The 72,089-nt window shown below is 37.9% G+C and overlaps 2 long non-coding RNA genes across 2 annotated transcripts; one reads left to right on the top strand and one right to left on the bottom strand.

Annotated features, from left to right (window-relative positions):
- The first annotated feature begins 1,875 nt into the window (after window positions 1-1,875).
- Window positions 1,876-37,753, top strand: LOC117597423 (uncharacterized). Its single transcript, XR_004578256.2, has 3 exons — window positions 1,876-1,995; window positions 37,045-37,146; window positions 37,368-37,753. It is a non-coding gene; the product is annotated as an uncharacterized LOC117597423 (long non-coding RNA).
- LOC117597424 (uncharacterized) lies at window positions 25,891-44,867 on the bottom strand. The gene is made up of 3 exons (XR_004578257.2): window positions 44,744-44,867; window positions 26,154-26,295; window positions 25,891-26,081 (listed from the first exon to the last, which is right to left on the bottom strand). It is a non-coding gene; the product is annotated as an uncharacterized LOC117597424 (long non-coding RNA).
- Between the last annotated feature and the right edge of the window lie 27,222 nt (window positions 44,868-72,089).

A 72,089-nucleotide genomic window follows, 5' to 3' on the forward strand; every position in this document is an offset into this window, starting at 1 on the left:
TTAATATATAAAACCAGACATTCACAGGACTGTTGCACTGTAATTAGTTCACCTTTTTGGCATGAGCACTTGCAATGAGAGCATCACAAATAAATGGGCATGGATAAAAATCTTCTACAGGAATGGCTCCGTGTTTGTAGGTATTTGTACACAACGACATGCCATGCATCCAAAAAGCAATGTTCTTTGCTACTAGAGCATTGAAAGCACATGAAAATAATTAAAAAAAACAAAAGGAATTTAGTGTCTTCAATTTTGCAAACCTCAGTGCACAGAAGTGTAAAATGTACAAACGATCCACAGTTCAGAGGGATTTCTTTTATGTGACCACAAACCTGCGATTCTAAGCCCCTCCCCTAAACAAACTCAGAATCAGTCCTAGGTGAGAACGTACGTATTCAGACCAAGTGTGAAAACCCAAACCATGCCAGAAGAATAAATAAAAAATGGAATGGAATGCTTTTTCATTTGTAAAGCATCTTGATTTTACATGCACACAATAATTTTATTAATTATAGGTTACACTAATCCAGGGGTTCCCAAATTTTTCGGCCAAACAACCCAAAACAGACATTATGAAATTTCTGTGAACACACACCTTAGCCTTTTTAGTTTATCCTTATAATTTACTATCACACTTGTAAATCCATATTCAGTAAATATTTTGCCATGTTTTATTTTCATGTTCATTTTTGTGTGACTTTTCACTTTTTTGTTTTTCCACTGAGTCAAAGTCACTTGATGTTGTCGAGGAACTAGGGCATGTAGAGGGACTGATGGACTGAGAAATTTGCTTGTTTTTATTGATGAACTCCTAGTTCACTATGTCAGGATAGTGAAAAAGACTAAAATAGCAGGCTTAATTTAAATGCTGTTTGTTTGAGTGCGACCTCCAGTAACGTTTCAAAGCAGTAGCACATGAAATCTGTGTTCACAATTAGAGAGATATTTGTAATATTAATTTTTTAAAATTAAATAAATGAAACAAAAGATTCCATTGTGGATTTCTCTCAAGACCCCATTTGTAAATCAAGAGACCCCACATGGGGTCATGATCTCTAGGTTGGGAACCCCTGCACTAATCATTAGTCATACAGTTTCCAGTTATACATTGAGTAAATACAGTGTATATTGTTGGTAGTGCCTGATTTCAGTTTGATTTTAAACCGGTAAAGTAAGAAAAGTGCTAACCCTGCCCCTAACCTTGAAGTTAATACTTACATCATTCCACAGAAATGCAAATACTGTATGTCTGAATTTGCAAGGGAATGACCATGTTGTGTTAATATAATCAAAGTCAAGCATTAGTATAAAGCTACATCTGCTGTTGTAGTTGTAACGTGTTCATCACTTCTGGCTGGTGAATATCAGGAGCTCTCTGTTTTTTCTTTCCCTCCATCCCTTTCTCCTCCCTATATTTTATGTAAAATCCTACCTGTATCCCAAATTCACAGAGAGGCCTACTGCTATCTAGATTCACAGCTTTTGTCCCATTTGGAAGCTGTGCCTCCGACGGGTCAGAATCTGTTTTGTATATTTTTTCATTATAGACTTTAGTGACCAAATAATGCATCTGAAATCTCAAAATGAGTTTGGCTCTCTTCTCTTTAACACTTTGAATTTTTTTTAAACAGTCACTGTTTATTCTCATGAATATTAATACAATGCTTGCCCAATATATCTCTCTGTATCCCATTCTCCGCTGTCACAGTCCTCCCTTAAACCACATCGCAGTGGAGGAACAGATGCATATGAAAATGATATGTAATATTGCCTAAATATTTGGCAGAGAGAATAAGTAACCGAATATCAGAGAGGCAGCTGTTGATCTGATGCCAGGGTTTCTCTCTCTCACTCTCTCTGTCTCTCTCTCTCAGACGGCCTTGGTGGAGAAGGGTGATTTCTCACCGGGGACCAGCAGCAGAAGCACTAAAGCTTATTCACGGCGGGGTCCGATATCTACAGAAAGCCATCATGAAATTAGATTACGAACAGGTAAATGCTTCATTTTTTACTCTGCCGCTGACACTTATCCGCCAGAATTCCTGGTCCTTCTGGTCATATTGCTTTATTTACCCTCACTCACCATTATTCATTCAAAAGAGGTCTTGACACGTTTGCATGGATTGAATGGTGGGGATTTTTTTCCTTCCCTCGCTCTCTTTTTTATTTTCTGTAAAGTTGTTTCAGAGAACTTGAGTACTTTTCTAGGGAGACAAGGTGGGTTAGAGAGGCCCTGTCATTATCAAAGATGGGAATTAATACAGAAAATTATATGAGAGTAATGGGTGGGCGAAGCGCAGCATTTGGGCCTCCTTTTGTCTGCGCGTTGTTAAGAAGTCAGCCAGGTTCAAACTGAAATGTCATCCTTTTCTGTTACATTTCAGAGTTTCTGAGGAAACTCATTATTTTAGGCCTGTGTTTTCCCCCTTTTCCACTCTTATTTGCCTCTCTGTATGAGCATACTAAGGTCTTAAAGGTGAAAGTGAGAGAGGCCCAATTAGTGAGATTGCAGTGAGAGGAACTGCTCACTCAGCACTATACTAGGATGTATAGACCAGTGCACAAGCCCAGAGCTGGAGGAGGAACAGGATTTTAGGCACAGTGCAGTCACACGCTCATTAGGTTAGCAAATTTATTGTGAAATATCATTTCGGGCTGTGTGAATGATGTATGATTATAATTTGTCTTTCACCACTAGATCAGGGTGTGTTTGTTTGGAGGCCTGAGAATCTCATAGAAAATAGCTAATAACAATTGTGGTGGTTTTCAAATGCAAGTTGTGTAATAAATCCTGCACTGAGCTTTGACTGGACAACTGCCAATCAACAAGAGTGGCTTAGTTACAATCCAGCTGTGAATAAGACAAAGCAAAGACACAAAGAAGTGCTTTATTTTATTCAGATTTTACTAGATTAAGTGTTCATTGTCTGTGTAGAGAATCTGGGCTCAGTCTTTAATTACTCCATCAATGAAGACTCTCAATGAGGAAAATCCTTTAATATTGGCTCAATCTGCTACACCAGTGTTTCTCTAATCGTAGACCCGGTTTATTCAACAAGCATCTCACTGACCAAATGTGATCCTTTGTAATGTTTCAACCAGCCCACCATAACGCTGCCTATTATTAATTAATAAAAATAATATACTGAATATTCAACATATAACATTCATAGCAGATTTATAATAAAGTACAGACAGTATAATTGCTTGACAAAGATTTTTTCTTTCATTTTGTCTTTCATTTCTTATATTTGCTGTAAGAGAAGCTAAATATCACTCACACGCTCAAATTGTCAAATCCTGGGATTGTTAGCTAACTAGCTAAGTTGACCCAGCCAAAATGTATAGCTAGTGAGATATCATTTTCTGTCTCAAATAAAATGAAAATTGGAAATTGAGGAAGAAAACCATAACGCCAACCTCAACTGTCTACCACAGATTTGTTTATCTTGCTTTATACCAAAGTGCAGTAGAACTTTCAATTCTGACTGGGCAGAAGATATTGATTACTTGTGTATTACAGAACAGCTTGGAAGATAGCTCCGGCTACAGGGTAAATCACAGGTTTATATTAATGCACTACCTCTAATTTGTTGTCGTTATAGTATAGTAACCACTCACACAGGGACTTGTATGGCAAACGCTCCATATAAACTGAATAAAACAAAATATGTAATTGTTGATATGGTGAACTTTTCTTTAATGAAGTTGTTTATTTAGCATTTTAGGAAGGAGTCTCCAGTTTCAGTGCTGTGTCACAGTCAGAGGTAAAACTGTAACTTTAAGATTTCTGACCACATCACACCATCCTGTTGTTGATTATTTTCCTACTCTGGGAATATGCTAACATGCTGGATGTCAAGCTCCTCTGTATAGTATGGAATCAAATACAAATATATTTTCTGCTTGGACAGATAATATGATAATATACTACAAATATGAGGCACGCTATTCTTTTTTTTTTTCAGAAAGGTTCACAGGGCACCATGCTGGAACAAGAGGTTTGCATCAAGAATGGGAAACTGTGAGGTTTTCAGATACAAATACAGATATTTGGAGCACTAAACAGTTACAGATACAGATAGTGGCATTGCATTACACCTCACTCTATAGTAAGAGGATATTTTCTTTCAGTAGCCTTCCTGCTATCAGAGGTATTTTTTTATACAGAACATATATGCAGCATTACCAATCAGGCTTGCTCCAATATGGCCAATGATCCCTGTTGGTAAAACAAGATAGTAGATAATAAACTGATTAGTGTTCAAGGATGAAAGGAGGTAGAGGCCAGATATTTCCTCCTCTTAAAAAAAAAATCTCAGTCTAGTCAGTCGGTGATGAAACTGCGTCTGACCCAGAAACAGCAGTCCTACTCTGACACTTTTTGTGAACGTCGCTTCAAAAAAACACACAACACAGCAAACTTTCCGTTCCTTACAAAACACTGAGAGACAGAACGAGAGAGAGAGCTGAAAAACTGAGTGTAAGTAAATTTGAAAATGAGAGCCCCATTGCTGCTTCCCCCATGTCTTTGAAGTGAACAGAGAGTCTTGATTTGATTTCTGCCGTTTAGTATCAGCACTTTTAATTGCACATGACATTTCCCATACTTCACTGTGGTATTTAATGCAGAGGACAGGTGGGGCTCATTAATGCCATGTGGGGGAGGTTCCAATCCACACTCATACCCTACACCAGTTTTACTCCAATCTTGTGCTGAAGGGCCAAGGTTCTGCACGTTTTCCTGCTCAAACACTCCTGATTCAACTCATCAGCTAATTATCCAGCTTTCCTGAAATCAGGTGTGTGAAATCAGGTATGTGTTAGAAGTGATGGATGGAATTAAGAAGCTTGGTGAAACTTTGGCACATATGTGAATGACTCCTGTAATCCTCCATACTTCAGTGTATTTACCCTTCAGTCAGTGAAAAGACTGGCCACTTTATTAGGATCACCTACACTGTATCAACTCAATGACCATCTTATTAGATAAACCTCTATAGGTCACTGTGTAGAATATATACACAGTTGCTAACTGTTACTATGCACCTGTCCAGCAATGGAAAGGGACCACCATAGGACTGCTAGTGACTAGATATTCATTGAGTAATGGACTCTTCTCAGAACATCAGTCATACTGACATTGTAGTGTTATGTTAGTGTGTGGTGTGTAAGAAACAATGCAATAAGAAAGTTATTCATGTATAGAAAGCGGCATCTGGTCACATAAACCTTCAGCTTGAGCGCTATCGTTTGCATTAGTACTCTACATGTACTCTACAAGGGAGAGATCTGTCAATCACAGTGACTCTAGCCAATCACAGAAGTCTGTGAGCTTATGTATGCGGAAGAGGGGTGTGGCTAAGCAGAATACATTTGCAGTTTAATTTATAATTTTTTTGATAAAAAATATACTACTATACATAATGAATACTACTTAGAGATACATATAAATATATAAAATAGATATTTTAAGGAAAGCCATGCTATTTGGATATACAGTATAGAGAAGAATAACAGTTTTGTTACAGTGATAAAATTCTGGTACTAGGTGTTCACTGAAGTAGAAGTGACAATCTGATCAAACTAAAGACAAAAAATGACAAAAGGTATGAAAACATGACAAGGCATATATCACTTATTGTGGCTGAAGAGCTTTGGCCCTTGAGTGATTTGTGACAAATACACATTATGTATTGTGTTTTATTTGCTTATATTTGTTGGAAGGAGGGATTTCACCAGAAAAAAACAAAACATGAATACCACTGTGTTAAAGTGTTGTCTATCCTCTAATGTCTACTGTCACATGTTATTAATGTTTATTGAGGGAATTAAGTGCCCTTAGACTTCTGATATTGAATAAAGTGGTTTTCAGTTCTTTTCTCAGTACAGGGAAATGTGTTGTTTGTTCTAGTTGTGGCTCATGTAGTGGTATACAGATAAGGTTGACAAAAGTGAGTATACCTTTAATACAGTCATTTGTTGAGTGTGAAATATTAGGAAATATAGAGAGCCTTTTCTGTCTTTTCTTTTTTGGGATGAAATGCCAGTTTGGATTGTTTACGCCATTCTGCACTCGCCACTGGTGACAGCCCTGCAGTGTGTAGGCACCAACAACCTCAGACTGGACCTGACTGGTGTTGATATGCATACAAACACGTATAGATGTGTTAAATGTTTGTGTCACACCATTGCAACAAACCATTTACAGTGAGAATATGCTGTCCTTGTGATGAGCTGGTACATCTTCTGTAAGCAGGTAAAGCTAAAACGTTTCCCCAGACTGGTAGAAGACGTTGTGTATTATTGAGATGTTTTTAAAAATCCAACACATGCAAGGATGTTCCTGGATGTGCCTGTTCCCCCTAAATCAGCTGGCACTGCCAAATGTTTGATTGAAAAATATTTTGGATTTTGCATTTAGGGTTCTCTGGTTTCTTCTCATCTCCCAAAAAATTGGCAGTAGGCAGATTATCAAATCTAAAGCCCATAGGTGTGATAAGTGTGGACTCTGACCTAGTGCCCAGTGCTCCTGGCATAGGCTCCGGATCTACTGCAATTCTGATTACTGAATGAAATAGATTATGGTTTTATCTTCATAAAAACACAACACTAGCCTATTTGTTGAGGACTGCATTTAATACACCATAGTTATAGCTATCAACCCCTCCAAGTTTCCCAGCTTCCTTGTGCAGCACTACACCAGGCCAATTTGTAAATATTGATAAGGAAAGTGACTTGGTGAGTATTTCTTTAGATGGATCTAGCTACAATTTTCCATGTCTAATTGCAAGATACACTACTTTCAAAACGTAGTTTCAGAAAGAGCTTATTTACAGGATATAAATAATTAAAGCTTGTTACTTACAGTCCAAATTTAAATTGCTTAGGTTTGGGGTTCAATCAAAATTTCAAATGGTTGTTCCATCTATTATGTTGTGTTTCTATTCAAGCACGCCTAAATGTATATTTCTGGCTACTGTTCCACATTTTCAGTCATAATGAAGTATTTAAGGTCAAATGTATTAAGAGAGATTGTAGACCTTTAGACATCAATTGTGGCTTATAATTACTACAAAACACACACATACATATTAGAAATGCAGTGGCCTCCAAAACAAGAAAATAGCCAGCAGGCCGTTCGCTCCAGCTATTTCTACCGAATCTCACGTCTCTTTCTCCAGGCTACAAGTGCTCCGTGTTGGCATGTGGAAAACAAAGCATATGTTCATTGTTAGCCTGGGTGTATATGGCATGTCCTGTTCGCTCAGCCTCCACACCGTCGCCGCTAACTCCCAACTTTGTTTCTCAAGGCTATCTGTCAGTCCGCATTTGGTGTCTGAGGACACACAGATTCCCATGCACTGAAAAAGGCATGGTGAAGGAGGGGGACACAAATCTGTCAGCCTTTCTTTCATTTAGCAGAAGGGCATTACACACGACAGTATTCATATGTCTTCACTTACTGATATTATTTTATTTCTTTTTTTTTCTTTTACAGCAATCTAATATTTTTTTTCTTAAGCAAATTTCTGAATGTTTGTTTGAGCCTAAGAGGAAATTTATTTAAATACATGCACATTTTTAGGTCAATTTTCAGCAGGCGATTGCTGGGACATTTCCCAGTTTAAGCTCCTTTATTCTGGACATGATACAAAATGCACAAGAGGTCATGCAATAATCTATTTTTCTATCTTCTACAACACCACAGGAGACCAATTATTTAGTCATATATTGTGTCAGTGTCTTATATACTTTATAAAGACATTTAAAGAAAATAAAATGTTTGTAGTAAATTGAAAGTAAATCATACTTCAATTTATTTTTTCTCTAATGATATTCTTTGTGGTTGTGGGTATTTATGTCATGTTCCCCTCTTTTTTTTCTCTTCCCCTACTTTTTGCCAAAGGAATGATTATGAGAGAGATGTGTAGGATAATGACTGTGTTCTCCACACCCTCCTCTACCTGCAGTGGTTTAATCGGTGCCGTCAGCCCAGCCAAGCGTCTCTCCATATGACTGCCAGACACAAAATTCATTGTCCTTACCATTACTGTCACTTTACTGCCAAATGTCCTGCCCTGGACTCACTCTCACTCCACTGGGTTTGGATCCCTCCAGGAAAGGCTGAGAGAGGGATACAAGGCAAGGGGAAGAGGGGTGAAGGGATACAGAGTGACAAAGAGAGGGGATCATCATTATGGCATTGTCTCAGTGAGAGCATAATTATCAGTTGAAGATGAATGCAAACAAGCTAGGTGATAAGCATGCTCCACCAAAATGTTTCACAGATTGTATGCAAATATTAAAAGCTAGCAAATGCTACTTGTAAATTATGAATAACGCACAACAAGGTCATATAATCCAAAGAGTAACAGCCAAAGACATTCGTGCATGAAGAAACTGAAACATATCCACTCACTAGCCACTTTATTCTGGTAGCAATACTGGTAGGGGTACTGGTGTTCCTATTAAAGTGGCCGGTGAGTGCATGGAGAAACTGAAACACGTACACTCACCGGCCACTTTAATAGGAACACCAGTACCCCTGCTATTTCAGGTAATTTTCTGATCAGCCAGTAGTGCAACATATAAAATCATAAAGATACAGGTCAAAGCTTTAGTTCATGTTCATATCAAACTTTAGAATGGGAAATTAAATGCGATTTCAGTGACTTTGGCCATGGCATATCTTTAAAACTGTTTTAGAAACTGCTGATCTCTAGAGTTTATAATGCCTTCTGGTTCAAACTGACAGGAATGCTACAGTAGCAAATAACCACTCTTTACAACTGTGGTGAGCAGAAAAGCATCTCAGAAAGCACAAGACATTAAACCTTGCAGAGCCTAGCAGATGGGCTACAACAGCAGAAGGTCACATTGGATTCCACTCCTGTCAGTCAAGAACAGGGATCTGAGGCTATGGTGGGTGCAAGCTCACCAAAACTGGAAGTTTGAAGACTATGAGCCTGTGCAAAGATTTTCCTAATAGTCTGCTAAATATGAAGCAAAATTTGGGTTAATCCCACATGCTGGGTTAAATGAACAATGATCAACCCAACATAATGGGTTAAAAGAAGAAACTATTTTGCCGGGTTGGATTAGCCCAGTGTTTGTTTGTCCAATAGTTACCAAGGCATGTGACTAAAAACAAACACATTTGGGATGTATGCAGTTATATCTAATCACAATATTGAATGAGGGGCTAAAAACATTCACCAGATGTAATCACCTGAAGCTGTGAGAATCTACAGTCTGGGCTAAAAAGAAATCAGGCCCAGTCTCTATTTCATACCACTCTGTGTATTTACCCATGATTGTTGGTGGTGCTGCTGGTCTTGGTCCCACAAAAGCAAAAATAAATCACTTTAAGCCATTTGTTATAAACAAAAAGACAAAAAAAACATGTGAATGCCAAAAATTGAGCCTTAATTTGATGTATTTTTCCTTCAGAGAGGAAGGGCTTAGCCATGCTAGCCCATTTATACTAGTCCTCCATGTCTGTATGTTTTTCAAGCATACACCAGCATAGTTTATGCAGAAAGCACCGTGAATCAACTGAGAAAAAAAGATATTTCCTAAGCCTTAATATATCATGCTTCTGTATGTAATTTGTTTTAAAACTTGGCCTTTATATTTGCTTTGTATTTTTTTTCTTCTCTTTGCTTCCCGCTTCTTGTTCTAGAAAATTCCTTTGAGCACATGGTAGCATTAACCAGAGCCTAGCCTGCAGTCATTTTAAGGCAGAAAAGAGAGGAAAACAGAGGAAAAGAGAAAGATCAGGGCTACCTAGGCCATCTCATTCCTACAGCGGAACAATGTTCTCAGCCCACACCGAGGAGCTGCTCTTCCCTGGCAATAACAAATAGAAAGAGAGTTGCTCTAGACACCAACATTAAAAGTGATTAATCATTACTGCTCTCCTTTTTCCCCCTAACTAAAGGATTATACTGCAATAAATCTTAAAAGATGTACATAGGAATCAGTCCGTAATGAAACCCAGCTTTGTTCATTTGTCACCTTTTAAACCCTTTCATTTAAATTACAAAACTTACGACCTTGTGACTTGGAGTATAGATCTCTGGTATTTTCGGACCCAGAAGGGATTAATCCATAAATCTTAAATCCAGATTCTTCTGTTCATTAAGAGGAGTCCGTGTCAGTGTCTTCAGCAGACTCACACACACAAACACACACTCACACACAGACACACTCTTAGGGCCTGTCAGAAATTCTTTACTGACATAGATGGATGGTGGAGTAAGGTTGCCAGTGACACAGCAAATAATTATTTCCAATGATCAGCATGTTCTCTGTGCTGCTCCTCCTGCTCGTCTGCCTTAGAGATGAACCAGCACAGAATTAATCTCTTTCTCTCACGTGGACTCACATGGCAGTCAAGGCAACAGAGACAGCAGGAGTCTCTGCATTGTAAAACTTTACCTAGGATAAATAACCACAAAGCCAGTACTGCAAAGTTTTGTGCATTTTAACTTTTTACACGGCTTTGTATCAAAAGTAAACTAGTCAAATCTATTTTTTAGAATTTATAAAAACAGACTTATATCAATAACAGAAACTTTACAAAATAAACTGCAAAAGAAGGGCTAACAAGCTAATAAAAAATGTCTAACAAAAAAATAAAAAAATCGACAGTATACGTATTGTATTCACCCTGCTTTAATGTTCCTACAGTATATTTTGTAATGTTAAAACCTGGAACTGAAATGGATTTAATTGGGATTATGTCATGAATCTACAAAATAGCCCATAACATTTATCAGTCAACATCCTCAATATACTTTGATCAATATACTTTGCAAAATTATTAATGAATGAAAATCTAAAAGTTGTAATTGCATAAGTATTTAATTCTTGGTGCTGTGAAACCCCTCATAGGAAACATATCTGTCCAGTGTCACCATTTTTTGGCTAATGTGCATGTGTATACATAACTCCAGGCCAGAGATCTCTCTCATTCTCTGTCTCTCTCTCTCACTCTGTCTAAGTGTGTGTGTGTGTGTGTGTGTGTGTGTGTGTGACTTGAAGTGAGCTGCTATGCCCTGTCCCGTTCTTCCCGGCCCTGTTGCATGAGTGTGCATGTGCGTTAACATTCACCTCTGCATTTCTGATTCAATCTGACAGGCCCAGATGTGACAGATCTCTTCCGACACACTTCCATAGCACCAGTCAGTGTGCAGCGGGTGACTCAGCCTCCCCCTTCTCTCTCACTGTCCTGTTTCACCATAAAACACTGAAGAAACCTGAACGCTGCAGGTACAGCGCTGCCAGTGACTGTTAAGTTGACGCTTCGGAGAGGACAGATCCCGTGGCCTGCAACAGAGATGTTAGGACAGGTAAACACTACAAGAAGGAGAACTAATAGAAATATGTTAACTGCTAAAAAAAAGTGATTCGACAGAGTGGAGATGTGTGAATACTGTGTGCAGTGTTTTATTGTTGTATAGAGAGTACATGGTCTGCTCAGGAAACACAGATACTGTAAATACTACAGCAGTGATTAGAGAATGTAAAATCATAGTGAAATCATTGGTTATGATTAAAAGTAATTGTGACTTAACATACAAGTCGTGGTTACTTAGAAATTGAGGTTAAATCTACAACTCCTAAAGGTTGTAGCGAAGTCTTTCCCTATCAGAGAGGTTTTCAAGCAGAAACATTTTTGAAAGAAACCCTTTCTATCCAAAAAAAAAACTCTTTAAGAATCCATATTTTCAAAGATTGTATTGTCTTCAAGAATAATAGGCATTAATGAGAATAACATAACTTATGAATGTGTCAGCACTAATTTTGGCATGTTAAATGTCCAGCATCATGCACGTAGCCTTGCCGCATCACAGCTCCAGGGTCACCCTAGATCCATCCTGAGCTTGGGTTGCTGTCTGTGTGGGGTTTTGCATGTAGTCTTCATGTCCATGTGGGTTTGCTCTGGGCTCTCTGGTTTCCTCTCACTGCCCAAAAATATGCATGAAGGTGGATTTCCTACTAAATTGCCCCTAGGTGTGAATAAGAGTTTGAATGTGTGTGTGTGTGTGTGTGTGTGTGTGTGTGTGTGTGTGTGTGTGTGTGTGTGTGTGTGTGTCCTGCACTGGACTGGCCTCCCATCCAGGGTGTCACGCCCTGGTTCCACTGTGTCCCTGACCAGGATAAAGTAGTTACTGAAGATGAATGTTTTATTTTTTTTTGAAGTGTTTACAAATTGAATTTGAGTGAAATGATGAATGAGAGAGTTGGGTAGATTGTAATATTACAAATGGATATAATAATAAATAAATACCACTGTAAAAAAATGTTTATTATGAAGATTTCTTTGGCTCTAAGGCTTTCTCTTTTCAGCTAATTGACAGTGACTAAAGGAGAAATTGACTTTCTGACTCATGTTCACAAGAACATTTTTTTTTTTAAGCATAATATTTTGTGAGTGTTAGGTGTACGATATGCTGGAGCTCTTCAGATGTGGAGCGGCATATGAGGCAGAATTAACTCCTCACTCCAAACGGCCTGTGTTACCTTTTAAATGTCACACACACAGATGTGGCTGCACCGAAGATGAGCGGAGGGGAAAGGAGAGGCGCCTCTCTAACGTTTCATGAATAGTCATGAAGGGGTTGCTTTCGGAGCATGGCTGCCCCCTGATGTTTCTCAGAGCCACAGTGGAGATTTATAGACACTGTAGTCTGAAGAAGAGTCCTCATAAGAGCTAAAAAGATGCAGTGGTGAGAAAGACATCTCACCTGTCTAATTTCATAATTGGTATCTGACATTAATAAATGAGTGGCTGGTACTTTATTAACAATAGACTGTAAAAGTCTACATGTTCAGTAGATAATGATTTCTCAAGCCAGTCTATGTTAGACCTTCTCTCATAGTAACCTGTCAGAGTGGATTATCCTTTCATTACAGCATTGACATTCATATACATTTACAGCATTTAGCATCTCTATAATACAAGGAGTCAACATCAAACAGAACATCTCCTCTCTCAGTGATTGTAGAAAGTGTACTGATCACACACACATACACACACAGGCTCCTATGCTGCTCTTTGACACACAGAGGAGAGAGGGAAAATTAGGTATGTCTGCTCCCTATTAATTATAGTCCCTGCTTTAGTTTCGCATGGAGGCGGACGAGCCACTCCATTACGGTGAAGCTGTCGGCTGATAAATTAATAATCGGCCTTGTCAGGGCCTACAGATGAATGGGCAGCGGTGATTGATGCTGTTTTCTTTCACAGGGCACCAGTTTGATATGAGGGCCAAATGTGTTATCAGTGCCACCGGAGTCTTCATGTACGACACCCAGAACAGAATAGATGACCAGGAACTCAAGTGCAGGCCCAAACATCACTGTATGGAGATATGTAGCAAAGGAAAAAAAAAAGACGTGCAACAGTGTATTGCTTCTTGTTTGTTGTTTTATACCATGAGACAGATTTATGAAGATATAATTTACGAAGACATAATTCAAGATTCATTCTTCAGTTAAAAAGGCATTGAAGATGCACCTTGTTTAAATCAACCACTGCTCTGAAAATGGTGTCCTCTTACTTGTTTACCCATGGGTCCATTATTTCATATTGGCATTATATAGTACAAAGGGCAGCAAAATGCCATTTATCCAAGCATTTTGTACTGTACAAGTGGTAAACTGAATTAAAAGCAAAATATGCTTCCTTAGAGACTGAATCCAACTTAAATACAAACCCAAGATGGATAGGTATTTACTAAAATATCCCCAATTAAACCAATTTTTAATTTTGTGGGATTACTTTGATTACAGCCTCATGTTTAAGTACAAGAGAAATTCTTCTTTAATTAATCCATAAACTTTATTTTGAAAGCACATTTCTTTCTCTACCCAGTCTCCAAATAAATTTCCTAAAACTCAACAAAAAAAAGTAAACTTTAGATGCATCCCAACATATGCTGGGGGAAATCTCTGATCTTTTTACATCACTTAAAATGTTACAGTCGTTTCAGTTAAAATATTGCAACCACAAAGGAAAATATTACTTACTGAAACCTGCAAAAAGCTTTAAAATAGAAGTCTGTATCATATGTCACATATGTCATCTGTATACAACACTAAGAATGGAGACAGTCATAGATCCACATGCAGTTATTTTTAAGCTTTACCATAAACAGTCACAGTTTATCTCAGCCAACTTAATCAATTTTATATGTACAACAAAAAAACAGAGTGAGCTAGGAAACTGAAGAAACCTAGTAAAGAGATTTTTACTATATAAGACACAGCTTAGAATTGCTGTGAAAACAGGCAAGACTTTATAAAGATTGGGATGAAAAACAATGGGCTTAAATAAAATTACTGGGAATCAAGGAACAGGTGAAAGCAATCACCTACTCCTGTTTCTCATGTGTGTGTGTAGAATTCACACAAACAGGAAGCACTATCAAATGAGGAAAATGGAAAAACAAAAGGGTCACAAGCCAAGCATATGTACAGAGCTTGGGACACCATCAGGGTCAGAACTGGGGTAGATGTGACAGAGGTTTTGACTAAAGAAAAGACAGAGGCTGTGACTAAGATGAAGGAATGAACAAGGAGAGAGACATCCTGGGAGGGGAACAGGGCCAGAGATCAGGGTGTGAGACAGGCAAAAAAGACAAAAAAAAAGCAAAATAAAAAATAGCTGAGAATGCAAACTCAGACAGAAATTAAGCTAGGGAATATGTATCAAGGAGCAGGAACAGACCCAGATATTCACTAGAAGCCTGAACAGAAATAGGGACTGACATAGAATGTTGAGCAGAAACAGCAACTGAGATAAAAGTAGATACAGAACCTAAATCTGTGGTCATTGTTATTGTATCAGTGAACGTCATGGCAGTGCTAGAAACAGTGACAAAGACGGCTGCTTGCAGAAGTGCAGTAAACACAGTAGTAGATCATTTTTCAGTTGCCTTAAGGACAAGGTCTCAGAGCACACAAATGCATCCCATTGCCAGCACATGTTAACTCTCAGAAAATGTTACGCTGCAGAAAAGAGTCTTTGCAAGCTGTTGTGGCATGATGTTCTGCTGCTGGTGGAGCAAGGTCCTTGTAAGCTGCTGGTGGAGCAGAGTTCTTGGAAGCTGCTGGTGGAGCAGGAGCCTTGGAGGCTGCTGGTGAAGCAGGGCTCTTGGAAGCTGCTGCTGGTGGAGTAGGGTTCTTGGAAGCTGCTGCTGGTGGAGTAGGGTTCTTGGAAGCTGCTGCTGGTGGAGTAGGGTTCTTGCATGCTGCTGGTGGTGCAGAATTTTAGAAAGTGCTTGTAGAGCAGGGTTCTTGGAAGCTGCTGTTTGAGCAGGAATTTTTAAAGATGACCCAGGTCTTCTCTAAGCACTTAAGTGAGCATTAAATCTACACTGAAAAAACCCTACTTGTACCTGTTTCTGTATTAACTCCCACAGTTACTCAAATCTTACAGTGTTTTGGGTTAATCATAATCTTATTTTTGGATTTATAATAATCTTATTTTTACACTGGATTTTGGAGGCTTGGACACTTGTAATGGAAGAGCAGTGGATCAAGAGAGGCAGGGTTATGGGTTGAGGCCTATGAGCAGCTTGGACAGCAATGCCACAAGAGAGAAAGAACCCAAATAAGGCAATTCTTTAGCTAAATGCTTCTCGTTAACCCACTTTTTCAACAAAGTGTTGAACCTGGCTCTCAGAAGGTCTGCTAAACCTACAAAAATCAGGCACTCAGGGTTGTTCTTCATACTAAGAGTGCTTTCTGAATGATTAGATCTCCAAATGAGGCTTGAGAGAACCAAGACTTTGGTCTTCTCTGAGGGAGCACTTTTATAGCCTTCGCTATGCATGTTTAGCTTTATAAAAGATATCCCTTCAGTTGCCCAGGATCATCCTCTTACTCACTAAAGGGAAAACAGTAAGTCTTGGACAGAAATAGTCTGCCCAAAAATCCAGTCTATCCCCTGTTTCAGGTGAAGATGTTTATAACCAGATTAGTCATGACAATCTAGTTGCCTTTTTACATTTGAATTTGTTCATTTGGGAAGTGTGTTTGTCCAGTCCAGTGAATCCAATACCAAAATTCAGCTGAGTAGTTGATGGGGCCAACTGTGGCTCAGTGGCAGTCCGGAATTTGAACTCACAACCTTATAGCCACTAGTTTAGAGCCTTTTTTCAGCTGAAGTTAGTGTTGTATGTATGCTTATCATAAAAACTTAAAAGTTTGTATTTCTCCTGATAAGATTTTCTCAATCTCCAGTTGATATCAGGTGAATATTTGTGGTTTGGTTTGTAAATGGTGAGTTTGTATGAAAAGTGGTGGGATGGATTAATTGCTGATGACTGATATGGCCCACTCAGCTACAGCCAGAGAAAAGGTTAAAGGAGGACATTATTCTCACAGCTGAGCTTTAAGTTGACCAGGCATGCACTTTTTACAGCTAAAAATGGGCATTTGCACTATTATGCTGATTTTTAATTTAAGGAATAAGCCATATTTACAAAATCATCACTATTTTGAATATGATTAGGTATAATCATACCTTAATTCCAGTTGTCCTGATTTATTGTTACTCAACATAAGTATTTTTAATCAAATCAGTAGATAAGCATGGGCTATGACAGCCTTTTCCAGTCTCCAGCCAAAGGCAGGTCCATCTGTCTGTTAACAGTGCAAAATTAAGTCATCTCAGATTATGACTCCTGACAAGTGAAAACCCCTCTTGTCTGAATCTACATGTGAAAACAGGATTAAGCTGTGCTGGGAGTGTTAAGGGCTGCTGAGTTTCCTCTGGGGGTGAGATTATCCTGTAGGCTTAGTCCCAGGAGAAAACCCCTTTGCCTTTTCAGTTCAACAGCATCGACTGCACCTACACAAAACCTGACCTGGAGAGATGCACGCTTTGGTATTAAAAAAAAAAAAAAAGCAAGGAATGGTATGCCTTTCCTATTGTGAATATGAAAATAACTGGCAACACTGGTAATAAATTATATGCTTGCAGTCTTCTTAAAATTCTAAAAATAGTTTTGCATATGCTTTTTTTTTCTTTTTGAGAAATAAGAACAATATCTATAGGCAGCACTACACTTAGGCCAGGTGTGTGTATACTGCCTTAGCCCCTTATAAGACTCATGTACTGTATGTTACACATATTATGATTTCATTTCTCTCCCAATCTCTCCAGTTCTGGCCTGTGTTGGGAAATACACACTCTGTATTAGCATACAACACACTAACTGATAACTCTACTGCAGTACTATATTCAATATCCTACCCACTGCTTTAATAATTTTCTATTTTTCTAATCTTTTGGATATCTTAGTGGTTTTGACATTGGTTTAAGGTTTTGAGCTAGTGTTCAGAAGCTTGTGAGTTCAAATCCCTTGGTCCCTTGAGCAAGACCCTTCACCCTCAAATGGTCAGTCATATGCCTGTATTTTGTCTTGTCACACATCCTATTAATCAATGAATCACTAAGGCCAGCTTAAAAAATATTATATGTGTATATATATATATATATATATATAGATATATATATATATATATATATATATTCTCCCAGCTGAGGCTTGAGTAGCTCTGTCAGACTGGTGTGTTTGTCTCTGAGTGCACTGGGAGCTAGGAGCAGGTGAAATGATCGGCTGGTACATGTCTTCCCTGAACGCAGAGGAATTGATCTACCTCAAGTGCTCTAATTGTTTCTAGGGTGCGAGATGTTTGAGGGGTGATTTGATTGATTAGGCCACACACCACTCTAGTTATTACAGAAAGCAAAATCCCATAATGGCGATCTATCAGAGCATCACATACTCATAGTTTCCCTGAGTGTAACTGGAGATTCTATCAGATATGTAAATGAGAGTCACATAGACATATGTACTGTAAATAATTTGATTTGCTCAAGCCAGTTGTAATCACGATTAAAAATGCCGCTATTGTTAGATCTTTGTTGACAAACCAGCAGAATTTTTGTGGCTGAACTGAACACACAGGGAAAATGAAACAATTTGGGATCAGGCACAGGTGGAAGATGGCTCACAGATACAGACTGGTGTCCATGTAAATGTATGTGTTTGTGTCTCTTTGTGTCTGTATTTCAGTTCTCAGTATCCAACCCTGGGCTCAGAGACAACACAGACAACAATGAGTTCAGTCGTGAGAGGTGAATGACTGTGGGAGACCCCGATAATGTCCTGCAGTCACAAGCTGACACAAAGCAAGCAGCCTACAGTCAGAGAGAAAGACAGAGACAGTAAGAGAGAGAGAGATATGTGTGAAAGATGAGTGAGAAGGCCAGAGGAAGACTTCTTCACTCCTCCATCCTTGTCTCTGGACAGAGGGAGTGGAGTTCTCTCATTTTCAGATGACAGGATAGGAAGGATGGTTGCAGGCCAGTTTGACACATTGTACAGGCGCTGACACCCAGGACTTGAGAGTGGCCTGGAGTGGACAGACCTCTTTACTGCTCACATGCCCTCCCACACACACAAACTTCACATCACTGTCTCAGGGAGTGGACTTCTCTGTTGTTTTCTCTGCCTCAGGGCTGTTCCTTTCTTCTTATTCTCAGGGTTGGACTCTGTCCACTCATGAATCATCTGCATTCTGTCGCTCAATAGCCAGATTGTGCTGCAAATTAAAGCGGTCCGTATGTTCAGAGTTGTCTGTTCCGAAAACGCCTTTCTGAACTGTGACTCTGAACACATGGGTCTGTGTTTTCTTTCTTTCTTTTCTTTTTTTTTACTAAATGCTTGTTATATAATCAAGAAGACCAAAAAGGGCAATTCAGTGTCTATCTAAAAAATATTCTAATAAATGTCAAAATGATGAAAACAATTAAGTAAGAAAACACTTTTGATGTTTTTATTGGTTAAATGAAAACCTAATCTATGTCCAATACAGATAACTTTGAAGCACTGACATTCTTGGAACCAGTTTATCTTGGGAATCATTTTGCTGTTTTCAGGTATTTGAGATTGTTCCAGCTGGTGTATACCACAAACTGGTGTGTGTTACCTCTCCTTAAGTGCCAATTTTACTGCTAGCAATTCCCTGTTGCCAACATCATCATTTCTATCTGTGGGTGTGAGTTTCTCTTAAAAGAATGCTACGGGGTACATCTTGGCCAGGATGCCTTGGTGTTGGTGCAAGATGGCTCCCACCCCCTCCGCAGAGGCGTCCACCAATACTTTGGATGCTAGACCTAGATCTTGGCATTGGATCTTCATGGGCCATGGTGAAGGCTTGTTTTAGGATCTGCATGATCTGCTTGGGGGTTCCATATTAGTTTCTTTGATCCTCCCTTAAAGACTGATCGAGTTGCCATAGCACTGAAGTTTCAGATTAAATGTCAGTAGAAGTGTACAAATCCTAAGAGTCTTTGCAGGTCTTGGCTACTTTGGGGAGTGGGCTATTCTGCTACTGCTTAGACATTGACAGTGTCCATGACAATACCCTCTCTGAGAATGTAAATCATGAATGCTTAAAAGACTGAGGGAGCATTGAGCAGTCTATATGGCATTACTAAGTGTTCATAATGCCCTGGGTGTACTGAAGGCCATCTTTCACTCATCACCTTCCATGATGCAGATCAGGTTCTGGGGATCAAACTTGGTGAAGATCACAGCTATTTTGAGCTGTTCCAGGGCTGAGGACACTAGACACAGAGGATATCTATAGAACCCTTTCCTGTACTGTACAAAAACAGCAAAAAGCCCTGAGGCAGGCATGATGGAGGGCCTGATGTATCACTTGAGATGTACTCTTCCATGCCTTTCTTTTCTGTGGAGAGGTACATGTGGGATCATGGTGGCATTGTACTTAAGAGCAAGTAGATAGCACAGTCATAGGATTCGTGTGGAAGTAGGGTGCATGCTCTTGCTCTGTTTAACCCCTCTTTTGAACTCTTAGTTTGCTTCTGGTCTCTAAACTGGTATGGAGCCTATGGTTATAGTGGTGCGAGACTACATTTTTTGCATGGAGGGCATGGATATGAAGGTGTAGCTGGGCAGTCTGGTGGGTGGCAACACCCTTACCTACTAGTTTTCCATCCAATGTTGAACTTGAATGTTTTTTATGGTTGTACAGAAATCCTGAAATGTTGGACCAAATGTCAATTAGTATGGCCGATCAATGTTGGCAGAAACAGAACAAAAAAATATGAGTGCTTCTTTCTTCAAGAAGATTGTCTAGGCAAATGGCCAAACTGATGAGCACATCTAGTTGCAATCTGCTGTCGCAGTAAACCAACTCTGTAATCACATCCCCTCTCAAACCGTGGTGGAAGGCAGTGATGAGTGAATGCTTGTTCCATCTGCTTCCAGTAGCCAATTGTGCAAAGCTCTAAGGCATATTTGGCTTTGGCTGCTGACCATTGTCCTTGTTTGAGGGTCATGAGATGTTCAACTGCTTCTTCACCCACCCTTTGGGAACATGTTGCGAAACAGCTCTGCATTTATGTCATATGAGTGCACAATGTCACTCTCGTTCATCCAAACAGCAGTGGCCCATTCATGTGTTTTCCCAGTGAGTAGCAAGATGAGCTGTGCTATTTTGTCTTTGACTTGATCTCTTGAGAAATGCTGCGAGCACTGTAGTAGGAAGCCTTGGCAACTTGGAAACTTGGAAAGGCATCATATTTGTGAAGTGGGCATATAATTAAAGTGGGCAACGCCATGATGTAACTGGTGTTCATCATTTGTTGTAGCTGACTGGTGAGGCTTCTGAAAATCTGCTATTGCCATGAGCTCTTGGCAAAATTCACTGAAACATGCTGCATCCATGTTTTCCGATTGACTGATGACAATGTTGGATGCTGGGGATAACGGGAATTGTAGTCTGCAGCTTCTGGAGTTGCAGACATGGATGTAAAATACAATGTAGTTTTATCCAATTTTCTGGCTTCCAATTTTCTTAAAAATTAATTTTTATTACGCATGTGCTACCAGACCATAACTCAATCACATATTCCATCCTGTCTTTTAAAACTATATTATAGAAATTAAATACCTTTGACTGAAGATGTCATGAAGCCATTGTACAAATATACACATAAACATTAATATGTCACAAAAAACTGCCCTAGACTTTAAGTGAATTTGGTATAATAAGGTATAATAAGGTAATAAGGAAAACATTTCAAGCCTTATCTATAGTAATCAATAATATGCTACTTGAGAGATTAGGCATATTCATTTAAAAGGAGAAATATTTTATTATTTTGCATTGGAGATGCAAAATATTACTGTCCAGTGTTTTAAGCTTTGTAATAAGAAACGTTTTAATTTTACCTTCATAGCAGTTTCTTTTGCATTTTGTCTTAAATTATTTCATATGCAGAGGTCAACCACATTTTTTTTTTTACAATGGTGTATATAGTCCATGAGAGTCTATTGATCTGAGCGGTCCACACGGTCAGCTGTATGTCGGCTTTTCCTCTGAGCCTCCTGTTCTACCAGGCCAGCGAGACTTCCCACAGCACCTCTCCCCTGCTGTCATGAATGTTTAAAAATTGCCCTTTGATAACGAGTTTGTCACTGTTTTATTCAGAAATATCAACCACCCCGTTATACTGGCAGGTATTTTCTCTTTTTTCTCCACCTCCCAATCGATATACAACACCATATTAATATTTAATTCTTTATATGTCACAGCAATATAAAAAGAGTTGATGTTGTGGAGCCTCATTTATTTTCTGGTGCGGTTCGTCGTGTGTGTGTGTGTGTGTGTGTGTGTGTGTAAGCTGATGTGAGGGTAAGATAGCAGGCCATGAGGCAGTATCATGCAGCATCAGTGTGGGCTGATGTCTGGAGCTGTCCATCATCCTCATAAAGGCCTGAGTGACTGGGTTAGCTGGCCTGCACGCTAAGCTCACACTCCCCTATCAGGCCTTTGTGGATGTGTGTGTTGGGGGTGTCTCTTCTGTCTGTTCATCTACGTCTCCCACTCCTTACATTATGAACTGGACAAATCAGGCAATTCGTAGCCTCTTTCCCCCCTCTCTACTTCTATCTCTGTCACCCCCTATTTCTCTGTTGTGCAGCTGGTCAGCATTCAGACACCCAAATGGAAAACCTCACACCCGGTATTAAATTAGAAAGGTATTATATCCTCTAAGTAAGAAAGAATGACAGATTTAACCTCAAAAAATTAAGGAAACAATTTTTATGAATGTGATAAAATCACATTTATATTTATAGATACTACTACTACTACTACTACTACTACAACAAATAATAATAATAATAAAAATAGCTTTAGAAAAAAAATTATGCTATGCTGGTTTTGTTCAGACTTTGATCTAAATGTTAGAATCGATTCATTATTTAATGTCAGATCATATATATATATATATGTATATATATATATATGTATGTATGTATATATTGTCATATATTTAATAATACAAGAATACAAATACAAAAATACAAGATACAAAGGTAACAATGGGTAGATAACAAAGGGTAAAACTATGAATTAGATTTTATTCATAAAAACTTTTATTGGTTCATAATTATAGGGATAATTAGGGATCTGTTGTGTAAAAATGACTAATAAATGCATTATTATTTGTGGTACTGAACAATTTGACATGGGGAGAACATGGGGATCTAGTATTCAGAGAAGTTGGTAGATGAATCCTGACAGCAGTGATTACACATCATCATCAGCCATTCTCACTCTAACTGACAATAAACACACGCCTCCAGTGCGTCCATTCAGTGGCAGCTTTTAAATGAACTGAAGCTGCATTAACAGGCCAGGACAGACTGCCTTCCTGTGTGACTTCCTGTGTGAAACACTTTTAACTCCTTGCTTTAGGGTTGCGTCCCAGAGCACGAGTACAATCTATGATCGGGATGTTTCTGGAATGTTTAAAAAGGTCAATATGCTGATAATTTTGACAGTGCTTGACCTTTGGTGAAAAAAAAAATTGCAACAAAACTGTGCTGAATTGAAATAACTTTCTCTTTGTTTTGGCTTTGCCACATCATGTATAACGGTCACACCCTGCTGTCTACGCGCTGCAAGCTTGCACACAGTGACTCGACTGTTAAACTACACCATCGATCGCACAGCACAAGTTGCTTTTAGCATTCTGGGAGAGTTTTTGTATCACCAGGTCGTTCACACTGTCTGTGATTCACTCATCTGTTTGCAGGTTGCTCAGCATCTCATATCTGTGTACAAAATGGCCATGTGGTAAGAAGTAAAAGGTGGCTTAGTGTTTGGGAGAATCATCTTTAAGAATATCATTAAACTATAAAATTATTTAAGAGAGATTTAGTTCATTTCTGATATTAAATTACTTGCAACATCAAGCCTGTAAAGTATCAGAAGTCTATTAGGCTCTGAATTTTATTTAATCTTCTCCACTTTCACGCTTCACAAGGCTCCATAAAGTTGCCATATGTGTCTTATTGATATTCCGTAGATGAAGTTTGTGTTGGGAAGGAGAATTCCTAGAGGGATTGTGTGTCTGCTAGATTTCTACTTGTCAATCAAAGGCTACTTGAGAAAAGTCAAACACAAATTACTTTTTAAGATGCTGATCAAGTGCATACTGTATGTATGAGGGCTAGATGTAACTATGTGCAATATCACTATTTGAATGTTATGCAGTACAAAGCTGTCATGCGGCATGCAATCTCATAATACAAATATGTATAAAATTGACTTTGTATCATTTACGTTGAAAATGATTTTGTTCATTTCTTTTAATATGTATTTTAAATGATTTCCTGTGATTTCTCCAAGGTTGATTGTATATCACATGCTTGTACCTATATATTTTGATATCGTATTTTAAGTATATCAAAAAAGTTATATTGAGCTAAATTGTACAATCATGCCAAGAAAGCTACTGTAAATTGAAGTTAGCTGATCTACAAAGTAATTCATTTTCTTATCAGAATTAAAACGCATACATGTGTGGACCTGGCCTTAAATTACACATGCTTCATGGATTAGTAATTATTTGGACTGAATAATCTAATAAATAGCATATTTTCTTTCCATGCCATTATAGTTGGTCTGCCGACACATTTTCAATTCTTTTCTCTAGGAATTTTCCTTCCCATCACAAATTCATTTCAATTCAACTTTATTGTCATTATACCTGTACAGAGAGAGTTAAGTTACATGTGTGTAACTGCAGACTTGAGGGCTATTCAGAAGCTATCGAGAGTTATGTAGGTGAGGTGGAGTTTGCAAAACCAAAGGTGTATCTAAGTTGCATGTAAGGAGCTGTATTGTGTGTAAGTCTAGCATCACTGTCTGACAGTTTGATGTAACCACAATATGTCATGCTGAAATTTATGTTTTTGAAGTGAATACTCTAAAAAAAAAAGTCATTTGTGGCCAATATTAAATAAATAAATAAATAAATAATACTTTTGACGCTTTGAATCTTAATCTGGGAGCTTAATTTATGTTGAATCATATTACATTTGACAGAAAACAAAACAAAAAAAAAAAAACCACCTTTTCCTTCTTCAGTCTGGATTTTCTATCCCTGATTTTTTTTTACAACCTATACACAGGTAACGTTAACCTGAATGGGGTGCATAAAATGTCAGCTGAAGCAGGTGTGTAACCCAGCTCAGAATACAAGTAACTTTCTCTGTGTAAATATTAACATAACTTTTGAACTTAAGTCGCAATCTCTGAATATGGCCCCTTGTATATAAATGATAATAAATATTCTTTTTTCAGATATGCATACATTAGGGAAACACAAACCTATTTATTCTGCATTACATATACATTGACAGGAGCTATTATCTTTATTATTAATCTATTGATCTATTCATTTTTTTTAAATTTATTAAAAAGTGCACAGTGTATGATTTCAGACACAGCTACAGTGTTCCAGTATGAAACAAATGAAAATGTGTTGTCATTTTTTTTAAAAAGGGAAGCTTTGCTCTGGATATCTGGGATCATAAGCATACAGCTGTACTGAAATATGCAGAAAAACAAGGTAAGAGAAAGACTAAACCTCATAGCAAGAGTTCCCAGTCTTCTCCTAAAGATTTGCCCTCCTGCTGCATTTACATACACTCCTAATCCAACACACCTGCCTCTAATATTCAGACATTTCTGGAGATGTTGATTAGGTGTGTTGATCAGGTGTGTTAGATTAGAGCTGGAACCCTGTACGATTGAAGATCTTCAGAAGCCAAGGAGAGATACATTAACTACCTAATAACCAAGTACATGCTAGTCATTAAAAATCATATGAACCCTTATAATTTAACAGATGACCGATTACGCAATAAACCATAAAGGGTCACTCAAAAGATTTACTCCTCACACACTGTACAACAATTATTCAGATTTATGTGAAGTAAACCAAATGTGCTGGGTGTGTGTGTGTGTGTGTGTGTGTAGGTAGTAGTGGAATCTGCAGTGTGTGTTTTATGGAAGGAATAAAACACCATGCGGCGTACTAGGAAATAATCAAAGATGAGGTGGTGTGATGTGGCTCAACACGAAGCGGAGTTACTCCTACCACCCCAGAGTTGATTATTTTCCTACAACTGCACATCCTGGAGTGTTTTATTTCTCTTATGGCACAGCAATTTACAGGTGCTAACAGTTATTTTATTTGGAAAAGGATGATATGTTTTAATTACTTGTCATGTTACTGAGAAACTGCAAAGCACCCTGAAGAATTTCCTGTGTCGGAAAATTTAGAGTTACTGTTTTTAAGTAGTGACACTGGAGAATTCTTCCATAAATGTTAATTAACATCCACTCACACACACACACACACTCAGAAAAATATAAACAATTATACGTTATAGAACCCGGTATGTGGAAACGGTGAGTGGGAAGCAGGACTCGGGAGACAGACAGACTTTGATGGAACTTTGGGGCTCAATTTAATGTTCCAACAGCAATCTCTCAACAACTCAACTGGATAAAACCAAAATAAAACACAGTCCCAATATTTCCGGGCTTCCCCCACAAACACTTTTGAGATCATGATACAGACGTTTGTGTGTGTGAGAGTGTGTGTGTGTGATGCGTAAGCTCCGTCAGCTCTTTCACTCTCTCTCAGATTCTTGGCATTCTGCCTGAAAGGACACACAAAGCACACATAAGTAACCTCGCCATGATCATGGCGCATGAGAATCATCTAGCATTACCTGCCGGTTCAACCTGCTTCCTGTCTGTCCGCAGGTGGCACTCAGCCATGTCCATGTCCCCGCCATCACACACGTTTTTTTTTTTTTTAAATTTAGTTTATGTTGAGTGTCGGCCATTCAAGTCTTCACGTAAGTTGTTACTCTAGAAATGATAACATATTAGAATGAGTGCATTAATATAAACCTGTGATTTGCCTTAGAGTCAGTGCTCAATAGCACTTTAGTATAAGTTATGTTATGGTAGTTTAGTAGAGGACATGCTTGAAGGAATTACTCACTGGGATAGGTTAGTTTGTGATTGGTTAGTCTTGATTGGTTAGTGTCATTTCAATTGACATGGGACAGTAATTAAATCCTTCTCACTCAGAGAGCAGGCCAATTTCACTCTCATGGACTCCTGGCTATGGATGGGATTTGAACAATGAATGAGTATCGTGTGATCCCCAAAAGTTTTGTATAGTAGACTTCCAGTGTAAATAAATTCCCAAGAGAAATGTTACAAATTTGCATCACTGACCAGCAATTCAACTCCTTGCCTATTCAACTCCAACTCCTTGCCTATGCTACTGAAATCTGAAAGAATGTATTGCGGTACAAAATGGAGGTAATTTTAGCAGTGTGCAGGCAGGAGATTGTATATAATATTTTCCCGACCCACTCATACATAATTCTATTTTTAAAAAAAGACATACAATGTAATATATTCAGGAAAGATAGTAGATGGTATTGCTATCTTTCAGTTTTGCATTTCTTTTTAATTCCAACAAGTCACAACAAATTTCCAAAATTCCAGTGTACAAGCCTTTGTGTATACGTAAGACTTGAATATGTAGGACTTCTAAAACCAAATAGTAATGGTTTCATTTCCTTTTTTTTTTAAAGTGACTACACATTTTTCTCATGAATTCAGCTTTAGTAGCAAGGATGAATGAACAGGGAAAAAACTAATTAACTAACTCTGGTAGCAGTTCATTTCACTTTACACTGAGTGTTTATAGGTGAATTTAATTCTTGAACATCAGGAGTGTGAGCCAACAGACAGCAAGAATGCAGGCTTTGGAATGTTACACAGTTAGAAAAATGTATCTAGCTAGCTAATGTTATGTCCACATTCCCTCCAAAAGCACAACATGGCCATCCATAATAGCCTGATTTTTGCTCGACCCCAGTAAAAAAAAATGCAGTTACAAATCCGGACTGCTTTATTCTGTGCATACTGCGGTCTTGAAAGCTGAGGTGGACAGATAAACACACATATATATGTAATAACTCATTACACACTATCTTTTTTCTGATAAGGTTAACTGATCTTCCTGTCACTGTGTAAAAGAAGCTTACACAAATTTGTCAAAGGAAATAAAGACTTCAGCACCCAGCTGTGCAGAGGGTTCTGGAGGTGAAGAAAGCAATTTGTTTATTTGGCTGTTCTGTGTGTGTGTGTGTGTGTGTGTGTGTGTGTGTGTGTGGTATCAGATCTCCATCAGACTGTATTGTGAGTGTGATGTTCTGGCTTAGGTGATATTATGCTCAGTAACCATGGAGCTGGACTTCTCATGTAGGTAACGATAACACACGGTCCCTCTACATCAATTAGCTTTCATCCTGTCTTGTTAACACACACACACACACACACACACACACACAGTTTACTTCATTACTTTCGCACAACTTCACGAATTTCCTCTCACAATTTCCCGTTTTCCCATATGTCCTTTATTAGTTAAGGTGTTTTATCCCACAGGCTCAGACTGATTCATATCTTTTGATCTATTAAGCACTTTATGATGTTTTGTGTGTGTGTGTGTGTGTGTGTGTGTGTGGAAGAGAAGCATCTGCTTTATACAGAAAATCTCTCGCCTGCAGCTCCTCTGACAGCAGCACAGCCGCTTCACTGCTACAAATCACCGGATAATGAGCCGTGATTAGGAGTTCATTAATTAATCACTAATTACGCTGGGATAATGTTGACTTAAGACACTACGCCAGCTAGCGCTGTTCAAATACACTGGAAGCTGCAAAAAGGAGGATGCTCACACAATGCATGAGGAATATAAAATTTTTTCATAATCCTGTGCAAGGAAATTTTAAAGGCAAAACAAGATGCATATGGCAAATTACGTGTTTTCCAACTAATTTCTAAAATTTTCATTAAAGATGCCCCATTTAGGGTTTATTTCCACCTCAGGCCCTGTGTTTCCAGGATTGGCTCCAGAGCCACCACGACCCTGATCTGGATAAAGAGCTTGCTAAATGAATGCATGAACTAATTAAAGCACCTTTATTGCCTGATGCTTGAAAATGTTCAGAGGTATTGTGATCTTCCCAGTGTATTTGGGTTTAAATCACTAAAGACAACCTTGATGACATTCTCGTTCTGGACCATCTCTATACAAAAAAGTAGAATTGATGATAGATGAATGATATCTAATTTATAAAGAACTGATAAAATTTCTATTTCTGGGGGGAAAAAAAAACATCTGAATTCTGGCAAACATCCAAAAAAAGACAAAGGATGCCTATAACTATTTTGACCTCAGTTTTATGGAACCATAAAAATATTTCACCAAAACAATATGAAAATATTTTAATTCTCTTCGCTTGTTCTAATTCTTACACATTTTCCATGAGATCAGTTTCTAATACATACAACTTACAATCCCTGTGTTTGTCTTTATTTATTAATGTAGGAAACAGAAACAGAAAAAGTTTTTTTTTTAATGCCTACTATTATGTATGTGTTTCTTACAATCCAAGCAATATCCTGTATGTGTGTTGAATATGTTTTTATAGATGAACACTGTACACTCCATTGTACATTTCACTTCAATAGCAACTTCACACACTCTTTTATTATCGTTCTATTAACTAACAGCCATCTCAAACTCACTCGTTTTGGCACAGAGCTCAAAATCTAAGATGTTATCAATCCCTTCTGTTGCTCAGTGAGTTTACCCAATGGTCCATCTTCAAGTCTGTGTGTGTGTGTGTGTGTGTGTGTGTTTGTCTCTTGCCACTGCCAGCAGTGTGACAGTGATAAATGCAGAACATGGGACACATTAAAGCGGAAGGCTCTGGTCAATGTCAGGCCTTTCTTCACTGTGTCAACCTAAACAAACAGGCCCGCACCCGAGGAAATGCTAATTGTGCCTCCAGAGATAAACCCAGAGAGCCATGTTGCGATCGGCCTGCAGCGTGTGGGGCCTTCAGCCCCCCAGACACGCACACACACACACACACACACACACACACACACACACACACAGCTTTACAAACTCTTATTAAGCTCTTTAGTGCAGCATTTGCTCTCCAACCTCTTGCCCTGCCCTTTCATTTACTTTACGCGTGATCACCGGCTTCCCACCAAGATTCACCAAGACCCTGAAGAATCCTATTTTCTATAATTGCATCTCCATAACATCTTTTGTGATATTCAGCAGAGTGAAGGTAGAAAACAGGAATATTTCTATACTATAAATATTTATAATAACACTTTAATTTAAGGGTCAGTAATGAACTTTTTATAAGCATGCAATATATAGGTTACTAATTACAAATGAATAATTATTCAAGTAAGGTGTAAAACACAAGGTGTGCTGTTATAGAAAAATAATCAGCGACAGGTAGTGTGATGTGAAGTCGATGGCCGTTACAACCGCAAAGTTGATTATTTTCCTATAACAGCATCTTTTATTCTTCTTATACCCTAACAGTGTGCCAATGATTACAATTATTTATTTATTGTTGAATGACGCAATGAACTTTTATACATTTTATACATTTATAATTATGCTAAACATTATGGAACATCCAAGAAACAAGTTAGTTCCTGTTATCACTTAAGTTATAACAGATATACAGTTGTTCCCTCACGAGCCTCTCATTTTCCTCTCTCTTGAATTTAATAAGGAAAAAAACCCACACACAGCTTGCCATATTACCAAGAAAACAGAAGCCTCCACTGATATGAAGACTTTTCCATGATGAAAAACTTTGAGGGTTACAAAGCACTGACACTGTAGACTCCTTCCATAAATGTTAAATGTTAAGCGTCTCCTTACATATCAAAGATTATATTCTTTTCTGTTTTATATAATACATTTTTTAAATCTGTGTTATCATTATTTCTATTATTTACTATTTATTATTATTACCTGTTTATTAGCATCCACTAGACAGGTCCGTGTGTTATATATTACTATAAAAAATAGTATATAAAAAAAAATGCTTAGGACAAGCACATTAATATAAAACTGTGATTTGCTGGAGGTGCTGTCTTCTAACCAATCAGATTCAAGAATTCGACAATGCGTTGGTATAATGATCTATTAATATCTAGTTCTTCTTCTTCTTTATTGAATATGTGCTTGTATCTTTGTTTCTGTATTCTGTATTCAGAAAGGGATGAGACGGAACTCCAAAAGTTATAAACTATATAAATATTGGATGATTTTGCATGTAAATCCTACTGTTAACAAAGACCTGAATGTTCCCTGAAGAAGAGGGGGGTGTTAAAAAAGTATCAGTTCAATTTAATTAGTACTTAATAATAACACTTTCATTTATAATTAAATGACTTCTTACACCAGCAGACCTCAACACCGGCTTTCTCCTACCACAGTTTTGCTTCCTCTGCTCCCAACATTTCTTGATAATGAGCTGAGAAGTCCTTCATGAGCAGGATCATATCAGGTGCATCGGGAACAGAGGAAAAGCTGAATCTCTGCAAGGTAGGACTAGAATTTAAAAATCTAAGCCAACCTTATAAATATTTGAATTCAAATTGCTTTATTGACATATTTACTATATTCAATCTGATAAGATTCAGATTTAGACCAGTCCTTAATTAGTATCCTTAATTACTTTAGTTTATAAATTATAATTAGAATCAGAATCAGAATCAGAATGAGCTTTTATTGGCAAGTGTGTTCACACACACAAGGAATTTGACTGGGTATGAACACACATACCAATAAGATGGCAAGACATATAATAATAAAATTTACAAATAATAATAATATGAGAGAATATATAACACTGTACAGTAGACACATTAGGCTTAAACGGAATAGATACATGTAGATATAATACAGCTATGTGCAAGGTGAAGGCAATGGCAGAGCATTAAGGATATGAGTACAGGTAGTATAGTAAACAATGAATTTACATATTGTACAAAAAATTGTATCCACAGAGAGCTAATACACTAAGAAGGACCTAGAAATAGTTAACCATAAATTAAAGTGTTACCATATTACCCCAAAGTTCCCCGCTAAAGGGGCTATGGTGTAAGCTGAAAGGGGGCATAGTAACTTTAGTATGATTGACAGATTAATTGTTGGTGGCAGTAAAGAGACTAGACAGGGGTCTGGTTAAATAAAGTCTCACAAACACAAAAGAAAAAACATAACATAAAACTACACTACACTGCATTTGAAATAGCTAGCTGTCCATCACTAAAAGAAAAAACTAGCTAACTACAATAGGCTAAGCTACTAATTTTACAACACTGCTACTACACAGTTTCAGCTAATTCACCATTAATCTAAGCCTTTGAGAGAACTGCTATTTTCCAAGCATGATGTACAGTAACCTAAGGTCGACAACAGAGAACCAGAAGGCAGCAACAAGCCAAGATAATCCATAATCACAATCAGAATAAAAGCGATGGTCAAAACCTAGAAACATGGACACTAAGGCTAAGGCTTAAAGACAAGAATGCATAATAAGGCTTTGTTGGAGTCGGGACAGAACAGAAACAAGAACATAAGCATATAACGCTGGTCACCATGGACTATGATGCAAAGGGGGAATATGCAGTATGTCAGTATAATAAAAAATTGTTTGTTCCAAATTGCATACTGTGCTAATATGTCAGTGGATCACCACCTATTTGTATCATTACCTACTGATATATTATTTATTGCAATAGCATCTTGTTTAGTACTTATGTATCCAAACACACTAGCATAGCCTGTTACCAGCTTCATGACACTGTCAAGCATCTATCTATCTTGCTAGCTAGATAGATAGATAGTTTCTCCAAAGGTGCAAATGCTAGCTAGCTATATTCTTAGACAAATAAAATTGATCTTGGACCATTATGTTTTCAGCATTTGCACCTTTGGAGAAACGTTTAAAGGCTTGCCTATCAGAAACAAGTTTTCCTACAGTCATGTAGACCCCATTTAAGAAACTAAACACCACTGATCCTCTTGAGAGTGTTGTTTTCTTGATTTGTTTTACTTCTTTTTCCTGCACTGACTGAACAGCCAAAAACTTCTCCTGCCAGCCAACACTGCTTCAACACGCTGACAAGTGCTAACTAGTGTAAATGGTGCAAATATTACAGATAATGGACAGCCACCAATGCTTGAGGGAGCCTGAAAGCCAACAGTTGCCTTGCTGTGTCAGTGACCTAAAAAACCAACATGGCACACGATGAATTAAAGTCAACACTGGCTAGGTGTGTAACCACCTAAACAGACTGCAAAGGTCTCACTGATTGCCTGAGAGAAGCAAACAGGAACTCCTAATGGACATCTCCTCACCATTCAGCTGGAGCTGTAATCAAGGAGAACAGATTAACTAGAAGTGGCGCTGCAAGCATCAGGCTCTGGCCCTTAGTGTGGCCTGGCGGAGGTGTGAAAGGCTAATGACACTCTCCCACTCTGAAGACTTCCTGCCTTCTCATTAAGCCAGTATCATCAGTGCCAAACTCAGGATCCTAGCATTCAATTATATAACGAGATCTGAATAAAAGAAGGAGTGGGGTGGATGGTGGTAGTGGAGGGGGTGGGGCGTCACAGAATTAAATAAAATGCATAGACAGATAGTATTTACAAGATGTGAACCTGTTTCCACAAGGACTTTGTTATCATAAGATATGGAAGCAAATGCTTATTTCAAATAAATAAGATGGTAATAATGGTAATGTTGTGGACTTTTCAGAACATTAGACCTATATTTCCCATCGTTGTGCATTGTAGTGGATTACTTGTTATTGGGTTGTGCATCAAATGTTAGTAATATAATAATCTACTTTTTACCTCAATACTAACTGCAGCAAAAACAGAAATATTAGCCTGATTAATGATGTTTGTGTTCTCTTGAAAACCAGTGAATAATTACAAATTGTCTTCATGTGAGGAAGAGCTTACTAAGAATGCCAAACATAACATAAGGCCAAAGCTTCAATTACAGCTTTAGAGCTTTAATTTATACTTAATGTATGTTTGTTTTATGCACATAATTAAATCATCATTAGAGCAGATTAAAAGAGGTGACAGAAAACACGGGACCAATAGCGTACAGAAAGAAAAAGAGAAAGAGAGAAAGCATAGCTATCCTCATTACTGATATAATTACGGAGTTATAACCAGTGCAGTCCAAAAAGCACACGTGTATAAGTATGATTATCACACACATGGACGTTGCAGACAAATTGAAGATTTTCAAGATTTCTCCTGTCTTTAGTTAAAGTTTTGTTGAATAAAAAAATAAAATAAAATTAGGTCTTTGAAACAACAAGATCATACCACAGTTCTTTTCCATATCTTCCTTCCTTTTTCCGCTGTAGTTATTTTTGGATTATTTATACACTTTATGTAAGTTTATATATTTATGTTGTTTTTTTGTTGTTGTTGTTGTTGCTGGTTTAAAACTGAAAAAATATCACACAATGCTAAATACTTGCTGTTCAGTGCATTATATATATTTCCTCATGAGAAAATATTCTCAATGCATCTTCAAAATCCTCTGTTGTGAAAGATCTTATGAGCACTAGGTCATATGATAGCTTCCTGCAGTAGTTATTGTACACAGTGATTTGGATACAGTAGCTGTCTCTAACTCGCCCAGTAGTTTAGCTGCCCTACGGAATAGCAATGGCCTCGGCCAGCGTGAGACCTAATTGGAAAACCGTTTAATTTTGTCCATGCATCCACTTTTACATCCTAATTTTATGTCTTTTGGAAATGGACTGCTAAAAGTGCTAATATTTATTAGATTCATTTACTCACAGTCAAATGAGATACAAATCAGCCGTAAGCATTTTTGAATATTATAATCGCCAGTGCAGTAGGTGCATCTGATTGGCTGAGGAGGAGCGTGATTGTCTTACTTGATTTTATTGTACTGAATGTGGAGTAAGTAATGCATTAGAAGGTGGCTTTTAATTTCTCTATCTGTCTGTGCACTTGGTGTTTTTATTACTCTTAATTTATCGCTTGTGGTTTGTGCGAGGAGCCGCACTCGTTTATGGAGTAATAAGGGAACCTATTTAATGTGGCCGGCATCGGGGGCCCGGTGTGAATTGAAAGCATGAATCTCTGGCACTGGCTTTTAAGCCTGCTTAATTTCACTCCCTCTATAAATAACACAATTAGTTTCTTATGGAGTTAAGAAAAAGGCTCACACGCACACTGTGTTTGGCAGCGATAGGAAAAGACTGTTTCAATTTCATGGCTTGGAAATATTTCTTAAAGATATTATTGTCATCCTTTGCTAATGAATCATCTTAAGACTTGGACGATTCATCTCAGATGCTTTGCATTGAAGTTCTAATGCTTAAATAGGCGTGGTCATGTGCTTTGTATCAGTAATTACTATATTTTCCATTTCCTCCTCTGTACCAAAGCTTGCAGCTGTGAAAGTATTAAAAATTATGAATTAAGAATGACTAACTAATGATCGATATGATATGATATGAATATGTTAATTATTAATAAAAAATAAAAAAAAACAATAAAAAAACTGGATTTTTGAAAGGGGATTGGGTGCCTAGAACTGGAGCTGAAAATCTGCCAAGCTGTTATGCTTTTTCTTCATTTGCTTAATTAATGTATTTATTAATTCTTACTAATAATATTAACAAAGATTCAAAAGCAAGTTTTAATTGTGCATTACTTGAAAATAAATCATTTGTTACCATAATCTTACAATGTTACCAAATAGTGTCATGGATTTTTATAGATAATTTAAGAGCACACAGGGAATAAGAGAACAAAAAACAGCTATTCATTTGGTCAACAATCACATGGGTCCACCTGGCATTATTAGAAATGTGTAAAATTCAATCAAATGGGGTAATGTTTGATGTTTGCTTACAAATGAAGTCATAAGGAAAGGTAAAAATGCCAACCCTGCCCATAACCCTAGGCTTAACCATCGAAAATTTATTCAGCTTAAATTGTTTGGCTTGTAAACGAAGTTCCATGTGGGAGAAAACATCAGAGAAGTTCATTCATTTATCCTCTGTATTCCCTTTATCCTGGTCAGGGTCGTGGTGGATCCAGAGCCTATCCTGGGAATTATAAGCAGCAATACACCCTGGATGGGATGCCACTCCATCATGGGGTATGTTGCTAAAGTAATAAGTGAAACTTTTCTCTCCAGTGAACAAAATATAAAATATGAAAGAACACTGTAGACGGAAATGGAGTCAAGTTCTGCAAAAAAACAAATGTACTAGATCTTTGGGGCAAAAAAATGTCTTGGTAAACACCACATATGTCTGAACTATTTAACAGCTATTTCACAAAGTGCTGGTGACAGAGACTTGTATAAACACACAGGGCACAACTGGGTCTCCTGTGTGTCTTCATCACTGCTGACTACTAACTTATCTATTCTTTTACAAGCGTAAAACACATGTTAAGAACATGCATGATATTCAGTGCAGCCCGGGGAGGGAAGATGTTCATTAACTGGCCATCTGAGCAGTGTTGTGTACACTCATGCATGCCCAATGAAGTGTCCAAAGCTAAAACAAATGCCCAGTAATTATAAAATAATAGGATTTTGTCCACGCTTGGGAGATTTCTACTTAACATTCTGCAGGGCCAAAGTCATGGAGCCAGGCAAGCTTGGAAGCTTTAATATAAAAAGTTGATACTAGCACAGAGAGAAAGAGCGAGAGAGAGACAGACAGAAAGAGAGAGGGAGAGAGAGGGAGAGAGAGAGAGAGAGAGAGAGAGAGGTAGTATAATAGCCTGCCCTCTCTATTAGGACTAAGAGGCTCCATCTCCTCGGTAAGGTAGTCATTTAGTAATGGTGCTCACTCAGCCTAATCAATGGTTTAGGCAGCACTGAACCATAAAATAAGAAGGGAAGGAGGAGAAAAAACATACCAGACGAGGTGCTACTGATTGAGGGTTAATTGGGTATAATTGGAATTTATACAATACAGTAGACGACTCATTAAGAACACATTGAAATCTAATGTCATTTGAGTTCAGGTCATTTAACCAGTTTGGTCAGAAGAACAAGAGGAGAAAAAAGGTAATGGTGATTTGCAGGAAGTAGAGGATATGCTAGCCAAGAGTCTAATGTGGCTGATTCCTGTGCTTTATATGGGGAAGGTATTCAGCATATGTGCATAAATTATATACAGTATATAATATTTAAAACATCGTGGAAGTGTCTATAGCTAAAACTACCAGTTCAGACCAATCTGTGAAGAAGATTTATAGTACTTTATAGATGTTGACATGTCCGCCTGTCACTTCAATGCCAGATACGGCGCTGCTTCCCACACCAGGAAACAAAGAGTGGCCTACGAACGTGGCTGCTGGCTACAACTTCCAGACTACAGAGTGGTCCTACAAACATGGCCACCAAGGACTACAGTACCCAGCAGCCATCAGAAACTATTTCACGTTCACATTCATTCTGCACACACCTGGACTCAATTACACAATCACAGCCACAGTATTTAAGGACTCACATCACTACAGTTCAGTGCGAACTATACACTCACTGTCACATACCTGTAGCCTTATGGTCTATAACTATTGTGTTTATGGTTACGGCTACGTTTCTGGTTCCTGGTTTATGTCTTTGTCTTTTGTCCATGTAACTCTGTTTGCATCACCTGACTTCTGCCTGTTTCCAGACTGATTCTGCTCTACGTTTAGGATTTGTTTGCCTGTACGAAAATAAAGAATCTTAACCTGCAACCGTCACCGTCTCCACCACCTGACACTGCCAACAGAATGTAAGTGAATTTAAAAATAAAACGAGACGGCACAATCTTTGTTTCTGAGGCTCAACTGTAAAATTAGATGTTCTAAAAATACAGAAGGCAGTTTGACTCTTTCCTGATGCTATAATGTAGATTAAGTTGATGTTAAATGTATAATGTCTTGAATGATCCATAGAAACTACCATCCTGTGAAGTAATAAGATTTAAACAAAGGTTTTTTGCTGTACAAACAGTATGACATGGATGAACAAAGAGACCCAAATCCTGGAGCCAAACATTACAAGATGTTATGATCACACTGGAGCTGATGAAAACTGATGAACAACAGAGATTTAAGGATGCTGATATGCTTCAAAGTTATATTTCCCATCCCTGTTTTTCTCTCCTTGGGATAATATTAATAGCCTTTTTGGCAGGTCAAGCTTTTTTGGCCTGATATACTATAAATACTTACTTCAAAGTGCTCTTGAATACTTAATTCTGATTGGTCGGAAGATGTTGATTAATATTCTGTAACAGCAGCTCTGACTGTGGTTCTGTCTGCCAGGTATATATTAATGTGTTCATTCTAATATGTTATTTCTACAGTAACACCTTATATAGGACTTTGTAGGACGAATGCTGCACATGAACATATTAAAAAGAAATGTGTGTAATCACTGACATTGTGAAGTTTTCTGTGAAGAGATGTTTATTCAGTTATAATGTAACTGATAACAGGAACTACCTTGTTCCACAAACGTTTCACAACATCAAACATAACTATAAATGGATAAAAGTATGATGTCATTCATTAATAAATAAAAATTATTCACATTGTCAAATTGCTGTGTTAGAAGAGGATTAAAACATTTCAGGATGTGCTGTTATAGAAAAGTAATCAACACCAGGGTGGTACCAGTAATTCCATTTCACATCGGAAGCCATTGCACCACCCCATTGTTAATTAATTTCCCTATAACAGCATGTCTTGAAGTGTTTTATTCCTTTCTTAATGCAAAACTGTGTCTCTGGTGTGTCTATCACAGCCAAGCAGAGTAAAAGAAACACAGAAACCATCGTGATGTTCATTTTGAAACCTACCTGAATTCTTGATGGTAGATGCATCAGAATCGATATCCATGATATTAATCATTTGATTTTACTCTTTGGGTGTTTGACGTTAAATTTAAATTTAAACTACAAAAAAACACTCTAGGAAACAAAATTTGATTTGCTACTAAAACATCCAAGTTTACACAGTTAAAACACCCCACTGCATCTGAAATGGCAAATTGTGGGTGCTCCATTTGATGAGATGATGTAAATTTGGACTCCATAACACATTCATCTAACCCTTTAGACACCTTCCCAAGCCAAGCTCCTGATGATTTGGGGGGAAGAGCGTGGACGAAGCACAGAGAAACAACTGGCAAAGAGAAAGACAGAGAGAAACAGAGATTGAGGGAAAAGTGCTGAAGGAAGTGGGAGGGGGAGACAAATATGACGTTGAACTGGAAGCCGGTACGTTTTATCAGCATGTGCACTGGTGGCGTTTAGCCGTCTGAAATGAGCCGCTGAGCTCTGGGAATAGGGCCTAGCGCTCCCCAAATCCTCCCAGAGAAGAATATCAGCTCCTCTCACACGGCCGTCCGAGACGCCAGCCACCCGCCACTGAAAACTATCTCTATTGTCCAGTTTGATTGCCTGAATCAAACTGATTTACTGCAAATCCATCGGAGCTTTGATAAATCTATTACAGTTTCATTCCGCTGATTTCATTAACGTGAATAAAACCCAGCCATGCTTTCTGCATAACTGCCTTTTAATGGCCTGGCCCTGTCACCTGCCTGCGTATTAATCCCTCTGACTTATTGCTCCACAGAGGCAATGAGTAATGGGTATTTGAATGTGATCACCGCAGTACAATGCAATTAAAGCAGCAGTACTGTTCTGTGCCTTTAATCCTGAACTAATTTGAATTGCAGTTTGATAGCACTGTGAATCCTGCATAATTATGTAGGGTGCATATTAAACCGAGTGACAAAGCACAGAGCCAGGTCTTTAACTGAATCTAGCTAGAGGCACAAGTCCAGGGCCAGGATGGAGGAGGCAGCAGCCAGGTAGCCAAGCGCGATTCGAGAGGAACCAGGTGAGGAAAAGCTCAATTACCACCGACGGGAGGCAGTCGAAGCGTCTCTTAGTGTGTTGACACAGATGTCTTTTTCACACAGGCCGAATTCAAGAGCAGTGTGTCATCTTAGCTTATCTTAAACTCTTCTCGGTTATTAGAATTTCTAAATGCAACATGCTTAATAACACACTTAATGGTCTTTCCTATAGAATATTCCATGTAAAATATTTGACATATTCTTGATCCTTTCCTTCATAAGCGTTAAAAAAGACTCACTGCCAAATAAGCATTCTGTAGCGCAAAAGGCAAGTAATATAATAATTCTTAATTATAACACTAATATGTGCTACAGTAAGGAAAAAGAGGGACAGAGACAGAAACATAAACACAGACAGACAGAGGGAATGAGGCTAAAGACCCAGATGAAAGACACCAGGAAAAAAAGGAGATAATAAAAAGAGGAGAAGAAAGGCAAAGGAATGCCGGCTAAATTAAGCCATTGTGACTAAAAATCCTTCTTTAATAAGGTTCATGCTGTCTACAACTTCATCATTCTCCCCTGAATGATAATTACTTTATTCAATCATGTTCAAGGTTTTAGTGAAAGCTAGCATTGATTGATTAACTTCAATTACCGTGCTTGCATCTGCATAGATAAAAACTGCTTTTCAATTTGTGAGTGGCACGCGGGGTGGGAACCCTGGCTGGGAATTTGCATTTCAATGCACGCCGTCGCCAGCGAAAGGTGGGAGAGGGGTCTGATCGCCACCGAGCCCTTTCTGCTCCGCTGCCCTCGCCACTCTCGTTCTCTGCTCCCCCCATAAACACTCTTTGTTATGATGTTGGTTTGTGGTCGTGGCCACGTGGAGGGAGAGAGAGGCGTGTGCAGTGATTCACTCTTCGTCTCTCTGACAGACAGATTGAGATGATGCTGTGGACACACTGCTATGAGGAGCACGTCATTTCTTCCTGTCTGTTCGACATGGTGTCAGCGTACAGTGTTAGCAGTGTTATTTTTCCCAGATCAAGCCCATGTTTGCTTCGTAAGGCGTATGATTTATTTCGTTTAAGGAAAACACCAGCTCTGGGATGTGTGCCGAGAAGAAAATGGTGATTGATGACTTGGATCAAGTTCACTTATAAGTGCTGTCACTCAGCCTCTCTCTAAATATTTAGTGGTTTTCAATCAGCTTTAATTGACAATGATACTAAAAATAGGCCTGTCTACATTCATTGTCATGTTTTTTTGGAAAACAGTTGATGTATTTTCTATTGTTTTCCCTCACCACAACATTTTATAATACTAAAAAGTAATTAGATAATTATAATTTAATCATAATCCGATAATTTTCCCAACAGCTTGTTGTACATAGACTGTCATTTGTAAAGTGATTTTTTTTCTCTCATGAATTACACTTCTATCCTGTCAAGTTTGAGAGTGTATTAGATGAACCTGATCTATATAAAAAAATCAATATTCATGTATGCACTCAAGGACACTAGAGTTCTTCCACACCAACCATGTGCGGTCAGATGTGAAGCTTATGGATTCATTCATCATTAGTAACTGCCTGGTCAGGTTCACGCTGGAAATAGAGGCAACTAAATTCATATCGTGGGCAGGTACAAACAAAAACATGTCTAAAAGTGTGTAAAAACATGGCATTCGTAGAAAAGTGTCAATGTTAGGAACAGAGCTGTACATTAATTTTTATAACTGCGACTGCACTCTTGGTGATATGCAGTTATTGTTTTGATTGCCTGACAAAACCTCTCTCAGAGGGTAGTCTTTGAAAAAAGCCATAGTCAGGATATGTAGGGACACCACGTCCATCTTGCTCATTTGAATTTGTATTAAATCACTCTGATACAAATGAAGTAAAAATCTGTATGAACCTGGGAATAACCCTAACCTCAAATTATATATTTTACATTAATTACATGTTTTTCAAGTGCAATGAATATGGGTTAACTGCGCATTAAACTGGAACAAGATTTATAATGTATTATCAGCCTTCACATATTATATTTATTATATTATATATTGTTTGCTGTCACTGAAATCCAGAGTGTCACTATAAGCTACAATCAAACTTTCAAGCCATCTTCTGTCAGACATGCTGGAAACCTATGATGTGTTCATAAATCTAAGTTCCTCTCATCAGCTTCAGTACACTCCTACAGCCTTGTAGCAGAATAGCAGGTTGAGTTCAGAGATAGATAGCTGCGTTGGCTTTAGCCGTGCTGAAGAGTGCTGGGATTGCTCTCACCTTTGTCTGCCTGTTTGGCTTTGATTAATGTCACCTAAACGCTGTGTCGAGAACTGCACCTTCATTTGCATGATTTTTTGTGCTGGGTGCAGATTTTTTTGTGCAGTCTAAATGAACGCGGTGCTCTCAGCTTTGTTTCTTTTGGAGTTGACTGATTTGACTCGCGGAATGTTTCACGACGTAACACTCGGAGAGAGGTACACCTGTGAAATATGCAAATGCCCTCTGCACACACGTTAATGACCTTATTTATTTTAATTCCCAAAGTTGAAATTAGCATTAGAGTGACTAAATGAACTGGAAGTTAATAATAATCACAGAGCTAGCTGCCGGCGTTTAACAAGCTGCTTGCTTGCTCACACACCTGAGACTGAAACTGAGATGTTTTAAACAAGCCTGGTTGAATAAGGCCTTAAAGATATGAAGCTGCATATCACACAGCTCTGCCTGGAAGGGGAATCCCTATATGGTGTAGGATTTTTTCATGGGATTAATCTCAGACCAGGACTCAGAAACACAGGCTGAACCTCCACTCATGGCCTCCATTTTTCTGTAAATTAGCATCATTCAATTACCATCATTATTAGACATGCAAAAAAAAAAAAAAAAGTCAGCTGCTAATAGAGTCCTATTATAGCTCCATTACCAGTCCTGAGTGCTCACATTTCAGAACAGCATGACAAGTGTTTTACAGAGACTTCATGAATCTGACTCACGTTGTGAAACAGTATAATAAATAAAAATCGCACATCTGGGGGATACACGTCGAATTAGGTATGCATGAACTGACTATGCATTCATTTGTAAAGGATTACCATACTTTCCTAATGTGTCATTAAGCTCCATTTAATGAATTATACCACTTGAAATGATACGAACAGTCAAAGATGCTCAAAAAGCAGAATCTATGAAGAGCCGGTAGACTTTTTTCTTTTTTTTTTCTCTCACTAATCACAATCACTGGCAGGGCACTTACAGCCACGGTCATTCTAATCCTACAATAATTCCAGCAATTGCATTTCAAACGGCTCAATGTGTCCTTTCTGTTCGGATCCGTCAGCAGCGTGAGAGAAGGTGTGAGCTCCTATAATAGAGTACCTGAGCAGAAACATATGATCTCCTGCAGCTCCTTCTGCTACACTGGGTGCAAACAAAAAAGAGGCTCATCTACCGGATTACAGAGATGATTTCCTCCCGTCATTTCCCACTGCCGGAGATAATGGGCAAGGCGAAGCAGATGATCAGTGTCAAATCTTACTTATACCTGTCTGTGTGAGCGTGTGTGTGTGTTGGGGGTTTGAATGACGAGCACTAAGACACTGAACTGGCTGCCCCCCACGCCTCATTCCCTTCTGTCCTTCAAAGCTAGCATAATGACTGAAGTGAAGGCTATCTAGCAGTCTAAATGATGTTTGTTTTTCTGTCAGAAAATGAATTGAAATTGAATTCCTGGTCTGTTGTAAGAGTGTTTTTTTTTTAAACTGCAAACTCAGTATGTGAATTGACAACAGAGGAAGTTGGTAAAACATAAAATGGCAATGTTACATGTTACATGCCAGGTAATATATTGTGTGAGACCATGGAATCTAAAAAAAAATAATAGTTTACTGCCAGCATTTGAAAGAAATACATCCAACAAACAGGACGCCATTTCATTGGGGAAACCAAAACCAAGGTCAATACAATAAACAAAACCCAATACTAACGCCTCAAACAAAAGTGCCTTCCCTAAACCTAAAAGAAAAGGAAAGAAACTACAGAATATTTCCCTAACTCCCTGGCTAACTCAGACCCAGAAGAAACATGATAAAGAAAATTTCACTTCATTGTACCAGCAGTAGTGATAACAAGTATACATGCAATTACTATTGCATTATACTATTCATATACACCACCCAGGTCAATCAGCAGCCGAGCATGGCCATGACTCCCCCTAGTTAGAGGGAGGACAGATACAGACAGACAAGACAATACAAATCAACAAAGACACATAAAATGTTCCATAACGGCCAATTCGAACCATTTATACTGGTTTTAAACTGCTGGCTTGCACAAAAAAAGAGAAAACCATCAGTATAAAGAGTGCCCTGGCATGCTAACTTGTTTATTTTGAAAACATGTAAATGTAACTTTTTAACAGTCACACTTCAGACCTTCAGAACCTCAAGCAACATTTAGCAATTTTGTTACCCAATCATATCCTATAGTCATACATATTAGCAAGACTAGTATTAGCAAGTCATTTTAATTACATACATTCTGCTGTCAGGTCTCATAATCTGCTTTCTTATGGTAAAATGTTTATTCCTGGCAACCTGAACCTGTTTCTACAAATTTGATGGTATTTTTGCAATTTGGCAAAATTTTTACATTTTGTATTTCATTTCATTCAAACAAAGTCATAAATAAGTTGAATGAATGCTAACATGACCGAATGCTAACCTTAACTTTTGTAAGATTTGTTCAAATTGTGTTTTGAATTTGTGAGTGAAAGACACTCTTATAGATTGGACAGATGGATTGTAAAGTATGAATTTTGACTGGAATCTGAATATTGAATAACGCATATTTTAATTTGAAGTCTGAGCATTGAGCATTTATTACTTGCCACACAACTTGTTACTTGTTTCAATTTTTAACACAAACATGCTTATTTTACACAATCCGTGACAGGTATGCTGTGTTTCGTTGTCCCAAAAGCACCATAACATGATTAAAAAGGTAGACAAACTCGACAGAAATCAGGAATCATTACATGAACGCTAATACAGAACGCTAATATCTGGCAATTACTGACGCTTTTGCTAGAATTTTTCTGCAGAAAAAAAAAAAATCTTTGTCCAGAGAACATGACATCATAAGAAATTCATACACCATTTAACCCACAGCACTGTTGCATTCTCGATTCTGATTGGCCAAGATTTGTTCAAATGGTGTTTTGAATTGTTTTGAATTTGTTTTGAATTTGTGAGTGTAAGACAGTGTGAAGAGGCACTCTTATAGATTGGACAGATGGATTGTAAAGTATGAATTTTGCATGGAATCTGAATATTGAATAACACACATTTTAATTTGAAGTCTGGGTGAAGAGAACACTTTTCTCCATCTTTTCCAGGACTGAATGAATGACTGGAGTGCTGCCTCAGAATGCTTCAGTGGTTGATGCATGGTTACATTACAGTACATTCTCTAGTAAACTTTTTAAATGGATGTGTAATTTACTCACATTTCAGTGCATTGGTGTGTGGTGTTCACCGGGGTATTGTTCTTTACTGATATCACTGGAAAAGTGTATTTTTGATAGATATTGTGATGGTTTTAATTGGCTAAGGCTGTTGGAAACCATATTATGTTACTATTTAAATGGGGAAAGTCAGGTTACACAGGAGCTTATGTTGGTTTTCTGAGTGGTCCAATCAGATTATTAAAATCACCTGTATATAGTTTACACCTGCAAGGTTGCCAGATTTTTCTAGAGTAGCGGTGTCAGAGATGTAGTTTTTGAATAGCCTCTAAAGCCCCGTCCACATTTAAAAAAAAAAAAAAAAAATTCATCTACACAAACAGTGTGTTTGAAAATATTTGCATCCAAACAAAAATCACTAAAATGTTTTGAAAATGCTCACTTAAGCAGGCCAGCCAATTAGGTGGTGATAGTAGGCTTGGGTCATAAACTGTAATATAAGAAGCCTTAAGAATTACGTTGAACAGTAGAGAAGGGGAAATGTGGGAAAAAACACCAACATGACCAAAATTTCTAAAAAAGAACAGTTACATACACAAGGATTCATGTGGACTGATGATGAGGTGGAACTACTGCTTAATGTTACACTTGGGGCTCGTGGTGGATTCGGGAACAGTATAGAGCTTCTTATAGTCTGACACTTCAGCATGAAGGTGAAATAATAAAACAAAGCGAAATTAAATTGTAACCGCGTTATTAAATAAGAAATTACAGCCACAGACACAAAGTGACAAACTATCAGCAGTCATGATAAACATCCTAAAGTTATAGCTTTCATAACATTCAGAAAACCACAGTGAGCATGCGCAGATTGGCACTATGATGGAAGCATTTTCAAAAATATAAACAGAAAAAATTATAAACATAATTGTGTCACACTCCATGCATAATGCACACACACACACACACAAGAACAGTCGCGCTATGAGCAGGAAGCATCCACACTTCGGCTGAAGAGTGTCCTGCTGTGACCCAGAGAGGGGGAGAGAAGGTCTCTAATACACATTCACTCACACACACTCACACACACACACACACACACTTTTTTTTTCTTTTCAGCTGTGTGTATGTGCCTCATCACATGTACCTATGCCTGTACCCTTTAAAATCTGATGGTGTGTTTTCTGTTTTTTCTTGAGCATTTATTACTTGTCACATAACTTGTTACTTGTTTCAATTTTTAATACAAACATGCTTATTTTACACAATCTGTGACAGGTATGCTGTGCACCATAACATGATAAAAAGGTAGACGAACTCAAGACAGTAATCAGGAATCATTACATGAAAGCTAACACAGGATCTGGCAGTTACTAAAAACGATCTTTGTCCAGAGAACCTGACATCATAAGAAATTCATACACCATTTAAACCACAGCACTGTTGCATTCTTAATTCTGATTGGTCAGAAGGTGTTGATTAATTTTCTATAATAGCAGTTCTGACAATAGTTCTGGCTGCAAGATAAATCCCATGTTTCTCTTAACGTGTTTGTTGTAATAGATTATAGAATGTATTAGACTGTTATAAACTCATTCAGAGCTCACTGACAGCGACCCAGATGTGCCACATAATGTAAGACTACATATAAACAAATTACAAAACAAGTTCTTATTTAACAAAGAAAAACTTGTTCTTATTTAACATAGAAAAACTTGTTACTGTTTTGTTTAAGGAGATGTTTAGTTAAAATTTATGGAAGGAGTCTCCAGCATCAGCGCTTTATAACGGTCAAAGGAAAAGCTGGTTCGTTAAACGATCTGCCACAGGAAGGTGTTCAGGACTGAGGCCTATTTCTGTAAAATGACAAGCTCAAGAGAAAGAAAAACGAAGCTGGGGAGGGAATGACTGTGTAAAACCCTCTTATACCACAGCAACCTGCAAACTATTACAATTTTTGTTGATTAAAGAATGTCATCTCTCTTTTCATCCATTTATAGTAACATTTAATGTTGTGGAATGTCCATGAAAGATGTAAAGAAGGACAGCAATAAAACACTTTGGGACATGCTCTTATTGGAAAATAAGCAACTTTAGGGTGGTAACAGTAATGCCACATTGCATCAGGCCTCATCACACCACCCTTCCAGCAATAGCATCATGTCCCGAAGTGTTTATTCCTTATTTAGCAACTTTTAAAAGATAAATCAAATATAAGGACCTTTTCCTCATTATTCCTGTGTCAGCAACTGGTTGAGAGACTACAGAGCTATTGTAATGAGCTATGACACTAGATCCTGGGATTAGCTATCCTCTACCCTCCTGAATTTTCTTAAGTGGATTGAAATGTGCTTTACATCTCTATATCAGGCATCTGCCTCTCCAAACAAACCCCCCAGTCCCTGCCTTTCCTCTCCGCCGTACGCTTGGCCCCTAATACAAACATACCGAATAGGCGATTCATAGGCAAGAGATACCAATTTCATCCCAGCAAGACACATAAGAGTGATGTTAAACAAAGCAAACAGAGTCTTTTGCATTCCACTGTCAAAAAAAGAGTCACTAAGCCTTCAATTTTTGCTGAGCATCTGAAGAAACCTAGAATTTCTATCTCAAATGTATTCCTGGAGGAAAGCGGGCCAGTTGGGCTATCAAGAAAGACTGTTTGCTGTGTGAATCTACATACGGCTATCTGCGATCTGTGTGCCGTAGAGAGGAGGATTAAACACAGAGGGGGATGATCTCCTGGCCTCTCGTGATTGAAAGAGCTCGCTGTCCTCAGGCCTGTTTAGAGTACATTTGCATTGCTCTGTTCTGGCAGACAGCAGGAAACTATCAGCAGCCACTCGCTTTCACTCTTCTCCTCTTTCTCGTATTCCCTTTTTTCATTCTGTGCGTCTTCTCCCTCTCTGGTCTGCCGGAGATCCCTACGCTTACAGCCAATCATTTATTCCGATTGATCAGGATGTGCGCTGATCAATATCTCATAGCCTGTTCCCTAATGCACAGGAAAACAAATAACTTCATCCCGGATTTCGGCATGCTGTGTTTGCCTGCGTCTGTGAGCCCCGACCAGGGATTCGAACACGTCTCCGGCTTCCCATATGCCCCAAAAAAAAAAAAAAAAAAGAAAAAAAAAAGGGCAATGAATTATCACATGAGCGAGTCAGGAAATGTCTCGGAGTGGAGCAGCCCTGTGTGTGATTTCACTCATCCAGCCTGCAAGCTGATTGAGTCACTGTTCAGTCCAATTGTCTCGCAACATAGGCTACTACGGCTCTATTACCTAAGTTAATTGCATCTGGATCTACGCCCTGAAGTAGTCGACTATGTAATTTCACTAATTCATCCCAGTGAGAGGTTGACCTTAAGAAATGTAATTATGCCCACCTGAGATGTAGCGAGGGCCCAAGAGGCCTAGTAAGCTTTCACTAAAGAACAGGGGATCATTAGCCAAAACACAGCTTTACTTTGGTGTCGTCAGTACCACACAGGAGACCAGCGTCCACCAGAGTAAACAAATATTTACCAACACCAAATGTTGCACTTAAACCGCCATCTCAAGACGTTTGTCCTGCTGAATGTAACAATCTAGAGCTCTCTTTTTCCAAAGCATAGTTGTATAAGTTGTTCAGCATTCAATTCCTTGCTAAAGAGATACTGTAATAAAATATTGGTAAATTGTGTCCACCTGCCATCTTACCTTTTTATGAGCTTTACCCATGGTATCTTCTTCTTATAGGAGCATGAGCTTGAATATTCCATCTATTTAGATTGAAATAATTATGGATCCTTATTGGATACAGCCAAATGAATGATTTTAATGCCCTCAGACTGAAGTATTAATTAAATCTACATTTATATCAGTCTTATGAAGCACTATGTATACCTTATACAACTTTCTTAAAGTGTCATGAATGTGCTGCTAGTAAAAACAAGCTAATAACTTGAACGATATACATTTAATTAATACAGAAACAGTATCTGTCATTAAACACATTGATATACTGATGGTTGTTGTTCTCTCTAAAGACAAAGTTATCATCTCCTCCATCTTCAATATCCTCTTATGCGTTTTGACATAAACCTTTCATAAATTCTCCAGCATTGCTTTATAAATACATGTGCAGTGTTCATGAATGCGTTTTAAAGACATTATGGTATGTAGCTACCCTTCAGGTAAAGTGTTACCAATTTTCTTCCTGTCTTTGTCCTGTCAAGTTAATATTTTCTTCAGAAATGAGTGCACCTGTGCTGACGTGTAAAATGGAGCATTTGATAGATGGTGTAGTGGAACCATTTTTTGGTCCATAATTAGAGCTGATTTGACTTGCTTTTTATTTTTGCATGCAAATCCCAGCAGCCTTTATTATTATGTTTTTGTTTTTTTTTGTCGAAAAAGTGGTCTCTTACATAATATGCTGATTTCTTTACTGATATACAAACAATTTTCTGTAGCATTTAATTTTGTGCTGGAAAAGTAATGCTTGGAAATCTAATATATTTCTAATATATAATATATACATCATCATTGCTATCTTGGATCTTTTTTTCTTTTTGTATTATGATCAAATATCAGGGTTCGTTTGAATCGATCTATTGTATGTTTGCCCCTTGAGGCGGTTTGTTTGGGCAGGTCAGAACGCAGCAATCTCACTCGAGTGTGGACCAAAACAACTGCTCTGAGAGCATCTGAGTGACGTGCTCTCCCATTCTAAGCAAACTCTAGTGTTGTTTGACTGCAGTGAGAAAGCGATTCAAATCTGAATCAACTCAAGTGAACCAAACATGACGTGTATTTTGGGTGGTAGATGATAAACTTGGTGCAAAGAAAAGCCAAATAACAGAGTTGTAGAGCTGCAGAAATGGAGCTTGTTCTGATTATTTGGACTGACAAACAACAAAAGAAGTTAAATGTTGTGTGTGATACACAAAAACACTTTAATGTAGCTATCCATATAATTATCCAATAATTTATTTAACAAGTGGTTTGTTGTTTTAGTCCTATATCCCTTAGCCATTGTTCCTATATCCCTTAGCCATTGTTCCTACATCCCTTAGCCATTGTTGCTATTGGTTCTTTGGTAATTATGTGCAGTCTGTAACTGAATCAAACCAAATAGCAAATGAATCAAAAGTATCAATACGTACTCTGGACTAATAGGTGTGAAATCGCCCTAAAAGCCACTTGGTGTTTTATGCTCTGCCTGTTTATGGTGAAAGAAGAATTAGTTATGCATGGCTATGCATGAAACTAACAGTACAATACGTTTGCATAAACACAAATTATTTGTGCATTTTAATAGTCCCGCCCATAATTATGTATGACTTCACACCTGTGTAATTGACAGCAAATATGAACGAGGTCGAAAGTCACCTATTAGAATGACTTCTCATTTAATTTTTTGACAGGATTAATGTATATGATGCAAGCAGGATATGTATGAAGGGGTTCAGGAGACGTGCACAGTTTCCCCCCAGGGGCCGAAAGCACTTCTGATCAAATTACACAGAGGTTCTGTTCACACTGTTTTTGAGCCAGCAGGCTCAAGCTGACTGTCATTATTGTTCTCCCAGTTTCATTTGTGTGGTTTAAGTTTCCGTTTTGGTTCAGCTGTAAATTTTTCCAGTTTTTTTGTGGTCAAAGTAAGGTGAAATTTGTTTGACGCTGATTATATATACTGGATATCAATGACTTTTCAAGCAGTCCTTACAAAGAAAAATCAATGAGTGTCATGTTTTACACATTTTTCATGTCTAGTGAACTTTTATATTTTTATATTTTTTTTATGTGATTTATACATGTGATAATTTTTTAAATATACTAATTATTAATTGGGTGCATGTTTTTTTTTTCATGTTATTTTTGCACAATTCATTAATTTTCACATGTTAATATTTCACATGTATGTAATTTTTATACATAATGATTTTTTTCATGTTAATTCTTTTTTTTTGTTTTTGTTTTTTTTTACATTCATGTTCATATATTTTCACATTTGATTTCTAAACACGATTTATTTTCACTTATGATTTTTTTTTTGCATTTTTTTGCAAAAATTATAATTATTTTGATTTTCTCACATGAATAATTCTTTTTTACGTGATCACATATCATTCCCATGGTGTCTTTATTCAGATGAAATCACTATGAAATTTCAGCACATGGTGAAATGCACGTTCACACGTTTTCAAATGTGATCACAAATTACTCACATGTGAAACACTTTTCCATAAAGGAAGTTTATTGAGTGCCAGTTTAATTTCTTCATCTCTTTTTCTCTTCCACAAACACACACACTGACCCAGCTTTTGTGATAAAGTGTCCAAGCTTCAGCTGTATGACTATAGGAGTGTATGCTGAGGATCATTTGCCCTGTGCCCAAGTTCACATGTAGGTCACCGAGCCCCGCCTCCACGTCCACATCTCCAGCCTCTAATCACGTGACCAGAGGTAGCGCAGAACAAGCGAACAATGCGCCATGTAGGAAGTGTAAGAATGCAGACACACCATTTCATCGAATGACCAGAAAACCATCACACTGTCCTCGGGATGTAAATCGGCACCTCTGGACTGTCAAAATGCCACAAAGAGGGGTTTTAAGCGCCGTGTTTTAACATGCATCCCACTCACAATTAATCTCACAAGTGGCCCATTGTGCCATCCACGCAGGACACAGTGCGGGCTTTGTGGGCCGAGGCGTCTGGAAAAAGAGAGAGAGGGGAAAGAATCTTCAGATGAGTCACCGTCACCACTCGTGTTGTTTGCTTCCTCGGTTCGGGGACAAAACTCAGTTATTTCAGAGTCACTGTCTTTTCTCTGAGAGAGCAAATGAGAAGATGGGTGGCAGAGGTGATGTTCCACACACTTTCTCTGTCTCTCTTTCTCTGTGTTGTGTACTTCTTTTGTAGGGCAGCAGTTTACTGAATGGAGATTATAGCATGTTTGTTCCGATTGAATTTACATCCAAACATACATTAACAGTTTTATTAGAAACCATGAGAACACAAAAATCTGAACAATACAAAAATACGACTGGATAAGTAATCACAATGAAGTGTAGTTGTAAGTTATGTATTAAGAAGAGTAAATTTTGTATTTTCAATGTTTCATTCATTCATTTTCACTTTTTTCTGGTCAGCGTGGCAGTGGATCCAGAGTCTATCCCAGGAACACCTAGTGCAGCATGGGAATGCACCCTTGATGGGACACCAGGTCATGCACACACAGATTGGTACACTCATTCACACCTAGGGGTAATTTATCTTAGCCTTTCCACCCACTGGCATGTTTTGGGGAAGTGGGAGGAATCCAGAGAATCCAGAAGAATCCCACAACGATGCAGTGCACAGAAACGTGACACAGACAGTAACCCAAGGTCAGGATTGAACCGCAAACCCTGGAGCTGTGAGGCAGCAATGCTACCCACTTTCCCACCCTATTTTCAATCTTTGCTATTTTGATTCAGTTTAATTGTAACATACAGTAGCATGCACATGCTTGGACTCGATGTGATCTTATTAAGGGTGATCCAGGAATCTTAACCAGAATACAGTGTGGGGTGAAGAAACAGGTAGAAAGAATTAGCAGGTCCATAATTTGCAAAACTAACAGGCACAGATTAACACAACAAGAAATCCGAATTAGAAAACTAAGACAATAAGGCTTAGTAATGCATACATACAAATGAGAAGCCTTAACACAACATGGTATAAGTAGACAAACTAATCAGCACTACACACGAAACAGGTGAACACAATCAGGCAACAAACCAATGAAAGGACCGGAGTGGAAACAGGACTCAAATAGAAAGCAAAACAAACATAAGCACATGGTGTTCATCAGCATGGGAACCACAATGTGGAGTGGGAGAGCATGACTTAAATTCCTGCCACATTTACTAACCACTTAGAAAAACAAAAAAATGAAGAAAATAATAATAAAAAAAAAAACTGGAAAATTGGCTTCAGTTTCAAAGCAAAAATGATGAATACACTTTACAAACTTACACTGAAAAATAAATTTTTCAAAACATTGGATCAAACAAAAATTGCATGAAGTTGTTGCACATAATATTTTTTGTTTTCCTCAAATGAAAAAAAAACTTTTAAACATTCTAATATTTTTTATTTTTTATTTTTAAAACAAAAAAATGTGCAATGCCTTGATGCAATTTTTGGTTTAATTATTTTTTTCAGTGTATAAATACACTCCTTTGATAATACATTTCAATAATCCTTTTACGTTCCCCATCAAAACACTCAATACTATAACCACAGCAATCAAGAATTGTTTATTTTTATGTTTAACATTTTCATGAAATTACTGTAAAAGGAACATGCAGATAAATTTCTTTAAATTATTTAAATATTCACATGTACACAACCACTTATATTCTGCCTTACATTAAATCTTATATTCTTTCTTACATTAAAACTTATATTCTGCCTTACATTAAAACTTTTTCCACTAAAGGAAAAAAGGTTAAACCTCAAAGATGAAACACTCTTTAATACAGCACGGACCAAAATAATAATGAATTGGTAGATATATTAGTTTTAGTTATTATCTTGCACATATTCTAGGATGATTGGTCAAAATTTAGTTACATAAAAATGAACGGTTCTCCAAAAGCACATCAAATCGCTAAATTATTGTTCCATATTTTACTGAACATTGGAAAACTACAGAGTCACCAAAAAGAGCTTGACGTTTCATTTTCAAATATTATAACATTAATTCATATTTTCTTGGAGAGAAAGAGGGTGAAAGAGAGAGGGAGAGGGAGTTTTGGTAAAAGGATATCATTAATCATAGCTCTAATCAGATGACATGAGGTCATGGCCCACTAAGTGTGTTTTCCTCATTATGGTAATATGCTGGAGAGGGGGAATGCTTCCCTTCTTTTCTTTACTTTGACACTTTCCCTCTCTGACAGGCTCCTGTCATTTCAACAAAAGAGTCAGAGCATCAAGCTCCTGTCTGCTGATAAGAGACAGAGAGAGAGAGAAAGAGAGAGAGAGAGAGAGAGAGAGAGAGGGCAGAGAATGAAAGATCACTGTTACAGCTTTGGAGAAAAGCACTTATCAGTACAAGTCTTATGTAACTATTGTTTCTGATAAGGTTTAAATATTAGAAGTAAGACGTATTACGAACACTGTACTAGCTATGTAGGTTATTAGGTAGTGTTGATGCCTTATTTCATGCTCACTGTAATGAACCACTCTGGACTCCGCCGCCATGGACTGAGAGGACTCGGACTGTGATGGCTGCTTTTTAATTGATGCAAGAGGCTGAAATTATAAATAGGCCACGAGCCTTCCTGTGTCAGTGGAAAATAGAGCTTCGGGCTGTTTACTGTCGGTGTGATGTATGCAGTTTGTGCGTTTGATTGTGTGTGATTATGTTTTGAGAGGATGACCTTTAGTGGAAGCTATACTGTAGCATAATGAGGAGCTGGAGCAGCAATGCTACAGTGTGCAGAGAGAGAGAGAGAGAGAGAGAGAGAGAAAGAAGGAAAGAGATATGAGCTGATCTACCTGCATTCACACTCACTCCATCCTTCTGCTGTCTCACGTGCATGGATTTGGGAGACCAGGAAAGGCCAAACCTCCCCCGCAATTTGAGATTTATCACACCAGGCCTTTAGTGCAGTCCTGACACTGACAGCAAGAGCCAAAAGTGGAGCAGAGTGCTTCGGGTTTATGGAATATCAGAAGAACCTGAGCTCATCAGAAAAGTACTAATTCAAACAAGAAGGGATGATGTTATTGGATTTTATTCGATTTCATACAAATTAAGTAGCAGGAAAAGGTACAAACAGTAACACCATCCTGAAACATTACATTTATTACATTTCATATGAAAACATACAGAAGGTGTTTACATCAAGGATTGCCCTATATTTTGCTCCATCCATCTTGCACTCAACTCTGATCAGCTTTCCAATGCCTGCTGATGAACAGCATCCCCGAAACATGATGCTACCACAACCGTGCTTTACTATAGAGATGGTATTTCCAGGTCGATAAACAGTGTTGAGTATCCGCTGAATGTAGTGCTTTTTTTTTTTTTTTCAGACGAGAGAACATTTTTTTCCACATGCCTTTAACAAACTCCAAACTGCTCTCTTTTTTAAATGATAGCTTTCTTCTTACTGCTCTTCCATAAATTCCAGAGTTGCAAAGTCAAGGCTATAGTTGTGCTGTGAAAAGCTGATCTCATCTGAGCTGTGGATTACTGATTGATCCTTTTCAAGAACTTTGTCCCAGACTTGTTTTGATAGCTTGCAGCAACAGCAATGAATATTTATGCAATATTTGTAAATAATTGTGCAATGTATTTAGATTTCCCCAGGCCTTTTTCTTATGTGGGAAAGTACAGTGCACACTATATTACACTAACAATAAGTAGTAATAAGTAGTTATTTTATTTTACTTTATTTTATTTTTTTATTGTTAACAAATGCACAGTTAGCTATTAGTTACTGTAGGTTCAAGTACAAACAGTAAAACAGTAACACAAATTAAATTAACCCATTCTGTGTAAATAACATTGTGAACTGGACATGAAAAATACACACACACACACACACACACACACACATGCGCACACAAACACTATTACTTTGACCACTAAACCACTACTTTAAAAATGTTTACTAAATGTTTATTAATTAATTTTCTAACATAGCATAAAGTTAGGTAAGAACACACAAACTTACTGTATACAGCCAGAATATCTCTGCAATTTTATTCAACACAGTCTCACTCTGGCAAATTTCCAATCATTTCCTTTACTTAATTAATATAAAAGTTGCAAACATTAAAGTTAGACTTGGGGTGTGATTAGCAATTGGGTGAGACTTAATTGAGGTGTCATGTAGCCCTTGCAACTCATAAAAGTCTCCAACATCAAATCAAAGAAAATGAACATTTACAAGGTTACTTGTTTACAAAGTTACGAGGTTCATACTGCTAACATTATGCGCTTTGTTCTAAAGGTTAAAGATTTAGCAAAGAATTAGCAATGTGCATAGAATTAGCACAAACAAAATGTGGATAACTAGCATCCATGGTATTAACACGGACATTAAGAACATTCTAATGATTTACTCGAAGTTATTCTTTTTTTTATTTAATAATTTACTTTCCAGCTATAATCTAAATCTCACAGAAAATAATGAAAAAAGAATTAAATTACCTTATTCGGGTTATGCAAGTTGAAGAGTTGTGGGCGATGCAAGTTGTGGGAACTAAAATGTACATTTTTCATAATAAATAACTGATGACTAGTGGAAAAGAATGAATGACATGTTGAATGGATTTTCATGAATAACATGTTAGATGGGTTCAGATGTTATTGAAATGGAAGTATTTTATGGATTATATTTCAAGGTAAAGAGTAGTTATGGTGGGCTGGGATGGGCAAAATGTTATTTTCTCCTGCTAAGTGCTGTAGAAGTGCTGCGGTAGTTATTTGTCTGAAACATGCACATAGGTCATTGTGAAGGACACTTTATCTGCTGTCAAAGATAACACTGTCTTCTAAAAGGCTGGAATTAGCTGTCCGTGTCTATACATACAGTGTACTGTATATCCATCAAATGCACCTTATGTTACTAGCATAGTTTATGCCAAATATACCACCAATTCAGTCTGGACATTATCTCACTCTCACTCACCTGCCTTTTCAGATCACCGGTTATCAAACCACCTGTTTTTTTTTTTCATTACAGGAACGAAATCCTGCACATTTCACATGTAATCATAGTTTTTTGACTCTGCTAATAATAATACTGTATGTGATAAAACGCGACTGACATGTAAAGGTGCATTTCAACGTGTTATGCCCTGAAATTGCACACAAGAACACACGCACTATCTTGTGAGGAGTACATGATGACAAAAAATTGTTTATGTGAGACACATTTGAAAAATAAAAGCACATGGCCTACATGTGAGAAATCTATATGGGAAGATAAATGAATTGTGCGAACAGGGATGGGAAAAGTAGGAGAAATTATACTTAAGTGAAATTAAAATAATAATGTGTTAAAAATGTATCCAGAAAAACATCTCTTCTCATCTAGCCTGTAATGCCATGGAGAGATAAATGCTTCTCAGGCTTTTAGAGAAAGACTCAATATTTTTTATGTCCTCAATTAAATAAATATCAAACAAGACAAGGAGGATTAAAAGATACATGAGGTGTGCAGTTCAATCTTTAAACTGAGAAAAGGAGCGACAACGTGTGGACAATCGGTGACGTGAAAATGAGTGAACGTGATGAGATCAGTAGATGAGAAACAGAGTCGAGTCTCTGCTAGTCTCACCTCACCAGCTAAAGCATGTTTAGAGCTCCTCATCATTTCACACACATTGCAGGTGTATCATTCCCCATAACTATTTCTCTCTCTCTCTCTCTCTATCTCTCAGCATAATTAAGTACTCCAATCAGAACAGCATGGACTCACTTCTCCAGAGCCTTCGACTTGATAATTAACCAAAATATATCATTAGCTACAAGAGTGCTCCATCGATTTATGTCAATCATAATGCTGAAGAAAAAAAAACACTCAGATTTAGTACTGAAACCAAATTATAAATATTTGAAACACATAATAAGACAGATATTGTGCATTTCATCAGGACTTCTTTAGTAGTAGTATGCAGTAGAAAAAGGGAAGCCAGTGTAGAAAGTGTGTAGTATAACTCGGTAGTCATACAGCATAATGTATTATTAGCATATATGCCGATGTGCACAACACAGACATTCATCATTAAAGGAGTACGAAAATGCTAACATTGCTAATAATGAATGACAGCTAGTGGGGGTCAGTAAGCATAATGCAAATGAGATCTCGCTAGCTTGCCTAAACAAATTTTTATTCACTCTCGGTCTCATAAAACATTATTTTTTCCCCCTAACAAACCATTAATCAAACTACCTAAAAATTCTTCTCCTACACCTCAAATTTGTTATGCTTCCTTACTTCGGTTTACTTTACTTTCCCCTCCATATATTACCAGACATTATCATAAAAACCTACAAACGCAGCCCATTTCTGCCGCTATAACACATCTCTGCTCGCTCCTCTAAATGGCAAAGATCTTTGTCTCATAAGATGGGTCATTTAAAAAACTGGGGCGTCGGTGGACTTCAGTTCCACAAACACAAACTTTAGTATCCGAGTAAATAAATAACTGTTGCTGTGTGAGCGGACTCGCGATGTCAGGATGGATGGAGAGATGGACAGAATACCTGTGGCCTGAGCTGAGGAAAGACAAGTGGGAAAAAAAAGACAGAGACAGTGAGAGAAAAGGGGAACGAAACACCAATTAGAGCGCCTCGCCCACATGCTCCCTCACAAAGAGCCGTGCTCTGCTAAAGGTCACGCTGAAATTTGACTGACAGGACTAAAGTCTTTTACTCATAATTTTTGTGTTTGCAATAGAATTCGGAGCAATTCACAGCCTTAAAGGCCTTAACTGAGACCAGCAATTAATTGTAATGAATAATCTGACAAATCTGGCTGACATATGGCCACTAATTCCCCGCCTTTCTGCAGGGAGCAGGCAAGGGATTAGATTAGCTTAAATGAAATCTGGGAGCGGCGTGCCATCTGCATGTTCCCCGGCCCCAGCTCTGACACGTTAACCACGGTGTGGGAGGCTTTCTGCCACCCGAGCCTCCATCTCTCCCTCCATTTCCATTCTCCTTACTCTTTTCTCTTTTTTTTCTCACATACACACCCCTATTTAACTCTATCCCCTACTTCTCCTTTCAGCCTCTCACACTATACATAGCTTTATAGACTATAGCTTTTACACATTTTTTTTCTTAGTTACCTCTCTCTTTCTCTCTCGCTTTCTCTCTCTCTCTCTCTCTCTCTCTCTCTCGCACTCAGCCTGCTGCTACAGATTTGTGAATAGTGTGTTTTTGCCTCTTTTAAATATTGAACCAGCTGCTCTTCATGGTGGAAAAAAGCAATATAGCTGAAGCCAAGCCAAAAATCGAAGAGCAGGAGGATAGGAGGGTGTGTGGGGTGGGACAACTAAACAAACACACCACAGAAGTAATGAGGGTTGTACAAACACCTAAACAAACGACACGTGCCTCACCGCCCAAGCAGTGGGGATCCACACTTAAGTCACTATTATTAACAGAGAACGTCCCTTCAGGAATTGATTGATATACAGCTCATTTGATTATTTAGGAAACTGGACAGTTAAGAAAAGTTAGCATCAAGTTTTAGAGTATTAGCCAGATAATAATTTTTTTTCTTAAATATTTATTTTATTTTATTTTTTTTTTAATCATAATTTTTGTTAGACTTCTTGTGAATAACATTTGCCATACATAGACCATTTCTTTTACAGTCATCAGAGGATTTATGATTAATGAGAGGAGGAGGAACTGCTGAGGAATATCGAATCACACAATCCAACAAATCAAGTGCAGCGAAGTCTATTTTCTGTCTAGAGGAGCGGAGCAACTGCTGAATCAGGCCTTGCTAATTTAAGACCTGTATTTGTGTTTCTAGGCATTGTTTGAGGTTAACATGCATCCTGAACACTGGGGTGATATTTCAGGAAAAAGGGACTTGAGCTTGCTGATAAAGAGAAAGAAAGAAATGAAAAAAAAAACACCCTTAAATATTGTGCTAAATGTATACCCAATGACTGGTCACTTTAACATCAAAATAATGCCAACTAATGAGTTTCTTCTAATGTGTTTAGGAAGAACCGTTGTAAATTTCCTACCTTAAAGGTTAATCTAGAACTCAGTGTAAAAACTGAAATTTTATTAAAACAAAAAGAAAATGCTGATACAAAATGTTTAAAATCCAGATCCAAAAAAAACACTCTAATGTCTCTAATAAATATTGCAATATATGTGTTTCCTTCTGAGATAATCTGCTGTTGTCTTTCTTCTTCTTCTTCTTCTTCTTCTTCTTCTTCTTCTTCTCTTGTTATTAGGGGACCAAGCACTTTGAACCATGTTGTTGTTGTTGTTGTTGTTGTTGAGTCAACCAATTTGTTAGTTGCACAGTACTCTAAAGAAGGCTGTGTTTCTGTATGTGACCCTTCTAATCCTACTAAAGGAAAACACCATAATATGAGTAAAATTCGTCAGTGAAGTAAACAGAAAACTGATATAAATGACTACACAGTTATGTTAATGCAATTAATTCTTCTTTACAACACACAGCTTCCAGATCCTGAGGCATCAGGTGCTCCACTGCATCTCACTGCCTATGAAAACTGAAGATCTGGCCTTTAAACCCAAAACACATGCAAGTCAAATCCCAGTTTTGTTTACACTAACTGACCAATGAAGCGTATTTAAAAAAAAAACTAACTAAATAATCTTGCCGTGAAACGAGCATCTGAAAGTCCAGGCCACACACAGGCCCGGTGTTTAATTGCAGGGCCTGAATAAAGTCTTTGTGAGGCGTAATTTCTAAGAAACAGGTCTTAATTTAAACCAAGGGCTAATTATCATGCAAAGCATACCCGCCCAGAATGTTTGCATAACTATCACAAGCGTTTTCATAAATGATGCTTTAATTAGTCTTAATTAGAATTTGTTTAAGTCAGCAGGGAATGCAGGCCCCCGTGAAATGATGTATGTAATAAGCACCAACCTTGCTCTCTCTCTCTCTCTCTTTCTCACATTCACTCACACACTCACACACACACACACACACACACACACATACACACACTCAGGGAATAGAGCTGACAAAATCACATCACATTAAATTGATTCAGTCAGAATTAAAATTCTTATGGTATTAATTAAATGGGGACGATCTCATTAGCGAGCAGCACAGTGAGAAAGACACTGCCACCAGATGTGTCTGGTGTCACACACACACACACACACACCATTAGGGCACACTGAAAGAGAGTGGGAGGGGGCAGAACCAGTCTGGAAGATGGACACAGAGAGATGATGACCAGAAAGAAGGAAGGAAAGTGAGAAGGTGGGGGTGGAAAGGAGAGAGAGAGAGAGAGAGAGAGAGAGAGAGAGAGAGAATGAGAAAGAGAGCACTCGGGGAGGTGCACTAAAAGGGGGTTGGGAGAATATTAATGAGGAGTATTAGACACCCTCTGCAGCTCATGTACAGCTTTATTTAGCTTCATTTGGTCTATTTGGCTGCTGGAATTCAATAAGAGGAGACCTAATGACCAGAGCAGATACCCTGTTATCACTCCGTCTCTCTCCCTCACTCTCTCTTTAATAAGGTAGACTCTACACACACTTCCTCTCTGCTACAGTGTGTGTTCAAAAGGAATGAGCTAATCTGAGCTCAACACAGCCCACGGTTCTAGAGCGTTCTGCCGCTTAATTGGAAAATTCTAATTAAATCTCGATCCTTGGATTTCCACACTGACTCCGGAATGACCAGGATCTCCTCATTCTAGGACAAAGTCTGACAAATTATTGTGATTAAATTAAAAGCTATGATGTTCTAAAATCAATATCATTCCACATGCTTTCCCTGAGGTGGCGAGTGACACACGCCGGTCTTTAGGGTCTGATCACTTCATGATGGCGAATTACAGACGCACCCGATTCCTCGTTCCCTCCAGCGCCTGTCAAAGCAAATTAGTTCTAATGAATCAGATTAGGAGCTGTTTAATGCGATCTTCTGTGTGCATTCCAGTAAAATGACCAAATTAAATTCACCAGTTGTTAGATGTACAGAGGGGGAAAAAATTACAGAGAAAAGTTCATGATGAAGTTGAATGAATTTGACACAATTTTTAGATATTTTCAACCAAAAAAATTAAACAGTAAGTAATGTCAATCCCATGTTTAACACCAGAATTTAAACCTTTATCACTCAGATTTATAAATCTGAAAATGAATGAATATCAGACTAATAAAAAAAAGTAAACTACCAAACACAATTTTGACACAATTCTTAGAAATTTTCAACCAGAAACAAAAAAGGAACATCAATCAAATGTTTAACATCAGCATTTACACCATCACTCAGAGTCAATAAAAAAGAAAAAAGAAAAAAAGGGAGAAAAGAACAAACTACCAAAAGGAAAGGGGACAATTCTTGAGAAAAATGTTAGGATGGAATTGAACAATTTTGACACAGTTCTCAACCAAAAACCAAATTCTCAATCAGCTGACACAAGTTTTCAACCAAAAGGAATGTCAGTCAAATGTTTAACACCACCATTTATACCTTCATCACTCAGATCTACAAAGCTGAAAATTAAAGCAATTAATTAACATCAAGCCAATAAAAAAGCAAAGTACCAAAAGGAAATAAAATGTTATGGTTAAATTGACTGATTTTGACAAACTGGTATAAATTTCCAACCATCAAATGTTCAACATCGTTCAGATCTATGAAGCCTATGAAAATTAATAAATATCAAGTCAATGAAAAATAAAACCTGTCAAAAAGAAAGAGAAAAAGCAGGAAATGTCCAGAGAAAAAAATATGATGAATTTGACACAATTCTTAGAAACTTTCAAGTGAAAAAGAAACGTATGTCAATCAAAATACACTAGCATTTACATGTTCATCATTCAGATCTATGAACCTGAAAAATAGAGCAAAAATTACGGGAAAAAAATTCATGACGAATTTGAATGATTTTGACACAATTCTTTGAAATTTTCAACCAGAAACAAAAAAAGAACATCAATCAAATTTCACACCAGCATTTACACTTTTAGAGTGTTTTATTTACAGCACAGAGTCAATAAAAAATAACTAAAAAGGGGGAAAATGACAGGAAAAAATTCATTGATTCTGACACAATTTTCAACCCCAGAAAGGAATATTTATCAAGGAATGAACACTGAGTAAAAAAAAAAAAAAAAAAAAAAGCAAAAGGAAAGGGGTAAAAATTGCAGGGGGGAGAAATTATGGTGGAGTTGAATGACTTTGACAGAATTCTTAGAAATTGTCAACCACCAAATGTTTAACCACCATTTATATTTTCATCACTCAGATCTATGAAGCTGAAAATGAATGAATGTCGAGTCAATCAAAAAAGCGAAGAACCAAAAGGACACCCTGCGTAATCCAGTACCTGTTATGAAAATATGAAAATGATAATGTAACTGGGAACAATGCCCCTGGGCACCATGGCCTCCAGCCTCCCGCTGCCCGAGTTACAAGGCAATGTTGTCCGTTTTATTAGAAGTGAGCCTCTGCTTTAGTCGGGTCCTGCATAAATATTTAGGATAAATACACTGTATATCATTTTTCTTCACACTTGACTTGCATTATGAATTCCATGCGGGACCAGGTGAGCCTGGGTCAGGAGACTAAATTAAGTGGCGCTCGGCAGCAGCTGCCTGAGCCTCTCTCTTTAACCATGCTTGGCTGGTTTGGCTATCAAAAGCCACTTGTACATGTGCCATAAAAAAACATTGGCTTGTGTGTTTAAAATGGTATTAAAATGCTGTTGACCCTTAAAATTAGAAAGGGAAACGTAAAACTCCTTGCATTGCAATTATTTCCTGTCTAAAGTGCAAAGGGGGAGGAAATAGAGAGACGCACGCCTGAGAGGCGGCCCAGATTTATTGATGGTCCATGGTGATTTGTGTGTACATGTGTGTGTGTGAGACTGGTCGTTTATGACGGCCAGGAGTGTGTGACATCATTGTGGAGCCGCCTTTAAGCTCCAGGTTCATCTAATTCTAACGCCAATGTTTACTAATGTAAGGAATAAAAGTGTGTGTGTGTGTGTGTGTGTGTGTGAGGGAGAGAGGGAGAACACAATCAGATTTCATATCAAAGTACTTTGTGTATAGACAGATTAAATGATTGAAGGAAAATCAGACTGTGATTAAGTGCAGTGTGATGTGTGTGTGCAGACTTAATACACTGCTAAAGTGCTCAGACTGTGTTACTGCATGTCATATGACGTAAAATTAATACCTTCTTTATTGCCATAATGCATTTCTTTCTACCATCCAAGTGTCTAGTTATAGGAATACGTCAAGCATTTTCAACCTAATCTTCATCCACTGTATCTGTAGTGTATGTGTTTTTATCAAGAACAAGAATTTTAACACATATTCTGTCTGTTGAAAGGATGTTCAGTATAAATATCATTTGAATAAAAGTGAGTTTTAAGTCAATCCTTTTTTTGCCTGGAAGAGGGAACTCTTCCAGGCAAAAAAAGGATTGACTTAAAACTCACTTTTATTCAAATGATATTTATACTGAACATCCTTTCAACAGACTTAGCACAGTTTGACTTTATATTGTACAGTTATAGAAGAGTAATGAGTTACAGTCACAATATCTGGTGTCACTCAGAAGAGGACGTTAGTATGGATCTAAATCTAAAATCAAAATCTGTTTTGTGACCATATCTACTGTTAAAAAATGTTGTACAAATAAATTAAGTTGAATATCAATTTACAAACTAGTTCTTTAATGATTTGAGAATAACTGAGTGGTTTATTAGCTTAATTTATCTATCTATCTATCTATCTATCTATCTATCTATCTATCTATCTATCTATCTATCTATCGAGCTCTTTATGGCAAAATCATGTACATTTCACATGTGATTAACATGCGATGGCGTGAAAACCATGCAAAGGTGCATTTCACCATGTTATACCCTAAAATCTTACATTTGTAAAAGAGTTATTCATGGGACTAAATCACATGTAGGGAAAAAACTTGAAAAATTACCATGTAAGAAAAAAATAATCATGTGTTAAAATCAGATGTGAAAATAAAAGCATGTGCGCTATATGTGAAAAGTCGACTAGGTCTGAAGAATGTGTGAAACATAACATTCACCTGTGAAGTTCAAATGATTTTTCTCTAACAGACACACACACACATGCATACACACACATACACTGCAACCTATCATGTCAGTTTTCATACTGGTTCATTGACAGCGAGAGCCAAGTAAAGGCCATGTCTGATCTATTCTCACCAAGACTATCCAGTCTAACATGCTGGGTTGCCAAGTTTCCAAAAAACAAATCCCTCAGTGTGATTTGGAGATTATTTGAGGGTCAGAGTGGCCCAGACGCTCTGAGTGTAACACCAGGCACAGAGGGCATGTTCAATCAGCGGCCTACCGCGCTGCTCGTCTCCCACAGCGGGTCCTCCAGCATCCCTCAGTCCTCTCTGATTCCGCCTGCAGCTGGCGGTCGTCCTGTGGGAGGGCCGGATTATGGCGGAGTTCATTTCCTGATGAATGTCCCGCCTCTGGATCCAGCTTTCCCCAGATGGCCAATTAAAAGACGGCAACTGGCACTGCGTTGCTCGGCAGCAGGTTGCCGGGGGCAGCGAGGCTGGAGGCGGTGACAGAAGGTGTGTGTTTCCCTTCTTGGTTCCAGTTGCTGTGGAGAGTGTGTGACCGTGTGTGTGTGAATGCATGTTTCATACAAATAGTTTTTTTATAAACCCCTGGTCAGAACATTGCTCTGTCCTTGCTGCTTATACAAGTCAAGGTTTTGTTCACTCTGTGTGTCCTTTTGCAGTTACTGAAGATTAAAATGCACATTGTTAATGCTGAATGGTCCAAAAAAATGCCATTTGGCTGATATTCTTCTTTACTAATAGAACTCCATACTCTGGAGAAATGTTTTTTTTTATTTATTTATTTATTTATTTATTTATCTTTTTTACATCCTAGCTAAAAGCTTTGCATTTATTTGCATAATTTACCTAATGTCAAGAGATTATTGATAAAATGCCTGTGTGAAAATGATGACCACAAAATCTCGCTAAGTTGCTGACAAGTTAACATGGAGAATCAAATTCAGGAAACAAGCAACAGGATCACAGCTTTCTGACTTAAAAAAATTCACATTAACGATAAAAAAAAAAATTGTAAATTTCTCTGAGTAGGCTATAAAGAAAATCAGAATAAATACATTTACATACAATATAAAAAACAGCAACAACAATATGCAATTCCACACAATGCATGCAAATCTGGCAGTCGTGATCATAAAAATAGGATTTGAGGACACTAGAACCCCAATGTCCTAATAATTGAACGACCTGCAGACCTCATTTGAGAGCGCTCCAGCCAGACTTCACACCCTCACTATTACTGTGTACAGTGGGGTGCAGCAGGACTAGCAATTAATATTTAATAGAAAAGGAATACTGCAGCGTTTTTCAACCTGTCTATTAACCATAACCATACGCATAGAGTATGTGTGATTACCGTTGATGAAATTTTTAAAATTACCTACAGTAGAAAAAGAAAAGACCCAGAAAAACAGTTTACTTGAAACGTATTTACAATGGAAGTCTAAGGGAAGTCTCTGAGTTCTGTTAAGAAATGTCTGAAATTCAAATCTACAGCCATTACATGCTCAGAAAAAAGTCATGATAGTAAATTATATCAAAGCTGTTCTTATTTAGTTCTATCTTTCTAACACTGGGGCAATTCAGTTCAATGCAATTCTAGTACAGTCTTTCTGATTGATTCAGGATTAATAAATTCAGTAAATCTTTTGAATGCTGGATGTATTCCTATAATAACTATACAAAGGCAATTATAGACAACCAAATGAGCAATGAAACAATAAGGTAGTTTTGACTTCAAGAGATTTATCCATACTAAATAAAACAGAATGAAATATCTCTGGGCATGCTCTTACAGGAAAATAATCAACAATGGTTGATGGTGTGTGATACAGTGCACATTACAACCCCACGTCAATTATTTTCTAATAACAGTATATCCTGGAGTGTTTTATTCCTCTTACACCACAACTACTTTTTTAGTTAGTAAAGAATGACATCATATTTTTTATCATTTAGTAGTTATATTTAATGATGTGGAATGTCTGTGAAACAAGTTCCGGTTATCACCAGTTATTATTACGTTGTAGCAGCTATAGACTGTTGTTTACTCTCTTTTTGTTCTCTCTTGTAGTTAATAAGACACAAAACTCAACTTGTCATGTTACCAAGAAACCGCAAAGCATAAAGCCTTCTGTCATGAAGATTTTCCTGTTTTGGAAAACGTAGTTACAGCTTTACCTCTGACTGTTACAAGGTGCTGACCCTGGAGACTCACAGAGAACTTCACCACATTAACGATTTGTGTCAAGCATCCGCCATATAAGCTCTCCTGTAAGTTGTTACTATAGAAACAATGATATATTTGAAGTCTGTTAATATAAATAAAATTTGCAGCCTGTTGCTGTTAGAAAATGAATCAAAACCTTCTAACCAATCAGAATTGAGAATTCAACACTGTGATATAAATAAGGAATATTTCAGAAGTATTATTTCATTCACTGAATAGAATATGTGAGGTCATAAATGCAGCTTATCATTTTCTATAATATAATAATAAGAAGAAAGGAGAGGATGTAGATATATAAGGAGTGCATAGATAGATAGATAGATAGATAGATAGATAGATCAGCCATAACATCAAAACCACCTGCCTAATATTGTGTAGGCCCCCCTTATGCTGCTAAAACAGCTCTGACCCATCGAGGCATGGACTCCACAAGACCTCTGAAGGTGTGCTGTGGTATCTGGCACCAAGACTTTAGCAGCAGATCCTTTAAATCCTGTAAGTTGTGAGGTGGGGCCTCCATGGATCAGAGTTGTTTGTCCAGCACATCCCACAGATGCTCAATCGGATTGAGATCTGGGGAATTTGGAGACCAAGTCAACACCTTGAACTCTTTGTCATGTTCCTCAAACCATTCCTGAACATTTTTTGCAGGGTGGCAGGGCACATTATCCTGCTGAAAGAGGATGCCCACTTTCTGATGCCCACATGCCCACTGTAGGTGCTTTCGTCAATGGATAGGAGTCAGCACGGGCACTCTGACCTGCCTGAAGCAACGCAGCCCCATACACAGCAAGCTGTGGTGCACTGTGTGTTCTGACACCTTTCTATCATAGACAGCATTAACTTTTTCAGCAATTTGTGCTACAGTAGCTCTTCGGTGGGATTGGAACAAACGGGCTAGCCTTCACTCTCCACGCGCATCAATGAGCCTTGGGCACCCATGACCCTGTCGCCAGTTGTCCTTCCTTGGACCACTTTTGGTAGGTACTAACCACTGCATACCGGGAACACCCCACAAGACCTGCTGTTTTGGAGGTGCTCTGACCCAGTCGTCTAGCCATCACAATGTGGCCCTTGTCAAAGTCTCTCAGATCCTTATGCTTGCCCATTTTATCTGCTTCCAACACATCAACTTAGAGAACTGACTGTTAATTTGCTGCCTAATACACACCCACACACACACACACACATATATATATATATATATATATATATAAATATATATATATCCCATCTGATTGGTGTGTTATATATATATACTTCAAAGCTTCAAAACAGATGTTCAAAGATCCAAGCTTGTAAAGGCCAGTCCATGACATGAAGCTTCACATATACTGGACCTTGAACTTATATCCCGCAGTTAGAATCAAGCAGTTATAACCTCATCACTACAAGAAGTGTGTGTATGTGTGTGTAAGATCTAGGGAGTGATTACTGACAAAGGAGTGATGGCGTGCAATCTCCGACCCTTGTGCCGCAGCGGTGGCCTGAACAGAATCAAAGCAAACAGAGCGCTGCTCCTCTCTGAAGAGCATGAGATACTCCTGAGTGGCTTCCCCGTGGCCCCCGTTGCTTTCATATCACTCCTTATAAAGTTCCCTAGACTGAAAAAGGGAGCTATCGCACCATCTGAGACTTGGAACATGCTGGGTCCTTATGAGTGGGTCACATGAACTATGAACACCGGGAGAAGGTCAGCCTATAGCCCATATTAACATCCTGTAATTGGCTAAGCCCTAGGCCTGATGGTGAAATCTTCCATCATGTTAAGGAAGTATGAATGGAGAGCACCACAATGCTGGGAGTTTGTCTGAGAAGACAAAGTGGTGTGAGGTTTCCATGGTCTATAACTTTAATTAAAACCATGAACGGTAATTAACTACGTGGCAAAAACTGACTACTATACAAAGCACACAAAGCAAGAAGGAAAGAGAAAGCAAACATGGAGTAATTTGATCAATTGGGCATGAAGTCGGAACTTATTTTTGCGACACGAGCAGCTCCGGTTTGAAGCGTGAGATCAGTAAGTGAAGTTTGATTGCAGCGCTTGACTGAGAGAGGATACAGTGTAGAAACTGAGAGCGGTGGATGGATCAGCTCCACTCTTCTTTTTCTAATTAGAGAGGCAAAAACGGGTAGCATTTATCTGCAGGAGACGGCTGGTTGCGGGAATATCAGGGGTATGCATGGAGAAAAGCATAATGCCCGTCATAAATAGTGTTTATGGCAAACGTGGTTGTCATGATCGAAGCCATTAAAACAAATTAATTACTGTATGGATAATTCACAGGAGTGCATTCGCCTTCACTCTCAGGACGAATCCTTTATTTTTAGCAGAGTTCAGGGTCTGACATGATCACACACGGGGGCTTCAAAAACACATGTTCATCCTGGTTATGTAGTCCAGTCAGATTTTTGCACAACTTTTAAAAGGAAATAGAGATGGAGGTCAAGAAGGCATGCAAAGCTAACCTCTCAGGCCGGCCTAGAAATGGAAAAATCAAAGATTTCCTGACTGACCGAGTCCGTAGTCCTCCTCTCTTCAACTAACAGACTGTAGATTTGTGTCGCTACGCCACTGGTCCCTGTACTCCATGCGTGAGTGTATGTGTGTGTGCGTCACTGGACAGGAGATGAGCAGGAGCAGAGTGAGGGATGGCTCTTGTTGTGCCACCCACGCTCTCCTTCACTGTGTGAAATTGCCTGAGAGGATGTAGACATATTCCAAGCACTGATCCATATCCAGGAATAAACAGGAGCGCATCGGTTGCACCCTGATCGCTCCGTAGGTCAAGATGCTCTTCGGTTAAAGCATCCATCCTTGGCTGAGGAGACTGTGTGGGAGAGAGGAGTGGATGTTGACTCTCTTCCCACTCCACCCTTTCCTCAGAGACTGCATCACATTAAACATTATGGATGAGGAGGTGCACCATTCAAACCTACCGAGTAACACAAGAGTAATGATTGAGGGACTACAGTTGAGTTTTTGTCGACTGTATGTGCATAATGAGAGCAATAAAACCAAAAGGACTTTACTGCTGGCCTTTCTAGAAATTAGATTTTTTTTTTTTCTATTTGAAAACATAACTTTGGCATTTACTTTATAGACGGAATTTCAAAAATTTCATGTATATATCAGAAATACATTTTCTTTTTGTTGGCTTCCAACAAACAGATATCAGCCAAGACATAAACATTATTAAGACTAATAAAATGCTGGCTGATATTAATCCATCATCTGTCCCAGCTGATCTCCACAGATAACAATCTCCGATGATGATGGTACAAAAGTGGAACAAAGGATAATATGAATCTCCAATAAACTGCCATTTTAATGTGCTATAGTTTCAATCTCATGTTATTTTCTGGCAGGAAGAAAGAAGAACTTTAAGAGTAGCTCTTGTTTTCTCCTCTGTTCAGCTCTAAAATACTGTTTTTTTCCATGCTGATTTGTTGTAATAAAGCATATGGTGAAAATCCTAGCAAATCCTAACATGCTAGTATGATCGCAGGGCACAGCGAGAGGCCACAGCCACGACAGCAGAGGATTTCCTGGAATTGGCTACAGTAATATGTGAATAAATGACTAGAATACATATCAATGGAGTAAGATATATGCATTGAACTCAAGGCCTGCTGGACAAATACAGGCTGCTGACGCATTCCACGTCACCGTGGGTGTAACAGTACAGATAATTATTATAAAGAAATACAAAATCTAAATATAAAGAAAACTCATGCACAGACATACAACAGTGTCAGAGAAACATAAGAAATGGTGACTGCTGATGTTGCATCAGCTGTATGTACAACACATGTCTTAAAACATGACATAAGATGGTGAAACAGTGTATAGACTGCATATTAATGTTTAATTCGATTACTCATAAGTACTCTTAACATACAAACACTCTGTTGATATGAAGGTTGCACAATCATGACATCATTATAGAGTATATTATGATTTTAAGGTTCACAGTATAATGAAAGTTAAAATGTGGGATGTAACACAGCTTTATGGATTTAAACAGATACAGATTGTAAAACAAATGCAAGAATAGGCATGGACGCTCTGAGACACATGTTTTGTGGATTGAAACGCTGATTAAAATGCTACATGACATGCAAACCCTTGTTGTATGCTACATGTAACATGTGTCTTAACAACTTTTCAGAAATGTGTCTAATGTGTCTTAATTCTCCATTAATATATGCTGAAATGCATTATTACATTCAAATTGCTGACGGAGATCAAAATCATGAGAGGACATCTACTGCTGTACTGTTTCTTTACAGGAAAGTACATTATGAAATATAAATACTGTATAGTAAACTGACTCAAGACCATAATCAGATTAGTGAAGGTATGCATGTATAATAATACATTTTTAAAAAATATTTTATTTCCAGAGTCCACAAAAAATGGTACTGTGGCCCAGAAATAAAACAAATCTGCATTAGTCAGGATAAAATGACTTGACATAACACATAAAGTACCAAATACCCTAAAAACACATAACCCATGACACAATCCCAACACTAATTGGCGTAAGTATTATGAACATGTTATATAACGAAACATCATGATGGTACTCCTGATTTTCTAGCAACCATAACTTGTTGCTAACCCATTGCAAATATACGCTATCTATAGAAAAGGAACAACTAATATCAACTTTTTAAAGATCAAATCACATGACTGTGGTTGCAGTAAAATGAATAAAAAGTGAATTGTACTCATAGTGTTCTCCTAAAAAAAAATCAAGTCATTATTACATGAATACATCCAGCACAAAAACAGAATCCAATAAGAAGTCAATCAGAATCCCGATAATGAAACCTCTAGAAAGAAAGCAGTCATGGGTCTTGCTGTATTCACACCGCCGCTCTGATACACACTTTTTTTACACAGCGTGATGGAAAGTTTCCCAGTGCTGCCACTGCAATAGAGCAGGCAGTAAAAGCAACGCAGGTTAGGCATGAATGTAATTAAGGTGGCTGACACTTTTATTCTGGGTAATAGGAGTCCAGAGCTCCGGCTATTCCCCTAACACACTCCCCACACACTCCGAGTACATTTTTAATACCAGCACGTACAAGCACCTAAATGCCACTCCTTTGGTCCTTATGGCCGAGTAATATTGATGTGTAAATAGGATAAATACCAACATCCAAGGGTTTAAGGGATGTAGTAAACAAACATTACCAAATACACATGAGCAGACCGCAGGATTGTGTGAGAGGGAAAGTGACAGGAAGAGATTTTAAAATAAAAAAATGTCTTCTGCTCTTTTCAGCATTTTGTCTTTTATTCTCTAGT

Source organism: Pangasianodon hypophthalmus, chromosome 5 (assembly GCF_027358585.1).
Source record: "Pangasianodon hypophthalmus isolate fPanHyp1 chromosome 5, fPanHyp1.pri, whole genome shotgun sequence".
In the NCBI taxonomy this organism is placed as follows: domain Eukaryota; kingdom Metazoa; phylum Chordata; class Actinopteri; order Siluriformes; family Pangasiidae; genus Pangasianodon; species Pangasianodon hypophthalmus.